Source organism: Micromys minutus (assembly GCF_963924665.1).
Source record: "Micromys minutus genome assembly, chromosome: 1".
In the NCBI taxonomy this organism is placed as follows: domain Eukaryota; kingdom Metazoa; phylum Chordata; class Mammalia; order Rodentia; family Muridae; genus Micromys; species Micromys minutus.
The window spans coordinates 217773314-217845402 of record NC_137969.1 but is presented as its reverse complement, the minus strand read 5'-3'; the positions used below and the strand labels follow the sequence as shown (position 1 = coordinate 217845402).

The window sequence follows — 72089 nt, the reverse complement described above, 5'->3', positions numbered from 1 at the left end:
AGCGAGGGTAAGGTGGGTTGTCTCGACGTCCTCTGGAGCTTGACAGAGCACGGTCCTGTTAGGGTCGATGTGTATGAAGAATGTTTAGGTGGGGGAATAAAAGGTTTGAGATGGGACAGGTGGACCCAGTGAGGGAGTCCCTCCAGTTTGGCTGCTGTAGGTGTCGCGAGAATCACTTTAAAAGGGCCCTGCCATTTAGGGGAGAGTGATGAGGGCCGGTTGTCTGGAGGAGATAGAAGAACTTGGTCTCCAGTGTTTACAGGCAGTGGGCAAGGTTCAGTGTGTGGTCGGGGTAGATGGTGGTCAGCGAAGTTCCACAAGAGAGAGCGAAGGTGGCAAAGTAACGGGGTGAGTAGATGGTCTGGGAGGGGAGAGCATTTAGGTGAGAGGCCAGGAGTTAGGACCGGACGCCCATACATGAGTTCAAATGGTGAGACCTGAAGAGGTCGCTTGGGAAGAGCTCGTAGTCTGAAAAGAGCCAGAGGTAGGAGTTTTACCCAATCAAGGTGAAGTTCCTGTGACAGCTTGACAAGGGTGGTTTTTAAAGAGCGGTTAGTTCTCTCTACCTTCCCTGAAGATTGAGGGTGGTAGGGGATATGAAAATGCCAGGGGATGTCTAGAGCCTTAGACAGGTTTTGAGAGATTTGAGAGGTAAACTCAGGACCATTGTCTGATTGCAAGGAAGCTGGGACACCAAATCGGGGAATTATCTCTCGGAGGAGGAGATCAGAGACTGTCTGAGCCCTCTTGTTGGTTGTGGGAAATGCCTCTACCCACCCTGAGAAAGTATCTACCAAGACCAGGAGGTATCTGACTCGTTTGACAGTGGGCATGTGGGTAAAATCAAGTTGCCAGTCAGTTCCAGGAAGAGAACCTCGGGCTTGATGGGTAGGAAAAGGAGTACTACGATATTTTGAGCTAGGGTCTGACGCCTGGCAGATTTTGCAAGAAGCAGTGATAGATTTTAAGAAACTTAAGTCTTCAGGGGTAGGCTGCAAGTGGGTCTTAACAAAATAGGACAAGGCCTGGCTGTTAGGATGGAAGAGTTGATGAAGATAGGACAGAGTTTGGCGAATGTCCGGGGGTGAAGGTGGGATTGTGGGCTGCAGTGTAAGAATGTCTTGGGGAGGGTGAGTCGAGCCTAAGCCCCTAAGGGCTGCAGCCCTAGCTGCCTCATCGGCCCGGTTATTTCCCTTGGAAACAATGGAATCATCGGTCTGGTGGGATCTGCAGTGAATAATCCCAATAGCCGTGGGGAGATGGGAAGCCTTTAGCATGGCCATAATTTGATTTGCATTAGTTACTGATCCTCCTTTTGTTGTAAGTAGCCCACGTTCCTTCCAGATGGCAGCGTGGGACAGGAGGATATGAAAAGCATATTTAGAATCTGTGTAGACATTGAGGGATTGTCCCTGTGCCAGTTGAAAAGCACGGGTAAGGGCTATTAATTCAGCCTGTTGATTGGTGGTATGAGCAGGGAGGGCCTGCGCCTCTACCACCTCTGTGTCTGACACTATGGCATAGCCAGCTCTTCTGTGCCCTTCATGTAGAAAGGAGCTGCCATCTGTATACCAGGTGTGGGTAGCCTGAGGCAGTGTGCCCTCCTGTATGTGTGAGAGATGAGGTAATAGTTCATCTAAAGTTTCAGTGCAAGAGTGAGACAGGGAGTAGTTAGTATCTGGCGGAGGAAGAAGGCTGGAAATGTTAAGAGGTGGACATGATTGGAAGGTGAGCGTAGAGTCTTCGATTAGTGCTACCTGGAGAGAAAGAACCCTGGAAGGGGGCAGGGTCTGTAGGCCTTTGTAAGTCAGGAGCTGTGACAGGTTATGAGAAGAGAAAACAGTTATGGGCGAACCAAAGGTTAGCTTTTTTGACTCTCTAATGAGGAGTTCAGCAGCTGCTAAGGTGCGAATACAGGGTGCCCATCCCTGGACGGTTAGATCTAGTCTTTTTGACAAATATGCTACGGGTGCAAAAGATGGCCCCAGTTGGTGACCTAGGACTCCAAGGGCAAATCCCTCCTTTTCAGTTACATAGAGGGAAAAGGGGCGAGTCAGGTCAGGGAGATGTAAGGCCGGAGCCTTAAGGAGGGCCTGTTGGAGCCTTCGAAAGGGCCTGGTAACAGGCTTGAGGGGAGGTTCATGGATGGAACCTGATGCTGCTTCATATAGGGGGCGAGAGAGGAGGGAAAAGGAAGGAACCCAGGAGCGTAGAAAGCTAGCTATCCCTAGGAATGATAAAATTTCTTGCTTTGTAGAAGGAACGGTTAGGGACTGAATTAGGTTTTTTCTATCTAAGGTAATAGCTTTGTGGGTTGGGGTAATTGTTAGTCCCAGATAGGTGACCTGAGAAGTGGACAGTTGGACTTTGGAAGGTGAGACCCTGTAGCCTCGACTGGAAAGAAAGTTTAGGAGAGTGGAGGTGTCATCCTGGCTGATCTCTGAAGAAGGACTACAGAGAAGAAGGTCATCTACATAAAGTATGACCTTAGATCTGAGAGGAGGCAGAGATGACAAATCAGAAGCCAGAGCCTGGCCAAACAAGTGTGGGCTGTCTCGGAATCCCTGAGGTAGAACAGTCCAGGTAAGCTGGGTAGAGAAATGGGTGTCTGGATCTGTCCAGGTAAAGGCAAATATGTCCTGTGACTGTGCGTCTAGAGGGATGGAGAAGAACGCATCTTTGAGATCTAGGACTGAGAAATGGGAGGTCCCTGAGGGGATAGTGGAAAGAAGAGTATAAGGATTAGCCACAACAGGATGAAGGGGAACCACTGCAGAGTTGATGCGCCTGAGGTCTTGAACCAGACGATAGGTTCCGTTGGGCTTTTTAACTGCTAGTATAGGGGTGTTAAAAGGAGAAGAGGTAGGGCGAAGAAGTTTTTTCCTTAAGAGGTCAGAAATGATAGGTTTAAGTCCCCTAAGGCTCTGAAGGGAGAGAGGGTACTGAGCTTGGGTTATGTACCTGGTAGGGTCCAGTAATTGGACGACAACAGGAGAATGATGTTTAGCAACAGAGGGGTTCTGGACGTCCCAGACTTGGGGGTCTACCTGAGAAGCTGGTAAAGGAAGCAGCATGTTTGTGTCAGTAGGTTGGCTGGCTAGGAGGAGAAGCAGAGGGGTTGCTGGCGAGCTTGGGTTTAGGCGAGTGGGGGGAGCAAAGGAAATGGAAGCTCCCAACTTTACTAGAAGGTCTCTTCCCAATAAGGGGACAGGACATGTAGGCACTACCAAAAAGGAATGGGTGAGAGGTATGCCCCTGAAGGTACAATTAAGTGGTGGGGTTTGGTGAGGGAGATAGGGTTGTCCTCCTACCCCGACAATAGGAAAACGGGAGGGAGAAGTGGGTCCCCAAAACTCCGTCAGGACCGAGTAAGTGGCCCCAGTGTCCAAGAGGAAGGAGATGGGCCGCCCACATACCATGATAGCTACCCGTGGCTCCCTGTTTGTAATGGTAGTGGTCGGGTCAAGGGAGCCCAGGCTCCGTCAATCATCCATAGCCAAGCCTAGGAGATCGGCTGGAGAGTTATTTGGGTGTGATGCCCCCCTGTCTTGCGCGACATAAGGGCAGTCTACAGCCCAGTGTCCCTCTCGATGGCATCTAGGACATGGCCCCTTTGGTTTGCGGGGGCTAGGGCAGGCTTTTGCCCAGTGACCTTTCTGACCACACTTATAGCAGGGAGCCGGTGGTCCCTTTGCCCTCGGAGGCCGGGAGTTTGTAGCAGTGGCTGGTCGGACAGCCTGTGCCAGCATATGGTACTTTTGTTTGCGAGCCTTTTCATCTCTCCCATGGTACACTTTAAAGGCCAGCGCCAAGACTTCTGCCTGTGGAGTTAGGGGCCCCCTCTCCAGCCGTTTAAGCTTGTCTCTTATGTCGGGGTAGCTCTGGGAAAAAAAATATGTCATTAACAGTTGTTTACCTTCTGGGTTTTCAGGATCTAAGTTAGTGTACTGTAACAGGGCCTTTGTGAGGCGCTCTAGGAATTGGGATGGGTTTTCTTGTCTGTCTTGGAAAACCTCTTGTAGCTTTTCAAAATTTACCGGTTTTAAGGCTGCTCTGCGGAGACCAGCCAGGAGGCAGGTTATGAACCTGTCTCTGGCCAAGATACCACTCGTGGAATTGTAATCCCATCGGGGATCTTGGTCAGGTACTGCCTCAGATCCAATTGGGTATGTTGTATCTGTTTGATGGATTTCATCTGCATGCGTTTTTGCCTGCTTCCAAACTCGCCGGCGTTCCTCAGGAAGTAAATTATTAGTAAGAATCATATGTACATCATGGAATGTCAGACTGTAAGATTGGGTAATGTATTGGAATTCTTTAATAAAAGCAGATGGGTTAGAGGTATAGGAACCCAGCCTGCTTTCTATTTGGGAGAGCTCATTTAGCGAGAAAGGAACATGGACACGGACTAGCCCGTTGACGCCAGCCACCTCCCTTAGTGGAAGGACTGATGCTGGGCCTGGCGTCTCTGGTGACGAAGAGTCAGGTGGAAGTTTGGCCATGGCCTTGGAACGAGTAATGGGAGGAGTAAAACTAGGTGCCAAGGCAGAGTGGCCTCTAGGTGGCACCGGCTGTAGAGGAGTGGAAACAGTAGTCTGGGTTTTGCGGCGAAGTGGGGGTGGCTCATTGGCTGGGTCAAGAGCTGTAGTGTCATCTGGTGTTTTCTTCATTGCTAAAAGGAGGTGAGTGGGATTACAGGAAGAACACAGAGAAGGATTAGAACGGAGGTAGGTAAATGCCTGTACATAGGGAACCTCTTTCCATTTACCAGATCGTTGGCAGTATGAGTGGAGGTCTCGTAAAATTAACGAGTCTAGGGTGCCATTTTTCGGCCATTTTGAGTTATTATCTAGTGGATATTGAGTCCAAACATTGTTGCAGAGGTGTATCAATTTTGATGTCTTTAGCTGAGGTGTTAGTTTTAGAGATTTGGAATTTTCCAGGAGACATCCCAGTGGGGAGCCTGGTGACACGTTTTGAGACATTGAGTTGCCCATTGGGAAGGTACAGGGAGGGGGCTACGGAGCCATCCAATCCAGCGTCCCAGTGGATGAAACTCGGTAGAAAAGTTTCGCCTATGCGCAGGGGTCGCGAGTCGTCACTCGGACTCCTGGTGGCTTCGCCAGATCCTGGATCTGGCAGAGAGTGCCCTCGCCAGGCCTGGACTTCGGCTGAGTGAACCGGCTGCTAGAGCCCTGGGGGAAGGGAAAAAGAGTGAAGGGCACTCCCGACGAGCTTCTCAATGGTCAATGTCTGTCTCAAAACTGTGGCTATAGAGAAGTAACCCTCTTTGCCCGAAAAAGCTGGCCAGGCCTTTTTGGGAAATCGGGGATTCTCTCCACCAACTGGAGTGACAATCCCTACCAATTTGCCGATGTTTGTGCGGGAGCCTTAGCCACGATCTGGTATCAGGAAAAGTGAAACCGTGTGGTGTGTGGCTGATCTATCTCAGCAGCCCGCGTGGCAGGAGCTATTGGCACATGTGGCAGAGCAGTGGCCAGCAAGTGTCTAGAGCTTTAGTAATGGCGACAACTCACGTGCTGGAAGTCTGTGAGTCGGGCAGCTGTTGGTAGATCAGCTGTGGCGGCAGATGGGTTGCACGTGGCGGCGGCGGCGGCGGCGGCGGCGGCGGCGGCGGCGGCGGCAGCGGCGGCGGCAGCAGCGGCGGGAGACGGTCACTGCGGCAGTCAGCAGAACAAGAGGCAGTATGGGAACTCGAGGCAGTGGCCTCGGTTAAGAGGAATAGGCAACCACAGTGCCCGCCATGCAGCTGCCACTATGCCGAGCCCGATGGGGTGGGCCGGGGTGTGCTGGAGTGGCCGGCAAGGACTGGTCGCGAGAAAATCTGGCTCCCCGTATGGGCCACCAATGTTGTAAATTAGATTTCTCGCCTAGGCCCAGACAGACCACACCAAACACGGTTCCACGTGGAGAGGTTTAATAGAACGGGATAGGGCAGGGGTCAAGGCCGGGCGAAGAGAGGAAGAGGAAAGAGAGAGAGGAGGAAGGGTTTCGGTCTTTTGTAGGGGTAGTGACGTCACTTGCTCCCAGGTGGAGATGGGATTTAGAACTGATGTCTTCTGGGAATGCTTTGGCTGTTTCCATGGCAATTGATGTGCTAGGTTCCTGTCACCTGTGGGTGGAGCCATTGCTGGGGGAGGGGGCTATCCTAATGCCAACAACCATCATCACCATCACCACCACCACCATCATCACCACCATCATCACCATCATCACCATCATCATCATCATCACCATCATCACCACCACCACCACCATCACCATCATCCCCATCATCATCATCATCATCATCACCATCATCATCATCATACTCATCATCATATCATCATCATCACCATCACCATCACCATCATCACCATCTTGGCACTGTTGGTATTCAATACTATAACCTAACAAACGATATTTTCTTTTTAATCTGTCCTACCATAAGATTATTTCTTTAAATCATTTTTGTGCCTCACTACATTCTTAATAATCCTTATTCATTTTGCCTTATGTCAGATATTAAAGTCATGAGTGGTGTGTGTGTGTGTGTGTGTGTGTGTGTGTATGTTAGGGGTGCAGCAAGGTCTCTCTCTGTGAAGCCCTAGCTGTCCTAGAGCTTGCCATGTAGACCAGGCTAGCCTCAAACTCATAGAGATCCATCAGCCTCTGCCTCCCAAGTGCTGGGGTGAAAGGTGTGTGCCACCATGCTTGGCTAAGAAATTATTAAAGGTCTTCATGATTTATGGAACCTTTAAAGACAGACATTAACTGTTCTAGATACCTGTACCCTTAAAACATATGTGCCCATTTATTTCACATAAATATGTAAGGTCCCCAATTTAAAAAGAAATCTGAAGAGATTGTTATTCTTTTGCTGTATCAAGGAAATAAAACCAAACCACTGCCTTTCCCTAACAAAGAACAGGCTCTGTCGCGCGCCCCACATGGCCGATCAACCATCAGGCTCTTGTTGGACCTTTAGGGTTCAAGACCATGATCAGCAATAATTTTGGGTAAGGCACCTTCCTCGTGCAATGGGAATGAGCCCTGCAGGGTCCAAAGGCTGCCTATGTGTAGGACACCCGATCCTGGTGCAATGCCTCAAAGGCTCAGGGTGCAGGGGCTATCCATACACAGACCCAACACTTTTCCTTAAGCATACTAAGCCAAACAGAGGGAGAGGTGCCCATTTCGAGTGCAGCAAGAGCTTGTGCTATGACCACTTTGTCACGTTGTTGTTGAGTACAGAGTTTGCACACCATCTAGAGCAGAAACACAGTCTCTCCGCACAAAAGCATGCCAAAAACTACCTGATAAGGCAAAAGTTCTATTTTCACTAACCCTGCTATCTCAGTGTCTAAGGGCAAGTACTGTACATCAAAGGTTTTATAGATGCCAAACAAAGGAGGAAATAGTTTTGCATTAAGGCGAATGGGCATCGGTTTTGGAAACACCGACAGTATCTCCCATCTCGGTTCCACTTGAATCGTCATGCAGGACAGGCTCATCAGAAGCAGGTGGAACAGCATCTTTTTCTGGTAGCACTCGATGTGTTAGACATTCTGGGATGCAAATCGGGCTTTCTTCTCCCGACGTAGCCGCTCCCGCGTGTTGAGTTCTGGATCCTCTTCAGCCCCTCACTCGGTCCCGTGTTTCGGCACCAGATGCGGCATGCTCCTCGACCAGCGAGGAAAGACGACCACCACCAGAGGATTCTTCTCAGATCACGCTTTATTGTGGGAGCCTCTTGGTTGAAGGGGAGAGCAGGAAGCGAGGGGCCCGAACTACCCTAGCTGTCCGCTTATATAGGGAGAAGCGCATACGGGGCTTGTCATGATTGGTTGTCACCAGTCTGCTGACACCAGAGGCCTCGGGATTGGCCGGAGATAGGTTATGTACTGCGCATGCGCAGGGTGCAGCGCCTTAGCTGACAAGAGCATTACTATATATGGAGTTGTTTACCTCAAACCGTGAGGGAGCCAGCACCATCTTGTCCGCATTTGGCTCCCCACAAGGCTCAATCTAAGAAAAAGGTCTTACACACCTCCCTGATGTGAATATAAAACACCTTCTGACAACCTCTGGCGTGCCCTCAGAAAAGAGGGCTACACTCCCTAAACTAAAACCCGAGGGCATTCCTGGTATTTCATGTGTCCATTCTGAGGCCTTACAGACTCAACACCATGCTAAATATTCCCAATGCGGTCCAGTGTAGCTTAAACATCCCAGCAGCAACCAACTAGCAAAACAAACAAGAAAAAACCCCCACAGATCTAGGAAATAAAATCTGTTGGCTCATTTTCAGAAGTGCCTGTTACCCTTTTAAGATCACACAAATAACCCTGGACCTCTGCTAGAGTCTGATGCTCTGGCTACCCCTGCTCTCCCCCTCAGACTCCAAATTACTCCTTCCAGCCTATCTAGAAGCTTAAAGTAAAATATTATTAACAGCAAAAGTTGGGCTGGAGAGATGACTCAATGGTTAAGAGCACTGACTGCTCTTCCAGAGGCCCTGAGTTCAGTTCCCAGCAACCACATGGTGGCTCACAACCATCTGTAACAGGATCCATCCGACGCCCTCTTCTGGTGTATCCGAAGATAGCTACAGTGTACTCATACACATAAAATAAATAAACCTTAAAAAAAAAAAACAAAACAGCAAAAGTTGCTCTTAGTGCTTCCTACAAATGTTAGAATAAACAGGTTATAAAATGTTCATTTGGACCCACACACAGTTTTTATCGGGGGTGGGGAAGAAAGGTAAACAGTGGAGGAGAGAGAAGACCTCAATGGCATGTAAGAATGTGGCCTCCAGATGATCTCATGTATTACTCAGTGCACATGTGTGTTCAGTTATGAGATTGTTCTCTATCAAAAGCCTCACTTGACATTCTAGGCTGATGCCTGCCTTTGAAAAGCTAACAAACAAACACCCCCAAAAACAACAAAAAACATTTCCATTTTCACACTTCAAGCCTCCAGTACTTTTATTATGAAGGGAGGATTATTATTTCCACTACAGATCTCTTCAGATACACACAAGAAGCACCACTTCCATAGGACAGTCCCACATCCAGCTTACCAGGAGTCCTACGTTGTCTTTAGGCACCGTCGATACGCTATACACCCTGTAGTTGAACCTTGTATGATTTCCCTTAAAACTTCTCCATCATTTGACTCCTTAAAATTTGTATTTTAGGGTTTGCCATATTCTTGGTATATAGCTCTATATGTAACTAATGGTACATCTTGGGTATAGATTTTATTTTACAGTCCAAGAGATCTCTCTTAAGAGTCACAATGATGTAAACAGCTGTACTACGAGGCTTGGTGGCCCTTGGCATTCTGACCTCACCACAGATATTAAAGTACTATGAGTAGACAACAAAGACAAGCTGTTGTCACTCCTTCAAGGTTTCAATAGTGGGTCTCTTTCAGACTGGGCCTTATGTTTCAGTGACATAGTAACATTGTAGTCTCTGGCACCTCATGATAAAGAGGCTGTTGTTTCTTTGTGTTAAACTAAGAGAGAGGATGGCTTTTTTTTTGTGTGTGTGCTTAATTTGTAAAACAAACCTTGACATAAAAGTGGGTTTAGACATTCTAGGATGTAGTGTTTCTCACTCATTGTCTGCCCCCTGAAGGAAAGACTTCTGTAGTATCCTTTTCTGTAACTGGACTTTGCCTTTTCCTTGACTACTCTGAGCTACTTTGTTATTAATAACTGAATAGTTGGTAGCAGTTAACCATCATTCCATACCTGCTATCAGTTGTAGCCTGGGCTCCAGTGGGGAAATTACAATTGGTGTTGAAAGATTCCTGAAAAAGCCCTTGTTTTGTTACTATACCCAACTCCTTCCTTCACATACTACAGTCTCCCACATTCTGGGATTTGGTTGATTGGTTGTTTTTTTTTTTTTTTTTTTTTTTTTTAAATAACCCACTGAGTTCAGTTAGTGTTGCCTTCTGGAATGTTGAGAAATTTCATTGAACTGACCTTGTACAACCGTTAAGTAAGAAGAGCTACAGTAAGTTTGTGTGCGCGCACATCATACCTAGAAGACATGATGTATTTTTAAGGTCCTGAAGATAAAGAAAACAAAAAATAAAACAAATTAAAACAAAGCCTATGAGCAAGGCATTCATTTCCCCGAATAACTGTGTTGCGTTGGTTCATCTAGTTAATAAAAGTCTGGTGGTGGGCTGGGGTTGTTGGGAGCATTGGAGTACCTACCCAACACTGGCCGAATTCCATTTTCTGCAGAGGCATCTGAATGAGGTGATGTAACCTGCACCCCTAAAAACTATAAAAACTACCTGAAATAGCCATTTGGGGTTTTCTTCTAGTCACTCGCCGCAAAGGGGTAATTGACGGTCTACCCCGACATGCCAGAAAATAAACCTCTTGCTTTTGCATCAAACTCTATTCTCATGTCTTATTGGGGGTGGGGCGTCTTCTTGCAGTTCAGACTCACTTCGAGTCTTACATTTGGTGCACTGGCTGGGAAGACAGACTCCCTATGAGGTCACGAGGAATGGCGGTCAGAGAAACAGCTCCAGTTTGATGTCAGGTACTGTGGTTGTCTGTTTCTATTGTCTCTCTTGCTCACAAGCATCTAGAAGGCTTAGAGAGCCTCTGGCATGAGGCAGTCAATTTCAGCGGGCAGATGTGCCTTAGCACTGTGAGCCTGGGGAGTATGGAGGACGCTTCAGGCCCTCCATCCCTGAGGGAGTTGGGAGGATTCTGCTCCTTTCAGAACCTGCTAGACTTGATACCAGGAGCAGGCTGAGTCACCAGATTACCTGGTTTCTGTGCCCATGGCAGGGGCACACACTCTCTGTGTTTGTTTCTCTGTGGTTTTGGACTTGGGCTGATGCTATTTTTTGGATATGGGATAGACTGAATCTACCCTGTTAAACATTCTAGTTAACTACTGGAGGAAAGTTAAGGAAAGAGGAGAAAACCTGTCAGTAGTAGTAAAGAAGGGCAGGTTAGTTTGTCTTCATCCACCTTCAGAGTAGGGTGGCCACCCAGAGGGACCTTTGATTTGCAGATATCAAAGCAGTAGAGAAAAGAGTCTTTAGGCCAGGATCCCTTGGGCACCCAGACCAAGTGCCCTATATAGTTATGAAAGACCCCCGCTTAGCAACAGTAAATGCCATTTCTGTAAGGCTGTGCACACACGGGGCAGGCTAGGTCAGGGTCCCAGGTGGCCAAGCAAGATACCGGTGGGCGGCCAGCTTGCAATAGACAAAGAAAGGGAGACACTCAGACAAGCCCAGCTTTCAGATAAGCTGCAGCCCCCGACTAGCACCTGGAGTTGCCTCCTTAAAGCCATATTTCTGCCATAGTTCCCACACTTAGATAAGCCCAAAGCAATTATTCTCGGGAGCTGCAGCCCCGGCTGGTATCAGGAGCTGTTTCCTTGGAGCCATGTCCTTGGGCTCACTCCCTGGCCACATCTAAACTAACCAATTAGAACCCTGTTGCTATGCTTCTGCTTCTGTACCTTGCTTCTGCCCCCCAAGTCCTATAAAAAGGGGACTGCCCCTTTGTCCGGCGCGCAAGTCCTCCGAGAGACTGTGTGCTCACAGGTACCTGTGTAAATAAACCTCTTGCTACTTGCATCCCAAGTGAGTGGTCTCGCTGTTCCTTGGGACGGGTCTCTTCAGACGGAAGATACCTTCCGGGGGTCTTTCAGTTACCTGAAAGGATCTAGTAGAGGACCCCCCCAACCCCTTTGGATAAAAGACTTTTGTCTCTGCGACTCTGGTTTGGCCATGAAGGAGAAGAACCCTAATGAGACCATAGAGTTGAGCATCCTCTGTAATCTTGTGCCTGTTAGCACACCTGTGTTCCTATGATCCTATGGTCCTGTGTGTGTTAGAACACCTGGGTGAAGGTGTTGTGGGGATGGGTGTGGTACCAGTGTCCAATATCTGCTCAGGGCTCAAGTTCAGATTGGGAGGGCTTTTTATTTTATCCCCTTTCCCTCTTCTCCTTTCTCTCTCCTCCTGCTTCTATGAAGATGTTCCCACTCCCACCTCAACAACCTGGCATTCCCCTATACTGGGAAAACAAGCCTTCATAGTACCAAGGGCTTCTCCTCCTATTGATGCCAGACAGTGTCATCCTCTGCTACATATGTGGCTGGAGACATGGGTCCCTCCATGTGTATTCATTGGTTGGTGGTTTAGTCCCTGGAAGCTCTGTGGAGTTTGGTTGGTTGATATTGTTTTTCAGCTCCTTCAGTTCTCTAGCTCCTCCACTGAGGTCCCTGTGCTCAGTCCAGTGGTTAGCTGCAAGCATCTGTATTTCTAAGGCTCTGGCAGAGCCTCTCAGGAAACAACCATATCAGGCTTCTGTCAGCAAGCACTTCTTGGCATCAGCAATAGTGACTGGGTTGGTGGTTTTTTGTTTTTTCTTTTCTATGTTCACTTCCTGTCAACTGGTTGCTTGCTCTGCTTCTTGACCCATGGTTGACCTTATTTAATTCTGTTTACAACAAACAGAAAGTGCTTGGATTAAAGGTGTGTGCTAGGGCTGAGCTAGAAACTTGTTTTTCTAGTGATTCTCAGTATTCACAGTGTGACCAAATATCCAGCAACCTCCACCTTTGCTTTCAGGCCTCAGACTTTTTCTTCCACTTGACGTAGTCTATTGAGAATGCTGCCTAATGGACATTCATTTCAGTTTGGCTTTTGTCAGCATCTCAGGTTCCTTGCTGGATTTTGTACCATGCTACTGCCTTTCGATTTTTTTTGTTGCCAATGTTTTATAGGCTAGTAATATGAAGAATAGCACATAAGCAACAGCATTAGGTAAATATAAGAAGAGGAATCCAAAGAAAATCATAAATGCTTATTTTTGAGAAAAGAAAGTATCAAAATGCTGAAAGTATAGTTAAAAAAAGAAGAAGAGATGATGATGATGATGATGAAGAAGAAGAAGAAGAAGAAGAAGAAGAAGAAGAAGAAGAAGAAACAATTGCACAAGAAGGGAAATTCTTAGTCTGCTAGGTGCCAGGAAGAGACAGAGTCCTAAAGTTTGAGTCTCTTATTTTTCTTAATATATATATATATATATATATATATATATATATATATATATATATATATATATATATATATTGTATGAGTACACTATAGTCTTCAGACACACCAGAAAAGGGCATCAGATCTCATTTTAGATGGTTGTGAGCCACTATGTTGTTACTGGGAACTAAACTCAGGACCTCTGGAAGTCAGTGCTCTTAACCACAGAGCCATCTCTTTAGCCCGTCTCTTATCTTTCTTATTATGTAGTCTGTTGTTGACCAGAGACAAGTCATGTGGCAGATCCCTAGCAGCTCTCTTCCTTATGAGAGCTTTTCTTTTTCTGTACCAGGAGCATCAGATGGCCACTTAAAGCTTTGCAGTATGTGATCAGGGGCTAGTCCAGTGTCACATAGACTCGCTGGAGAATCAGCACACCTTGGAGCGACTATTTGGGATGTATCTCCTGCCTGGGGTGGAACTTGGGGAAGGAAACAGAGCACTGATTGGTGTCTGTTCAGCCAATCTAGTCTCTGTGGTTTATAAATCACTTCATTAAAGGCTTGGAGGTAGCTCAGGGTGGAGCATGCGCCTAGCACGGGTGAGACCAAAGGTTCAAACTCTAATTCTGCAAAATAACGAAATCTGCTTCTTAGTGTCTGCTTTATATATATAATCTGGCAGAGGGGCTCTGAACTCTACCCGATCCAAACGAACCTCACTCATTCTGGAGCTATGTGGAAGAACATCTAAGGGCTGGGTGGGGCTGGGGACTTAGCAATGCCGTAAAGCACTTCTTCGCTGGTGTGAAATCCTGGGCTCGGTTGTTAGGCCAAATTAAAAACGCAGTGATACTTTGTGAGCATATTTCAAAAACAAATGGAACTTCTAAATGAGCTGTGTTTTGTTTTGGTGTACTTTTTGTTTTTGTGGTTTGCTTTGTTTTGCTGTAGAATACTTTTGATTTTGTCAGAGCTCTTACAAGAGTCACCGCATCTTTCTAAGCCTTTGGAAAGGTGCAGGGAGCTTAAGAAGAGCAGGAGAGCACTTGATTGGCTTGCTTCGCGACTTCCTCCTCGCCAAGGCGCTGATGTGTCTTAACTCAGAGAACGGTAACAAAAGAAAAAGACATGGGTTTTGCCCCTGGCCTGGCTGACACAAGCCCCCATGATAGCTACCAAAGCTGCTCTCTAGGAGTCTCAGAGAGTAAGTGGCAATTTTTTGTTGATAGAATATGCATTATACCACGTTCTCCAGTTTGGTTAGAACTGCCGAAAGGATTCTTATCTGTGGTGGCTCGCGACGCGATTCGTATGGGAGGCATTGGCAGATACGGTCTGTCTCTTCCAGCTCTGGATCTCTTGGTCTTGAACTTTAAGTCATTAATTTTTTTTTTTTTTTTTTTTTTGTTTTGTTTTTTTAAACTTCTAAACTCACAATTCCTATTGTAGGCAAAAGGGCCAACAATTCACCAGAATGTATGAGTTTTGGTGTATTTTGTGAAATATTACTCAAATTGAATAGGTGAATTCTACTGATTTTGTCCCCCTTTGTGTGTGTGTGTGTGTGTGTGTGTGTGTTTTGTTTTGTTTCAAGATAGGGTTTCACTATCTAGCTCTGACTATCCTGAACTCATCCTGTAGACCCAACTGGCCTTGAACTCACAGTCTGCTTGCCTCTACCTCCCAAGTGCTGGGATTAAAGGTGAGCATTCCTACACCTAATTGATTTTATCTTCTTATTGTTGATGCTAGAAATGCAACATTGCTCTACTGACCCATTGAATTAACAACATAACCACTCACCACTAGGAATTCCATGCATAGACCATCTCTAAAGAATCTTCTTTCTGATTTTATTTAATTAGATTGACATTCTGGTCAACATGATCAAAATTATGGGGTGGACATGCCCATAATTCCTTTGCTGTAGATACCAACTTGGAGATCTTCAAGGTGATAATAGAGGTGAACTACTTAGGGGCAGTGTCATTGAACAAGTGTGTTCTACCTCATATGATGGAGATAAAGCAAGGAAAGATTTTGATCATTAACAGCCTTGGGGAAATTTCACCCCACCCCCTTTGCAGTGGGCACATTGACAGCAAACATGGTCTTCAGATAAGGCCTCTTCAACTCTATTCTGTTAGCATTGACTGCAGTGTGCACGAGGAATTTGTCCATCAGTGGGAGAGTTGGATGGGACTAAGGGATAATGTGGGGCTACAGGAAAAGAACTTTGAGAGTGAAGCACCAGTAAATGGCCAAAAATATTAGAGCTGTGCATGCTTATTACTTATTCAATAGATTTTTTTATTGTGCACCTGCGTGAGATGAACCCTTGGGAGAAAGATTATTTTTGATCTAGCAAGCATATATTGTCTTTTGCCTTAGCCCATTGCTACATTTTCAAGACAAATTGCAATTGCACCCTTTCTTCTCTGCTCTTTTTTATATTTGAGAATACCCGATTGGTTCTGGGCTCCATATCCCTAAGAAAACATGGACTCTGTTCATTCTGGTGTCATGGAAAAAAGAAAATTAAGGCACAGGCCAGGAGAAAAGCTTGGTCAGTTTTATCTATGAATAGAGAGCATCAGAACAAAATAAATTCTTAGGTCGGCTTAAGAGTGACACTAACCCTGGAAAGTGGTGGCGCATGTTTTTAATCCCAGAACTTGGGAGGCAGATCTCTAAGTTCAAGGCCAGTCTGCTCTACAGAGTAGGTTTCAGGATAGCCAGGGCTACACAAGAAATATGTCTTAAAAAATCAGTAAAGAGTGAAAAGAAAGCAATGATAAGGCCAGTGATTAAAAACACATAAAAATCAATACATCTGAATAAAGATGACTCTTCATGTTAGCCTCAAACTTTCTGTGCATCCAAGGCTGGCCTTGAATTTCTGGTTCTCCTGCCTTCAACCTCCCACGTGCTGAGATTATAGGTGTAGATAAACACACATAGCTTGAAAGAAATTTTAATGGAATATTTTACCATTGGAATTGGATGATGTAGTGGTTCAGATCATCATAGTTTCATAGAAATTGAAGATGTGATCCTATAGGACCCTCCTCTGCCTCACAGAGCAGAAAAGTCCACAGTGATGAAGGGCTTAGTGCAGATGCTTTCCTCAGATTTAGTTAGAGCCTGTCAATCAACCTCCTGTAGAGACAATCCCATCTCAGACAGGAAGATGCGGTTGAGTACAGACCCCATTTGTTGGCATTTGACTTATCAGACAAATGTAGAATGTGCTTTGTGAAAACCAGAAGCTCTGTCTCACCTGTCTCCCAAGGCTCTGTTTTATGACTGGATTTAGTGGGTTGGCAAAATGTGCCCAGTTAGATGGGCCTGTGAGATGCTGTAGCTGATAAGGTCTGAGAGCTATACCAATCTATGGAGATGTGTGTATGTGTACACACACACACACACACACACACACACACACACACACACACATACACACACACATGCACACACACATACACACACAGACATCACACACACACAGACATCCTTACAGAGGCCAAAAGAGGAGGTCAGATCCCTTGGGACTGGAATTATAGGTGGTGGTGAGGCACCATGTGGCTGCTGAGACTCCAACCAGGATCTTCTAGAAGAGTGGCTAGTGCTCTTAGCCACTGAACTTTCTCTCCAGCCTCAGACATACAAATTGAGAGGGCAACTCGACACTATGTCCATATAGTAAAATAATAGTAGTGTGTTCATTTCTGGTCTAGCTTCTTTTACAAGTCCAATAGCAGGCAACGGCTTGCTATTCACTAGTCATCAACCTAAATTTACATCACATAAAATAATTCATCAATATAAAATGGTAATATAAATTGAAAAATGGACTTCTGTATGGTAGTCTTTGTAAAGCTCCCTGTAGCAGTGAATTCAATAATCTTTTTTGGCTCCTGGCAGGCCAGCTAATTTTGATATGCTTTGACTAGCTCAATGGCCAGCATTTTAATCTTTAACTTTTTCGACATGAAATAAATAAAAAGTAAAATACTGTCATGAATATTGTAACAGTGGATAATTATACTGCATAACTGAATGACATTTAATTTGTGTGTGTTTGTGTCTGCTTATTTTTGTAGACCTGTGGTCAATCTCAGTTGTCATGCCTCAGATACCACTCACCTTGATTTTTTCGTCTGTGTTGCTTGACCCCTCCCTCCACTCCTTCCATCACGCCTACCACCTCCCCTCCCCGCTCCCCAGAGCTTATTCCTTCTGTTTCCTTTTTTAAAAATAGAGCAGGTTTCCTAGCAATAGCAACCACACATGACATAATGATTTACAGTAAGATGAGGCACTAGCCCTCATATCAAGGCTAGATGAGTCGGCCCTGTAGGAGGATAGGGGTCCCAAGAGTCAGAGATACTTCCTTTCCTAGTGTTAGGAGTCCCACAAGAACACCAGGCTACACAACCATACATATGCAGAGGATCTAGGTCAGGCCCTATAGGCGCCATGATTACTGCTCCAGTTTCTGCGAGCCCCTATGAGCCCTGCTTAGTTGTTCCTGTGGGTTTTCTTGTGTTTTCAACACCTCTGGCTCCTACAGTCTTTCCTCCCCGTCTTCTGCAGGGCTCCCCGGGCTCTGCCTAGCGTTTTGTTGTAGGTCTTTGCATTTGCACTCATCAGCTGCTGAATGACATGTCTGATGACAGTTGGGCTAAGCTCTGGTGTACATGTATATGTAGAATGTCATTAGGACTCATTTCATTGACTTTGTTTTTTTCCAGTCATGTTTGGTTCTATCCTGGGTCTCAGGACTGTCCAGCCTCTGGTTCCTGGCCATCCAGGCTGTGTCAGGTGTGGCGTTGGACCTCTCATTGTCTGGTGCACTGGCTGTTTTGTGTCAACTTGACACAGCTGGAGTTACCACAGAGAAAGGAGCCTCCTTTGAGGAAATGCCTCCATGAGATCCAGCTGTATGGGAGGGCCCATGGTGGGTGGTGCCATCCCTGGGCTGGTAGTCCTGGGTTCTATCAGAAAGCAGGCTGAGCAGGCCAGGAAAAGCAATCCAGTAAGCAGTGCTATTCCATGGCTTTTGCATCAGCTCCTGCCTCATACCCTGTGTCAGGGATCGTCTTGGAAGTGGGAGTGGAAAAGGTGTAAGAGTCAGTTTGTGGGAAACTGTTATGAAAGTCTTTTCTGGGCACGGCAAGGTCGTTACCAACCTATTGCCATATAACCATATCAAGCTATTCAAACCTTCTGCATGAATGGAGGTGCAGCTCACAGTCTCACCCCTATGCTGACAAACCGATGGCTAATAGAATCGGTCTCCTCAGGGGTACGGCCCCGAAGGGCTCCAGTGAGGCAGCCCCACACCCACGCACATACTGGCAGCATGAAGTAGATTCCAACCGTTAAAAACGTTTATGACGTTGGGGGAGAAAAGTGGTAGGTGGGAGGAAAAGGAGGGTTCTCAAGGGGCGGGAGCACATGGTAGATTTGATCAAAATATATGATATGCACATATGACTTTCTCAAATTTCTTAAAGAAGAAAAAAGAAGTACCAGTGGTTTACCACAGCCAACTGATCAAAAGAACATTAAACCTATCATCCAAAACTCTGAAAGCATGAGGTGATATATTTCAGGTAAACAGATACCTACTGAGATTCCTACGTGCATTAAAATTATCCTTCAAAACAGAAAGAAATAAGGACCTCCCATGAGAAACACAAGGTACTGTCTGAGGTTGACCTCTGGCCTCCACAAGCATGGGTAGGCACCTACACATGGCTAGCCCTCTTCAAACACAAAGAACAACATTTTGCTGGTGAGATTTTATTTCAAGTGTTTATGGTTTCCAAGCAAAGTATATGAAAAACGAATACACTGAATGGAACTGTTCACACCATGTTAAATGAGAAAACAGTACATTTGAAAATACTAAAAATTAATTACAATTCAAATAAATATATGTACATGTTTTGTTAATCATTATTATTTAAAAACACTGATATGAATGTCTTTTAACTATGTAATTACATACCTGTTGACTTTTAAAAAGACAAACCACCCTTCAGACATTTAACAATGCAGTAAAAAAAATCTAATCTTGTACAAATGTCTCTAGCTACCAAAAGCAATCAGAACTCATACAGCACAAATATTGGCCAACTACTTTTACCCATGTTAGGCTCAGAGGACTCATTCACAGACCTTAGGTTTTCTCTCAGGCATTCTTGCGGCAAAGAGAAAGTCTAGTGAGATCACAAAGCTTACACTCCTACTTCTCAGAGCCTCCTCTGATGTGCTTGCATTTGGATGTAAAAATGAACTAACACAAATGTATAGGGAGAGGTTTGGAGGAGAAAATTGGATATCCTAAGGGAGGGTCAGCAGCTTGTACAGTGAGGTTCCTCAGCAGGAGTGGGTGAGCCTGGATACTGTAGCGCTCCTCATCATCGTTGGTGGCATAAAGCAGTTCCCATGAGAGGTTGGCCCACTGGCCTCGAACGGCCTCAGCATTCAGTTTCCCGATGTGCACTGGCAGCTCCTGCAGCATCAGGACCCTCGAGGTATAAACGCCCTGGAAGTGTTTACGGGAGACAGGGAAGATCATCAATAATAATGATAATGGTAATGATGATGATGATGATGATGATGATGATGATGATAATAATAATAATAATAATAAAAAGCAAGACTGCACACCAAACAATAGAGATTGGTGTTTTAAAATGTACATGAATCGCTTAGCTTTAGAATCAAGAATTGCTCTTTAAATAAATATGACAGGAAAATTTCAGTTACTTAGACCCCAACCCACCACTTCAGTTGGCTTTGACAATGCTCAGCCATAAATACTAGTTACTGGACACATCTGGTTGAGTCTCATTGCTATGACAACATACCAGACAAACAACTTAATAAGGGAAGGCGAGGGATGTTTTGGCAGCAGAAACACGAGGCAGCTGAGCACGTGGAGTCCGCAGTCACGGAGCAGAGAGAGGAGTGCTGCTTGGTACCCCTTCTTCCTTGCCAGTAGTCTGGGACCCCGGCCCATGACCAGTCTAAAATCTCCTTACAGAAGTTTGTTTCTGTGGTGATTCTAAATCCTTTCAAGCTGACAATCAAGATTCATCACCATGGTGGATAATAGTTCCCAGGCTCCTTTTCAGAAAGTTTTAATGAGATGTAGCTCAGTTTCTGCACAAGTTGCTCATTTCAATTGTCAATGTCTAACCCAATGGCTCTTGGACGTTTACAGAATGTACAATAACTACCACAGGACATCTGAGACCAGCTTTCGTGGTGTCACAAAGAAACTCTGGGCTCTAAGCTGTTACTTTCCTGGCTCCTCAGTCTGCTCCCCTTTGCAACCACGATGGCTCTGTCCTTTCAGTGGCCACAGGCATAGTATAAAATATACCATAATGATGAATACTCTACTCCGTACCCATCCTCTGCTGATACACAGCTGGCTTCTGCCTTTCAGCCAAGATAAATGCTACACTGTGAACATGTGTGCAAGCTTCTGTGCCAGCCTACACTGTTGTTCTTTTCCAGTGTAACAGCAGAGTCATGTCATGGTTGAGGAATTACTAGAGTGTCTTGCCAGCATCAGCATATATGGGTTCTAATCTCCTCACACCCTTGTCAAGACTTACAGAATTTTAATTTTAGCCATCATAGTGCAGTAAAATGTTGTGGCTTTTGTTTATCTCTTGGCTAGTGCTGGAGATCAAGGCCAGAGTCCTGCACATGCTAGGCAAGCAATTTCACCAGTAGGCTACAATGCCTCAGCACTAATTTTATTATGGTCATTAATGACGCTGAACATTGTGTGTGTGTGTGTGTGTGTGTTCTTGAGATCTTATTGGTCACCATGTATCTGTGGAGAAATCTGTATATAGTTTTTATCCATCTTCAATTGGATCCTCTGTTGTTTTTATTAGAGTCTAAATTATTTACATATTATAGTAACAAATCTTTAATGAGATATGTGTAGTTATTTTTCCCATTTTGGGTTGTTTCCACTTTTTGACAGTATGCTTTAACACATGAAGTTTATTATTTTTAATACTGTTTTCTTTTTGTTTTGAGGCAGGACCTCATTTAGCCCAGGATAGAGTTAAATGCTGTATTCTGCATAGAGAGGATAACTATGAAGTCTTGATACTTTTGGGGAATAGAATGTGTCCTGGCCCTTCTCTTTCCTCCTCTTCATAAAAAAAATGCCACTTCTATTATTTTATAGGTGTAAGTATTTTACCTGTATGTGTCCAAGAAGGCCAGAGGAGGAATTGGGTTCCTATAGCTAAAGTTACACACGGTTGTGAGCTACCATATGGGGGCTGGGAATTGAAACCCACTTTTCTGTAGAAGTAATAGTGCTCTGAACCACTGAGCCATCCATCTCTCCAAACCACTTGATTTTGAGACAGGATCTTATGTGGGCTGAGATGGCCACAGGTGTAAACTCACTACGAAGTTTCTGAAACAAAGAATGACTCCTGCTCCTTCTGATTACAATATGTGATATTTAAAAACAACTTTATTTTTGGTTGGGTGTTTTTTGTTTTGGCTTGTTTTATAGCTCAGATGGCTTCAAACTTGTGACAATCTTCTTTCCTAAGGATCCTAGGTCCTGGGTTTAGTAAGCCACTAGACCAGCAAATACAGGGCCTATGCTTTTGGCTGATTTTCCTTTTTTATCACTGGGGATTCAACCTGGTGTCTTCTGTATATTAGACAAACTTTCTACCAATGTGCCACTTCCCAGTCCTGGTCAGCCTACTTATATACTTTCTTTTTTCTTTTTTGAAACATGTCGAATATAGTCAGGATCAATGAGAATTTGTTATAGCCATGAATAACTCGAAACTGCTAATCCTCCTGCCTATACCTGCTGAGTGCTGGAATTAACAGACCTATGTTACCTTGTCTCATTTTGTGTGGAACTAGTAACTGAACCTAGGGCTTCAAGCATCCTACACAAGCACACTAGCAACTGAGCTACATCCTAGCATCAAAGTTTCTCTTAAAGTGTTCATTTTCATTTTTTATATGTATGGATGTTTTACTTGCATGTATGTTTGTATACAGTGTCTGAGAAGGCCAGGGTTTTAGATCTGGGATTGAGTTCCAGATGGGTGAGAGGTGTCATGTGGGTGCCAGGTCTGGAATCCTGGTCCTCTGGGAAAGTAGACAGTGCTCTTACCTGCTGACTGAGCTATTGCTATAGCTCTTAAACCTTGTTTTTAATGATGTAGTTTCATTTCTCACACTTTTGTTACCATATCTAAGAACTTATTCATAGTTCAAGGTCATAAAAATTACTCCTATGTTTTCTCCTAAAATGTATATGGTTTTAGCACTTAGTTCCTTGAAGTAATGGAGGTCAGTTTCTTAATATGGTGTTAGATGAGACCTTCAGTGGCTTCAGCATCTTTCAATAAGAGGAATGTCACTTCTGAGTATGGTGCCTGTGAAATGGCCTGTGCTGGGGTGGGTACTTTGCAGATGTAACTAAGGACTCTAAGATGACATCATCTTGGATTTATGTGGGTCCTAAGCCAATGCCTGTGTCCTTTAAAAAGAAAGGAACAGGAACTCTCCACAATACAAAGAAGAAGGCCATGTGGAGATGGAAAATAACTATATCATCTAGCCAAGGAATGCGAGGAGCCATTCTCCAGCAGAGGCAGGAGATTGAGGGACGAATTCTTCTCCAGACCCCTCACAGGAGCATGACCTCCTGACACCCTGACTTCAGACTCCCAGCTTCTAAACTGAGAGCAGTAAGTTTGTTCTTTAAAGTCACCCATGGGCTAGAGAGATGGCTCTGTGGTTAAGAGCACTGACTGTTCTTCCAGAGGTCCTCAGTTCAAATCCCAGCAACCACATGGTGGCTCACAACCATCTGTAATGGGATCTGATGCCCTCTTCTGGTGTGTCTGAAGACAGGTACAGTGTACTTATATGTAATGAATAAATAAATAAATACATAAATAATTAAATGTCATTAAAAAAATAAAGTCACCCAGTTTGTGGGGATGAGGTTTTTGTAGCAGTCATGGGGAAATGACATCAATAAGTCAGTGCTTCTCTTAACTGTGGACACAACTGTCTCAGTACCCCTTGTTGGAAACAATGAACTCTCCATTGTATGGTCTTGGCATCCTTGTGAAAATCAGTTGAACGATTCTCATTTCCACGGCACTCGGTGTACAGTCTTTATGCATGACCTCACAGTTCAGATACTGGTGCTTCATGATACATTTTGAAATTCACAAGTATGAGGCTACCAATTTAAAAAAAAAGAAGCCTTTTCTGGTTATTTTGGGTTCCTTGACATTCTGTGAGTTTTAGAAAACCTCTCTGCCTATTTTCACAATGGGCAGATGGGTCTTCAGTGGGATAGTGTTAGGTCTGTAGATTAATTGAAAGAATATTGACATTTGAAACATATGCACGTATGTGTATGGGTAACATACGCACACATGTGTATGGGTAACATACGCATGTATGTGTACGGGTGTTTTGCCTGCATGTAGGTCTATGTACCACTGCATGACTAGTGCCCATGGAGGTCAGAAGAGAGCACCAGATCCCCTGAGCTAGAGTTGCATGTGATTGTGAACCATGTGTGTGTTGGTGGGAAATGAATTCAGGTTCTCTAGAAGAACAGCCTGTGCTCTTAACTGCTGAACCATCTTTCTAGTCCCAAGTACTAGCATTTTAATAATATAGTTTGATTCACAAACATGGGTAATTTATAAATATAAGTAGTTTTTTGACATTTATATTTGATTCATTCTTTTAACAATGTTTTACAATTTTCAGAGTACATGTTTCATACTTATTACATTTCTACCTCAGTATTTTATTTCTTTTTGTTTGAGACAGTGTCTTATGATATAGTCCAGATAACTTGGCATTCACAATCCTCCTGCCTCAGCCTTCTGCATGTAGGGATTCACAGCATGAGATATGCCTGGCTTATATTTTCTTTTTTTAACTAAAAAAATGTATCATTATATGTGTACCCAGACACGTCACAGTGTACATATAGAGGTCAGAGGACAACTCTTTGACTATGTGGGTCCTGAAGATGGAACCTGGGTCATCAGATATGGTGGCAAGTGCTTTTATCTACTGGGCCATTTCAATGGCCCTTTATCATTTTTGGTTAAGTGGTATTTCCTTATTTTATTTTGGTCTTGGTCGTTTCTGGTATGTAAAAATACAAAATATTTTATATCATCCAATTATCTCAAATGGTTTAAAAAATGAGTCCTTACGTTCTAAACGTAAGATTCTGCCACCTGCAAACAGCGTTCCTTCCTCCGTTCTGAACCGTAGGACGGCAGTTTCCTTTCGGCTCACTACACTGCTCAGCTGTTACAACAGACAGCAAGCCAAGTACAGCAGCAGAGGCCCCCAGGCCTTGCAACCTGAGTGCTGGGGCCGGGATGATCGTGGATCTCAGGTATTTATGAATTGCACAACTAGCCTGGGCAGAATGGTGAGACACTTATTGGAAGGTGGAGAGAAGAGAGGAGAGAGGGGAGGAGAAAGAAGAGAGAGATTGGTTTGTTCTCTCCCTGTTCTAGAAGCTGATACTACAGTCCGGGCTCACACCATGGCTAGGCTGTGGTAAGGGTTCTTTCTGGCTCAGAGAAGGCTGTCTTCTTCTGTGTGAGGTATCCAATGTAGACAGGAAGTCTAATGTGTCCTTGTGTTGAAATGGCCACTAATCCTATCACAGAGCTCAACATTTATGATCTCATCCAATCTTCATTACTTCCCAACTCACTGGGCAGGAATTTCCATCATAGTACTAGCATAGTACATTTTAAAAGTCAAGTTCAATTGCTGAAAAAAAAGAAATTATCAAAGGGTGCTGAATTTTATTAAATTAGTGGTTTCTTTTTATCTACTGAGATAATTATGGGGCTTTTGTTTTTTATTCTGCTGTGACTGTGTATTACATTAGTTGGCTTTCTATAAGTTAAACCAATTTATATACTATTTTGACACAAAAGCTGCTTTTATAGGTTGTTGGATCAGTTTGTTAATATTATGTTGAGGATTTTGCATCCATAATGATGGAGTTAGTTCTCTGTCCAGTACAGCTCGCCCTGCAGATTTCAGTGTAATTCCTAGAAAGCACATTTACTTCTATAACAAGCCCAAGGCTGCACCAATTGCACACCCCGGTGCAGCCACAACACAGCTAATAAAGAATTTCTTTTGGAGAATGCTTCAGAGCCCAGCTTTCCTTTGACTTTTATTTATTGTTTCTCTTTGATTTGCTTCTCTCACAGGGACTGTTTCAGAGGCAGTCTGGGTCTGGATGTAACCCCCTCACATGCTGCTCCCTGACAGACACTCCCACCCCAAGAGACACCACTCCATGGTGGGCACAGGAACGACAGGTCTTTTCAGCTCAGGTCTTTCACTGTGCGGCCTCTATCAAATGATAGTAGCGTATCTAAGACAGACTTCCATGAGAAGGGCTGGGCAAAAGGAGCCCATTTCCTGACTGGAACTCAGCCTCAGCAGTCACACTGAGAAGAGAATACTCATCCTTTACCTGGGAGCAGGAGGGCCAGCCTTGTGTTCTTGGAGGTACCACTCTAATGGAGTTTCTGTCTTACCGGGAGAGAAGGCAACAAGATGACCTTTAAATAGAGGTTTCTTGTTGCTATTTGATAACGGATTTAGTACATTTTTAAAAAAGAATGGTTCTTTATTTGCTATATGCCTTAGCATGGTAATTTTTAAAAAACCTTTTCTGTTGGCAGATGATGTTGAACTCCTTTCATTCTGCTGTGAAGCAAGAGAGACCTGAGTCCCAGGCTCAACACACCCAGTTTTTACACTGTGTTCAATTAAAGATATTTTAAATGAAATAAGAGTAAGTAGTAAGTTTTTTGTTTTTAGGTCCTCAATTTGAAGTCTCTCTGAATTCTTAAAGGTTAGACTAGATAACTTGATCCAAATGAAGTATATTATCAGCAAAAGAAGTAATTTACTACTTACAAGTTATTTTCTCCTTTCGGAGTTAACACTACAGTGGTGATTCTTACACTTGGACAGGGAATTAAAACCTAGCACATTTGTCAACTGTGCTACAGCAGACGGCACTGTCTTCATCCGCCCGTGTACAATATCTGCACAGCCTTCTCTGCCGCCCCTATTCAGCTGGCAGGAGGAAATGGACCAGCTACTCCACGCTGCACTGTCTAATGACAGGGCCATGCCTATGCCTTCCAACTGTCAGGGACACATCATCCACAGCTGGAACGTGCCTTACCATACTAGGCTCGTACCCCAGGCAGAACAAGCACGGCTTTTCTTCTAGAATCGCTTCCTTCCACTGTTCTTCAGACACTAGGCCGATGTACCAGTCCCTCTCATACTCTCTGAGGCAGTTGGTCAGTTCTTTAAAGCCTTCTATTGGACCCAAACTTGCTTTATCAACCATTAGTTTCAGCGTATACCTAAAAAATAGAAACCCAAACAATTTCAGAATATTAAAAAAAATCAGAGATGAAAGCTATTTGTTCAATATTTTTAAGACATGGAAATGGGAGTAAGCCATGTAGAGGGACACAATGGCACACATATATGACAGAGGCAGAGGCAAGGGGACCAGGTCATCCCTGCCTATCTAGAATGAGCTCAAGGCTGGTCTGAGATCATGTCTTAACAGTTGCCTCCCCTAAAATGAAAAACCTGAGGGAGCTGCAGCTCAGTTGGCAGTGTCCTTGCTTACCATAAGAAGACCCTGGTCTGATGGCCAGCGCCTTATAAACCAGGCAGGTGGCTCATACCTGACACAGCAGCACTCTCAAGGTGGAGGGAGGATATCCAGGTTCTGCCCTCAATATTGACAAAAATAACACACACAACAACAAAGCAAGGAAGACAAATGAAAGCAGCCGAAGTGAAGAAATTCAACGAGTTCTATAAAAAGTCCTCACGTGAACAAGATAAAAAACGTAGAAGTTAACCTGTTTCCAATACAATCAGTCATACTATAGACCAAGCTTTACAAAAAAAATCATAAAAGAATATTCTAGTGATTAAAAAAAAGTATATAATCCAAACAGATTACCTGAATGCTTTCCGAACTAGTTGGAAAAGCTCTGGCTTTTCTGAAAGCCAATCCAAGGTGCCAGCCCAGGGTAAGCCACCATTGTAGACTCTGACTAGCTGACCAGGACTAGGCACTCCATTGTCTATTCCAAATAAACCAATATAACAAGCCATTACTGTATGGACATACAAGTCTTTCAAAGCTTTATCCTTTGCAATTTCTTCTAGAACACATGACTTTTCTTCTGAGTGAAAACATTCCAATTGCCTTAAAACAAATCGGTACCAGTCTTCTGGAAACAAGGGGCTCATCTCCATGATTTTGGAATGGGGTGTGCGGTTAGATTTCCATTCTTCAGGTAAACTCAGCGAGCGAGACTGGGGACAGCTAAACTCCACCAGAGGAATGTATGCCACATCTTGTCTCTGTCCTTTGTCAACAGCAGGGAGTCCCAACATCACCGCACTGTAAAGGTCACTGTTGGGACCTGTGCTTGCAGAATGGCCGTCTATGCTCTGGGAATCCACTGAGCCTGGAATAGGCAACTTTGTACAAGGTGGATCTTTGAACTGAAGGTTTTCTTTTCTGTTTTTGATAGCCAGTTCATCATCAAAAATACTACTATCAGACCAGTCATGGACAGTGTCTAAACTTGAACTATCCGAGTCTTCCAGGGACTTAGGGCACGGTGAGCTGTGTGAAGCCAGTGGGACCACCGGTGAGGATTCTCCCTTGTTTCCAGTTTTGTGACTATTCTCCTGCGTGCTGGGCCTCTTAGAGCAGTGCTGAATAAGCACCCAGATAAGCACCTTAATAAGGTCATCCTTAAATTCCTTCAGGTTTTCAGGAGAATCAATGATACCAGTTAGGACATTCCTAGCATCAGAATACAGTTTCACAGGCAAAACCGTGCATGGCGTCAGGACATGCTCCAGGTGCTCATTAAGCGAACATACTTGTGGGTGTTCTTGTTGAAAAGCAGTTTCAAACACTTCATCGACTCTCTGGGCTTCAGCAGTGTGGCAGGATGTTTCCTGCAATTCTAACCCCTAAAGAGGAAAGAGAAGCACTTGAGTTCACAACTGTCTCTTACCCAGTGAACAGAAAGCAGTGTACTCAGTGCAGTGGAATCTCATCACACAGACAGAGAAAAAGACAACGGAAACTCTAGGTCACGAGCAGCTACCACTTGACTTTTCTGTCCTCAAACACATGTGATGTTGGATAAAGAGATTAAAAGAAAGGCTACTACAATTTTAAGAGAAATGATAGATAATCCCACTAGAAGCTGGTTAAGACATACTGTGTCATTCTGTGCCTTACTTTCATAAGATGATCTGTTCTCAAGGATGAATCACACCTAACAACTCTTAAGTCAGACTTGTTTGGGAGAAGGGGAAGCGAGATCAGAACTATTAAGTATATTGCAATAGTTCTGCATTCTTTTCAACCTACTGTATATGAGACCAAGAAAGTGATTCAAGTGTATGGAAGTACAATAATTTATCAAGTTGTATTCCTATCTTAATTTTTAATAACATTCATTTGATTACTGTCTGTTTCAACATACTGCAGAGTAAGTTTCATAAAGAGCTGTCTTTGTCATGACTATATCCCCAGGGTCTAAGTCAGATGAGATGTACGAGTAGGTGTTGAGTGAATGAGTACGCTCCTGGATCAACTTTAGACATGCGCTGAGGCAGCTCCACAGGCAAACCGGACATGGCGTCAAAGCATTTCCCGGGTGCTCACTGAGAGAGCACTCTTGTACCCAGTCTAGCTGTGCTGTCAGCTAACACACTAGGAGTGAAGTAGCTCCCTCTTCACTATCAGAGTTGGTAACTTACTTACCTAGAGCACAAAGCCACTAGAGCCTTCCTGGCCCATTTTTAACTGACTGCCACACACACCCTCCACAGATCTCCTGTTTCCTCTGAGGTTCCTCATTTCATAGGAAAAATGACATCTAGAAGCTGAGTGAAGACAGAGTGCTCAACCCTCTGTGGGCTTACACACACCCACTTCTTTCACAGCTTCGAGAGTATCAACAGCTAGCAGAAAGATTTCACCAGTCTGAGGCTAGGCAGGACTGCTGCAAAGCAGTGAACTGGACCTGATGAGCTGCTGCCCTCAGGAAGCCACAGAGGCTATGGTCCGGCACAAGCATCAGCATCCTAGTGTGCACAGGGCAGGGAAGATCTCACGATGCCCCCCTATCCTTGGCGAGGGAGTGTGGCAACTAATGGCTGTCGGGGAAGGAGAAACAGCTTTCTCCAGGGGTGTGGCCCACACGGTTGTCAATGCTCCAGCGCATATGCCCTGCACACATGGAGCACTGAAGGGGCTCAGAGTTACGACAAAACCAAGACATGCTTTTGACTGGGGATCTTGCTGGGGGAGGGGAGCCTGGGAGGAGTTGGAGGGTAAAGTGGGTATGGGTATGACCTAACTACATTGTCTGCATCCGAAATCACCAAAGAGTTACAAGAAAACCAGTAAATATATTTGTAAAGAGATTAGGTTTTATAAACTTCAAGTTAATACAAATGTTAGTAAATCCAAAGCCAATAAACAGATAGATAGATAGATAGATAGATAGATAAAGGTTACTTATAAATAGTGTGAAAATCATGAGACCATTAGGATTTATGTCACCAGGTAATAGTAGACTGTAGGATTTAAAATGTAATAAGATAAGAAATACTCATGAGAGTCTGCATGCTCGTTATAGACTATTCAAGCAGTTACAATGATGTATTTTACCCACATCAGTAAATCAACACTCAGTCTATGATTTGGTAGGTCCAAAGTGAAACTCAGGCATTTCCATTTGCAGTTAGTCCAAATAGATTGAGGACTGAACTTTGAGAGTGACAGTTGTAAAGGGTCAGCATTTTGGTTACCAGTACTTTTATCCAGTCTTTGTAAAGATGAAGAATGCACCTATTTACCATGGACTCAGGAGTATTTACTAAAGGTCTGTGCTGTGTTGAGCACTATTGAAGAGTTAGTTCCATTCTTGGATAAAAGCAGAACTACTTCCCTGTGACATTCCATTAGTGAAGGACACAGACAAACAGCAATCATTTATTCAGTTTTTAGATGGTCTAAAACTCTAAACTTGTTGGCAAACCAAGGGCTGGCACTGCTGGGACAGGGGTGGTGGTAGTTCAAACACAATGGCTGTGATGCCTAGAAAGGAAACTTGAAGGCACTGAGCCACGTGATGACTTGCTGAAGGGAGAAGAGCCCCTAGAACAGGGGCTGAAGAAGTCGCAGCAAGCCTTGGCTATGAATGAAAGAGATCCGCTAGAACAGCGTGGTCCTCAGCCTTCTCAATGCTGAGACCCTTTAATACACTTCCTCCTGTTGTGTGACCCCAACCTTAATATTATTTTCCTTGCTACTTCATAACTGTCATGTTGCTACTGCTACAAACTGGGATGTAAATATATGATATGCAGATTATCTTTCACGGGACCCATGTGAAAGGGTTCGATTCCCCAAAGGGGCCACAACCTACAGGTTGAGAACCACTGCACTATAGGGATTCCAACAGAGAGGTTACATGGCCTAACCTAGAACCACTGCACTATAGGGATTCCAACAGAGAAGTTACATGACCGATCATTTTGCTTAATAAAAAGATTAAGAGGCTACTAAAACGATCCAGGTGGGTAAGGGATGAAGACGAGCAGGGTTCAGAGATGATGAAAACAGAGACAGTTACGGACTAAGAGGCCCTGTCAGCCCGAATGCGGGGAAGCACACACGTGTCTACTACTTGTGACCCGAGCAACCAGAATGACAGTTGTCTCGAAGGACTGCCAGACTCTGGGACTCTGATGTGAAGACGACTCATGAAACCAGAGTGTCTTAACTGCTGCTGCCTGGCTAAGCGGGACGAGTCTAAGCACACACACTGCAGTGACTGGCAAGGTCAGGCCATTGAGTATCTCAGACGTGCAGGTTTGGGAACAGAGTCAAATACTTGAGTGAGGTGAGACAGAGTGGGAAGAATTTAGAATACACGACTCTAACAGGGCATTTTGCCCTTAAAAGAAAGAAAAATGGTAGAGTACGGAGGGTAGTAGAGTGGGAAGACGGTTTTGGAAAATTGAAAATGTTTATGTGACACATGGGAATTTCGGAAATTTTTGATTCATATTTTTGAGATTTTAATTAGACGTGAATGACAAGAACAAGACTAGGAAATATGGCAGAAGAGACGCATGGCAGTTAAGAGCACTGGCTGTTGTTCCAGAGGACCCTGGTTTGATTCTCAGTACCCACATGGTGGTTCACATCTGTGACTCCAGGTCCAGGGGGTCTGATGACCTCTTCTGTCCTCTGTAGACACCGGGCATGTAATCACACATACAGGCAAAACCCCATGTGTAATAAAATAATACTAACATTAATACATTTACCGAGACCAGAGAAGTGTAGGCCATTTTGTTACCACGCCCTAGTATGTAATCAGTACTCGTCAGCTCTCAACAGGTGCTTACTGAAATGCACCTTTAAAAATCCTCAGGTGTTTTCTCGGCGAAAATCCTCTTCTTACAAGCTGAGTTATAGATGTACATATCGAGTAAATTGTGATATAGGCTCTGTAAAGACACCTAGCAGAGTTTCAAGTGGTACTGACCTTAACATTAACGCAGCAGTAAGTGTAGCCACGCTCTAGAATCATTATCCATATTAAGCGGTCTTCAAAACGGCCCAAGTAGTGAGAGCCTGGTAGGAGGAGACCTAAAAAACATTTAAAACAGGAGTGGGGGAAAAAAGGAATAACTTTTGTGAATATTTAAAATTAAACATCTATAACCAAATTTAACTACTTTGCCCATCTTTAGGTCAAAGACAGAAATGAACTTTGAATTTCTATTCTCTCCAATACTTTTACCATGAAGGGTGTTGAATTTTGTCAAATGCTTTTCCAGCATCTAATGAGATGACCATGTGGTCTTTTTCTTTGAGTTTGTTTATATAGTGAATTATGTTGATGGATTTCTGTATATTGAACCATCTCTGCATCCCTGGGATGAAGCCTTATGATCATGGTGAATGATCGTTCTGATGTGTTTTTGGATTCGGTTTGTAAGAATTTTATTGAATATTTTTGCATCAATATTCATGAGGGAAATTGGTCTGAAGTTCTCTTTCTTTGTTGGGTTGTTGTGTGGTTTAGGTGGCAGTGTAACTGTGGCTTCATAGAATGTATTAGGTAGTGTTCCTTCTGTTTCTATTTTGTGAAATACTTTGTATTTGTATTAGGTCTTCTTTGAAGGACTGTTAGAATTCTACACTGAACCCATCTGGTCCTGGGGATTTTTTGGTTGGGAGACTTTTAATGACTGCTTCTATTACCTTAGGCATTTTGAGACAGTTTAGATGGTTTGTCTGATCCTGATTTAACTTTGGTACTTGGTATTTGTCAAGAAAATCATCCATTTCATCCAGATTTTCCAGGCATAGGCTTTTGTAGTAGGATCTGATGATTTTTTGAATTATTTTATCTTCTGTTATGTCTCCCTTTTTATTTCTGATTTTGTTAATTTGAATACTCTCTCTGTGCCCTCTGGTTAGTCTGGCTAAGGATTTATCAATCTTGTTAATTTTCTCAAAGAACCAGCTCCTGGCTTTGTTGATTCTTCATATAGTTCTCTTTGTTTCTACTTGGCTGATTTCAGCCCTGAGTTTGATTATTTCCCATCATCTACTCCTCTTGGATGTATTTGCTCCTTTTTGTTCTAGAGCTTTCGGGTGTGTTGTCAAGCTGTTAGTGTATGCTCTCTCTAATTTCTTCATGGAAGCACTCAGAGCTATGAATATCCCGCTTAGCACGGCTTTTACAACTTTTGGTATGTTGTACCTTCATTTTCATTAAAGTCTAAAGCATCTTCAATTTTTTAAATTCTTCCCTGACCAAGTTATCATTGAGTAGAGCATTTGTTAGTTTCCATGTGTATGTGGGCTTCCTGCTGATTTTGTTGTTGTTGAAGACCAGCCTTAGTCCATGGTGATCTGATAGGATGCACAGGATTATTTCAATCTTCTTGTATCTGTTGAGGCTTGTTTTGTGTCTGGCTATATGATCAGTTTTGGAGAAGGTACCATGAGGTGCTGAGAAGAAGGCATATATATATATTGATTTGAGGATAAAATGTTCTGTAGATATCTGTTAAGTCCATTTGGTTCATAACTTCTGTTAGTTTCACTGTGTCTCTGTTTAGTTTCTGTTTCCATGATCTGTCCATTGGTTAGAGTGGGATGTTAAAGTCTTGTACTAATACTGTATGAGGTTCAGTGTGTGCTTTGAGCTTCAGTAATGTTTCTTTTACATATGTGGGTGCCCTTGCATTTGGGGCATAGATGTTCAGAATTGAGAGTTTCTCTGGGTGAATTTTTCCTTTGATAAGTATGTAGTGTCCTTCCCCATCTTTTTTGATAACTTTTGGGTAAAGGGTCTATACCTAAGTACAATAAAAGCAATATACAGCAAGCCAATAGCCAAGATCAAACTAAATGGAGAGAAACTTGAAGCAATCCCACTAAAATCAGGGACAAGATAAGGCTGCCCACTCTCTCCCTACCTGTTCAATATAGTACTTGAAGTTCTAGCCAGAGCAATTAGACAACAAAAGGAGATCAAAAGGATACAAATTGGAAAGGAGGATTAAAGATATCACTGTTTGCAGATGATATGATAATATACATAAGTGACCCAAATAATTCACTGGAGAACTCCTACAGCTGATAAATGACTTCAGCAAAGTGGGTGGACACAAAACTAACTCAAACAAATCAGTAGCTTTCTTCTACTCAAAGGATAAATGGGCTGAGAAAGAAATTAGGGAAACAACACCCTTTACAATACCTTTTTGTGACTCTAGCCAAGCAAGTGAAAGATCTGTATGACAAGAACTTCAAGTCTCTGAAGAAATTAAAGACCTCAGAAGATGGAAAGATCTCCCATGCTCATGGATCGAAAGGATAAACAGCAAAAAATGGCCCTCTTACCTAAGCAATCTACAGATTCAAAGCAATCCCCATTAAAATTCCAGCTAAATTTTTCACAGAGATACAAAAAGCATTTCTCAAATTTATCTGAAATAACAAGAAATGCGGGATATCAGAAACTATTTTCAAAAATAAAGGAACTTCTGGGGGAATCACCATCCCTGACCTCAAGTGATATTATAGAGCAACAGTGATAAAAACATGGTATTGGCACAGAGACAGGCAGGTAGATCAATGAAATAAAATCAAAGACCCAGAAATGAACCCACACATCTATGGTCACTTGATCTTTAACAAAGGAGCCAAAACTATCTAGTGGAAAAAAAACATTTTCAACAAAAGGCGCTAGTTCAACTGGAGGTCAGCATGCAGAAGAATGCAAATTGACCCATTTTTATCTCCTTGTACAAAACTCAAGTCCAAGTTGATCAAGGACCTCCACATAAAACCAGACATACTGAATCTAATAGAAGAGAAAGTGGGAAAGAACCTCTAACACATTGGCACAGGAGAAAATTTCTTGAACACAACAATGGCTTATGCTCTAAGATCAAGAATCGACAAATGGGACCTCATGAAATTGAAAAGCTTCTGTAAGGCAAAGGACACTGTCAATAGGACAAAATGACAATCCGCAGATTGGGAAAAGATCTTTACCAACCCTACATCCAATAGAGTCTAATATCCAAAATATACAATGAACTCAAGAAGTCAGACTCTAGAGAAACAAATAACCCCATTTAAAAAATGGGGTACAGAGCTAAACAAAGAATTCTCAACGGAGGAATCTCAAATGACTGAGAAGCACTTTAAAAATGTTCAGTATCCTTAGTAATCAGGGAAATGCTAATCAAAACAACCCCAGATTCTATTTCACACCAGTCAGAATGTCGAAGATCAAAAACCCAGGTGAAAACAAATGCTGGTGAGGATGTGGAGAAAGAGGAAGACTTTGTTTTTAGTAATACAGAGGGTTGGGAATTGCTTGTGGGATTGCAAGCTGGTACAAACACCCTAGAAATCAGTCTGGTGGTTCCTCAGAAAACTGGACATACTACTACCTGAGGACCCAGCTATACCACTCCTGAGCATATACCCAAATGACACTCCAACATCTAACAAGGACACATGCTCCACCATGTTCATAGCAGCCTTATTTATAATAGCCAGAAGCTGGAAAGAACCCAGATGTTCTTCAACAGAGGAATGGATACAGAAAATGTGGTACACTTACACAATGGAGTACTACCCAGCTATTACAAACAATGATTTCATGAAATTTGCAGGCAAATGGATGGAACTTGAAAATATCATCCTGATTGACGTAACCCAGTCACAAAATAACATACATGTTATGCACTCACTGGCACATATTAGCCAAAAAGAAGTTCAGAATACCCATGATACAACTCACAGACCACATGAAACCCAAGAAGAAAGAAGGTCACACCAACTGTGGATGCTACAGTACTAGTCAGTAGGGGGTAGAGAATAATCTCTGGGGAGTAGAGGGAGACAGAGGTCTGGGAGGGAGAAAGGAGAAGGAGGGAAAAACGTAGGGGCAAGATATGGGAAGAGATGAGGGAGAAGTACAGTGGGTAGGTAATTTGAAAGTAGGTGTATAGTGGGGGTGGGGTGGGGAACTAGAAGTAGCCACTAGAAAGTCCCAGATGCCAGGGACCCAAGAGGTTCCAGGACCCAACAGGAAACACCCAACAAAGGGGAGCTAGAACCTGTAGAAACTAAATCCAGCGGTTAGGCAAGGCCTCCAGTTCAGAGATGGGACCACTGAACCACCTCAAAAATATTAATCCAGAATTCCTCCTGTCAAAAGAAAATGCAGGGACAAAGAATGGAGCAGAAACTGAAGGAAAGGCCATCCAGAGGCTGCCCCACCTAGGGATCCATCCCATCTGCTGACACCAAACCCAGACACTATTGCTTATGCCAAGAAGTGCTTACTGACAGGAGCCCGGTATAGCTGTCCCCCAAGAGGTTCTGCCAGAGCAGGACCAATACAGAGGCGGATGTGCACAGCCAGACATTGGAACGAGCACAGGGACTCCAATGGGGAAGTTAGGGCAAGGACTGTAGGAGCTGAAAGGTTTGCAACCTCACAGGAAAAACAATATCAACCAACCAGACCCCCAACGCTCCCAGCTGACTAAACTACCAACCAAAGAGTACAAAGGGGGTGCCCATAGCTCCAGTTGAATGTGTAGCAGAGGATTGCCATATAAGGCATCACTGGGAGGCAGCCCCTTTGGTTCTATGGAGGCTTGAGTATAGGGAAACCCTAGGCCACTGAGGCAGGAGTGGGGAGAGGAGTATAGCTCCCTCATGGGGGAGGGAGGAAGAGATTCGGGGCTTTTGGAGGGTAAACTGTGATGGGAGATAACATTTGAAATGTAAATAAATAACTGAAAAAAAAAAAAGAATAGAAATGAGTACCCACAGCATAGCATGAGGTATTAAGTCAAGCTCTTCAGGACCATTTGGAAGGGTTAACATATTGATGAGAATATAGGAAAGTTGAGGCTATGCTTACCAGAAAAACCACCAGGTAGAGACTATGGAATAAATGCTAAATATGCATGAAGCCTACTAGGGAAGACTGAAATGCATGAAGCCACCTCATGTTGATCTAAACGATAAACGCAGAACAGTTTTTTTATGGTTCTGAGATTTTTATATAGTTTACATCAGTTTGCAATGTATATTTTTACAACTTAGGTCTCTCCATATAGTCCCTATGAGATTGCTCATGTTGACTGCAATCAGCTCAAGTTCATGCAAAGCATTACAGTTCACTGTATGACTATAGTTGGCTTTGGGTATTCCTTTTCTGGCTGGGAAACAACGTGGTTTTTCCATTTCTCTGCTATAGAAATAGCACTTGTCCTTGTGTGTGTGTAGGTCTCCCTATTCAGCATGGGGCACTGCTGAGTTAACTCAGTGGGGCAGACGTCACCCTCTGAAATGTCTGCCTACAAGGGATTCCCCAATTGGGCACCTACTGAGAGTCTCTCACTGGCCCCCAGCATTCACATAAACAGTACACCCGCTTTCCTCTAAGCCTCCTTCTTTCCTCTGTCCTGGGACGTTCTAGGTAGCGTGGTCCACACCAGCAGCTGCCTCCCACTTTATGGGCAGAACCTACTGTATAGAGTTGACAGAAATTCATTGTAAGTTCATGAAAATATGAGCGGAGAGGTTTTTCTCTTTCAATGGTGAGCCTGCCAACTGAATTTATTTTAATAAAATAGTTTTCCTTTTGAAATTGTCATATCACAATTTCCTTAAGTATTTTTATTTTACAATTTTATCTCCAAATAGGCAGTAGAGATATAATTAATTCTATTTCATATTTAGTCTCTGGCTATACATCTGTACTGGAATCTGTTTCATGGTTGGATCAAAAGGATCTTCTGTTTTCTTTCTTCTTCTTCTGTTATTTTTGTGCCTGAAATCTATCAGAAAGAATTTTTAGAGCAGTTTACCACTCACCTAAACTTCCAGCTGCCATAGCGGTCTGCAGCGCCGAAGTGAGTCTGGGCGCCATCTGGTGGTAGAACACTGTGTCTGCGCACACACAAGCTGCAGTGCCCACTGCTCCTGGCCAGCTCTGAACCGGACGAGGAAACCCCACCAAGAAAACAGGAAGTGTGAACAGAGGCAGTAGAGGAGAGGACAGCAGGGCTGAGAAAACGATTGTAACCAGCACGAAGGGGGCGAACACGCTGTTGAGAACACACAGGGTAGTTGTTGTTTTTCTGTGCTCTTTTTTCTCTGTCCACGATGCCAAAAGTACCGTCCCAGCGAACTGCAACTTAGTGAGGAACTGAATCAAACGGTCTCGCATGATACCAACCTGTGGATACAAAACAAATGTCTTATGAATTTCAGAAAATCACATACAAAAAAAAAATCACATAATGACTATATTCCTGCCCCAGTATTTTGAGGGAGCAGCCCCAGCATGCAATTCCTTATTATAATTTTCTGGAACCTCAAAAGCAATAATGGAGAACCTAGGTTTATTAGTTTGGTGTTTTGAGGAAGGATCATGTAACCCTGGCTGGCCTCAAACCTGCTATGCAGTTGAAGGTGACCTTGAACCCTGACACTCTTGGTCCCCACCTCCTAAGGGCACAGGAACAAAGACCAGGGCTTGCATTAGCAGGTCTGGTATCCTTGGGATCTGCCATGCCAATTCATCAACCCACCAAATGGGCTGTGTTCTCAACCCAAGTTTGGTGTCTCTAAAAAGTAAATTATGCTACACCACTTAAATGTTACAGGTAAACAATCACAACCTACTGAATTAGGTGACATATTCACTGAACCTAACTGAAGAGAAAAATTAGACTGGTAACAAAAGATTGAATTAGACTACATTGAGTTAACTAAGATTGAATTAGTATTTTTATATTAGAAGTACAGGAATGTTAGGGAGACTTAATTTCTAAAATGTAGTATAGTGGCTAAAATTTATAACAGTATTATGTGTTTAGCTAAATATTATTTTATGTTACTATTTTTTCAATTAATTTTTCTCTTTGAGAATTTCACACATATATACAATGCATTCTGATTATATTCCTACAATCTTCTTTAATCTCCTCCTGTCTCAATGCACTCCATCCTTTCTACAAACCTTCCCTCACATCCTTTTGGTTCTGTGACTACTGAGTTTATCAGAGGCATCAGTGTGGCACTGAATTTGGAACTGCCCCTGGAGTCTTCTGGGCTTAGAGTAGGTACAAAATTGAAAATAATGACTCCCCCAAACTACTCATATAAAACAGCTGAGATATGGATGCCTTCAATATTACAAAATAGTAACAATATAATAACAATAACACTTAAATATCAATATAAATACAAGATTTTAGTACTTTATATAAAACACTAAAATATAAAATATTATCTTATGTAATTATAACATATTAATATAAAATATAAACACTAAAATATTAATATTTACTAGATATAATAAAATATTAGGGATGATCAATACCAGTCCTTTACCAATAGATAACATCTCTTCCAGAGAACGTTAAGTATATGGAGTACTTTTAAATCCATTTTAGGTAGTCCTGTATATAAACCAGATACTATCACAAGGAAAGCTAACTATAAATATACATACACACACGGCTTACACATACATCTTGAGAATATAGATGGCAGACTAGTTATTAGGCAACTCAATCCCATACCATATAGAAAGATCCTGGGCTGCGTGACCAAGTAGGATTTAGGATAAAGCTGGGTTAACAATCAAAGCCCAACATATCAAACTATGGTAAGGAACACAGAAAGAAACATCTGCTAAGCTCTAGCACCCTTCATGACAAAAATACTTACTTAGTAATGAAGGGTACTTTATAAGGTCTATACAGAATGTTTAATGATAAAAGATTGACATATTGAAGGTTAAACACTTTCCTCATGAAATGTCTATTTTCTTTCTTCAACTGAACATTATTTTCAATAGGAAATTTAAGTTTACTTAATATACGCAATTCGCATTTGACACTGACAAAAATGAAAATTCTATTTACATAAAACAGATTAAAAATGCAAACTGTATTGTAATGTAGTAACAGCCGCAGGATTCAAACCTGGATTCCAGCACTTGCTTCATGTAGTTAATTTACCAGGAGCTATACCAGGGCAGTGGTGGCAGCGCGCCTCACACCGCATGTATATGGCACTCGTGGAGGAAGACACTGTCTCTTCAGCACACGTCCCAGTTTCTGATTCTTCCAGTTCTGAGTAGCCAGCAGTTTCTTCTTCAGAATCGAATTCTTGACTATGCGGTGACTCAGTTATCCAGGGCTCATTACTCAGCCTCGCCATCACCTCTGCCATGTACTGTGTGTGTTCAGCTACTTCTGCCAAGTCTTTCTTCTCCTTTTTCAGGCAGGCAGTTTCACTGTCCTTTTGTTCAATTTCTCTATGAAGTTTCTCTGTAGGAACTTCACAGAGAGCTTCCCTCCGGTGTTCTGCCTCTTCTTCCCAATACTGAGAAGATGGGTTTTCTTCAGTCATGAGATCACGTGCTTCCTGGGTGAGCTCTCCACACTGTTATTTCCATTAGCTTCTGGACCACAGCTTGAAGTCTTACAAGCTAACTGGTCATCCCAAAGCTTCCTTTTGGACAAGCCTCTTGGCAATTTATTTTCTCTGCCAACAAGAGATCCAGCTGCAGAAGGCTGGATCATCTTCAGGGTTCTCCTTAGAACATTCTCTTGGGCTCCTTCCTGTTTCTGCTTCATACTGAGATTCATTTTCAGAGTTTCAGGACTTTAATCCATCATCACAGCTGGGAGCATGGTGGCACGTAGCAGACAGCGCTAGAGAAATAGCTGAGAATTTTACATCATGACCCACAGGCAGCAGGAAGAGACTCAACCGAACATTTTTTTCCACCCGAAACAACAACATCACTGAATGATAGCACTTTATACTATGGGAGCACCGAGAGTGGGGGTGGCGAGAGACGGAGTGAGGAGCCTCCCTGGCCCCAAGAGTCACTGCTGACCAGGCAGACCACAGGGGTGATAAGATGAGGAAGGCTGGGGGAATTGCCAAGCTCCGACTGACTAGCAACCAGGTGCTTCTTTATTTATACAGAACAAAGACAGATTATGTGTTTGAGTTTTCATTACATGCCCACGGTTACAAGTTCAGTTACAATTAGGAAATACAAGCAGAACAGATTTTATTCTTATTACCCTAAAATGTATCGTACAACGTATCCTATAACCTATCTTACCCTACAACTCCAACGTAAAGAATCGAGAGCATATCTCCTCCAGACAGACAGTCATGTGACAGCCTGCTTCTATGCTGGCAATGTTTGTAGTTTTAAAATACTCCAGATAGACAGAGAGTATCTGAACCAGTCCTTTTAGGACCTAAAAATACTGTATGTTTCATCATCTACCCTATAAAGTAGGAAACGTTTATCTTAGTCAATTAGTCAATCTATCTTATTTACTGAGTTCTATTCTTCCAGGAGTGTGCCTTGTATGAAGCCCCTGTCCTTAAACTACATTTTTAGAGAGCTCTATGCCTATAATAAAAAGAGACCTTGGATCTTTAGCCTGTTCTCCTGGCCAGACAGGGCTTGCCAATTGTCTCTGTTTACCCTGCACCAACCACACTGTTTGAGTTAGTTCAGGGGCAGATATTCCAAGAAGATTCCTGGAGTGATGGCCTCATCCAGCAATGTGCTTAATTATCACCAGGGCATAGGGAAGACCTCCAAAGAATGGCCAGATGAAGTTAATTTTAGGATTTTCCTAAAAAGATTCAGACATAATTTTCTCAAGGAAAACACATGAAATGAATCATAATGTTGGAAGTCCCCAAGGATGCAACATGTGGAGACCAAACCCCAAACGTTCGAGACAGAAGGACTCCTGTGGCAGCGGCTGGCTCAGCTTTGCTGGAACTGTGTCAAGCCACTGTGCAGGCTGCATGACTCCCGCTGTTCCCGGCGGATACGGCTGTGCCACATGGTCGTAATAGAAATGTCAGGCAACGAGGGCTGATGAGAATTTGAAGGAGCTGGAGAGACCTTATCTAACACTAACAGTGCGTTTCCAAAAGGTACAGTCAAAGCCTGATGCCTGAAATGTGGATTACTGTATGACCAGAGTTCTGTGTACACATCGATCATCCTCTCTCTCTGCCCCACCCATGGGAAATAAAAAATACGTACACAAGTGTTCACAGTAATATTTCTGTCAACACCGAAAAGCATAAACCTAAATATCATCTGATGAGTGTATGAACCAAGTGGTACATGAACACACTGGAATATTATTTGACAACAAAAAGGCGTGCTGATACATGCTATGTGAATGAACCTTGAGAACATATTCAAAAGTTGAAGAAAAGAAGGTTTGAAGAACCACACATTCTATGATGCCACTCGGGTGAGTCATCCACAAGGTGCAGACCCACAGAGAGGAAGTGGGTGAGTGGGGGCTGGGGCCGGGATGGACACAGACCATAGGGAGGGTGGGATGGAGAATTAATGTTTACATTCAGAATGTCGAAGGTGTCCCAGGGTTAGATCTCAATGATAGCTGCACTACTCTGAAAATACCACTGAGCAAAAAGCCTTCAAATGGATGTTTGAGTGTATGTAAAAATAAAAGCCTCTCTCTCAACAGAGCTGTTAAGAACACACTCACCAGGAGCAGTCGGATCCCTGTGTCAAGGCTCCTGTTCCACCAGCAGTCTGTGCTGGACACCACGTGCACTGCTGCCACAACCACAGTCTCCAGTAAAGCATTTTCTGTATTCTGCCACACCTACAGGAGACAAATTATCCACTTTCAGGTAGAACTCAATGGTCTAAGCAAACTTAATAAAAACCACAGTTACACTCAGCCACGGGAAGTGCTTCGCAGTGCATGCTGGGATTACCATTCTGAAAGCCCTGCTGAATCCAATGGAGACAGACACAGAGTGGAGCCTGTGTAAGGAGCTGTCCAGGGCAAGGAAGGCCACCATCGCCAAAGGGGACACTGAAGCAAAGAAACAAATGCTCGGTGAGTTTGACCACTGCAGAAACTGCTCCCACTATAGTTTACCTGGTAAATATTGTTCATGGGCCTATTTAAGTAATTAGCTGACAAACTAATAAACAAACAAAATATAAAACATAAAGATTATGAATACTATATAAATGTGAGGAGTCTTTCCTAACTACAGTTTGTAAGAGTTAAGAAGCTGTACCTTCCTACCTAGAGTTAGCAAAATCCATCTGACAGCACCAATCTTCAGGAGCTTGTTTTGCTTGTCAAAGAACACAGACACAGTTTGTATATCCTTCGGATAGAAAGGGTTTCTGAAAATCCCAAAGATGTAGATGCTTTGAGTTTCTCTCAGTATCCACTGTATTGAAAGCAGCGCCATCAGAATATAGCTCACGATAGCCTGAGCGCTGCTTCTGGAGACCTGTGAGAAGCTGGCGAAGTGATGCAGCAGCCCAGCCTCTGAGAGAGCCACGCCCAGCACAGCAGTGCACAGCAGGCATTCCTTCCACCGGAAACAAAGTCCTGAGTTGCCTGGGAAAACCTCATGCCTGCTTCCCACCCTGTGCCTGGCCACACAATGCCTGAAGACCACACTCATGTAGCTTGGGTTGAGACTCAGTAAGAACCCGAGTCCAGTCATGAAAAGAACCACTCCAACGGTACTGGGGATGAAGTATGACACCGCCGGGGCTCCAGCTGAAACAAGGAACATGACCAATAGCCTGGAAGGGAAAGAAGACACAAGACGTACTTGAAGGAAATCTGTTCTCTAAGAGAAGTCAGAGCCATCGATGCCTCAGTGGGTAAGGGTTCCTGCTGCTGGGCTCACAAAGTGGAAGGAGAGAGCGGACTCTGGAAACTGCATGGTAGCCCACGAGCACTTCCTTCCTCCCCACGGGAAATACATACAATGGGAAGAGGTGAAAACAGAAGCTACACCAAACTCCAAAACTCACAAGGCAACAACTTACCGTAAGTGAGTTGCCATGGGCGAGCCTCCAAGTCCAAACTCTAAAACCTGCTCCACTGCCCAGAAGAGAAGGGCGTCGGGCGGGGGCAGAGTCCCCAGTGCCCACAGAAAGGGCAATAACACGAACAAGATGTGCAAAATCTGATTCATTTGCTCTAGCGCTGGAATATTTACAACAAACCTACAAGAAAAGGAAAATACTTAAATCATACAAATTAATAAGCCCACAAATAGCATATATCCCAAGAAAGCAAGCTGACATGAAAGGCCCCGCTTCCAAATGATCTGCACGTGTTGTGACCATTGCCAAAGCCTCAGTGATGACCTTATTTGTGCGAAACTTTACAGAGTTCAAATGTGCAGAGAGAGGAGCTATTACAGGCCATCTGTAACACCAACTGCAGAGGGTTAAAAACCTGGTTAAATGATTCCAGAACACATCCTCCCCCTAAGTACATCGGCTGAAGTCCTACCGATGACTCTTCAGACTTTCTAACTAAAACTGTGAGGAACTCTGGAGAGCCACGCTGGAGCAACGTGCATTAGTGACCCTCCCTCTCCCCCTCTCCTCAGCTGTCTTTCTCTTGGGGCTCAGGATCAGCGAGCAGCTTAGGCTATGACTGGGAACTTCACTAGCTTTAATAATACTCTTATTTGTACATAAGCAATACTGTGGGTTGAAGACATATTTGTACAATAATATCTCCTCAGAGCAGGGGTGGCCTCCCTTTTTTTCAGAGAAAACTGATACTCCGTAAAATACTTAGGGTTAAACTAACAAAAATGACTTAAATTATTTAATAAAAATTTAAAACACAGGAAAATATTCTTAACCTACTGTTAATTTTTTTCGGAATAATATCAGGCACCGTGTCAAGGGGCTAACAGGAACTAATGGCGTACTAGAGACTTTCAAGAGAAAAAGCCAAGACTCATACATTGTGCTTGAATACCTGAGCTGTTCAGAATTAGAGACAACGTCAATACTCCAGCTTAAAGAGTTTCCATAGTCTGAATGCAAGCACATATCAACTATGGCTGTAACAGTAATCTAGACATACTTGCTCATGGGCGTGCTTGGCCCACACTGGTCAACACACTGTATGTCTTTCAAAGTGTAATAGCTTGGAACTGACAGTGAGCACAAGGTTAACACGTGATGCTAAATCAGAGGACACATTTTCCAGCATTGATATCTGAAATAATATACACTCTATTCTGAGAAAAAGTGTCCAGATAACCAAAAAAAAAAAAAAAAAAAAAAAAAAAAAAAAAAAAAAAAAAAATCAAGAAATGCATAGCAACCCATAGGTGGGGAAGGGCAACAGGTTAGTCTGTTCACAAGGCAACCTTCCCCACCATGCACAGAAGAGCAGATTTGCATGAGGGCAGCCATGTGCAGGAGAAGGTTTACACAAGAAAGCTGCTCCTGGAAACCTTTTTCTTCTTAGTAAGCAATGTCCTAACAACAGTATTTATCAGACATTATAAACAAACACAAGGCTATTATGTAAGTAAATGTAGACATCTAACTAACCCAATACTGATTATTTTGTTCTATATATAATTTGACCTTTAAAAGATTACTTTCTATGAAAAAAAATATTTAATGTATCGGATAATGTAACAGAAATTTCCTAGGATTAAAAAAAAATCAGGTATTAAAAGAACTGGGCTTGAAATGAACAAATATAAAACATACTTCAAATTCTACACGTCTGAAGATCCACAAGCCATAAAAAACAACCCCATACAGTGGAGAAGAGGCTGTAAATGTAAATAATTTCCTCAGATCCTTCCCAAGTCTCTGAGCTAATAAGCACTGTAGATTTGACCTTCTTTTCATAATATAAAATTCACAGGAAGCCATTTACTATTAACACGAAACAGCTGTACTGTGGGCTATATCTCCTCAGGCCCCTTTGCTGTCTTTAGAGAAAATGGAAGAAACAGTTTGGTCTGTCCAGGGCGGGAGCGCAGGCACAGGTTCTACAGCGGTTTGCTGTAATATCTGTAATACTGCAGCATCCGTCAATCCGTCAAGGGTGTAGCTGTGTATGCCACCTCCTACTAAAGAAGGCCTCTGAGCAGAGTCACCTGTATGATGTTTCTCTAAAAATGAAAGGTTAACTGTTCTGCATTAAAGCTGTTGTTTTATTCTTTAAAAATAGATGTAAGGCTTTCTTTGCCTCATGTTTTTAGTTATAGTTAAAAAAAACCCTTTTAATTATAAAACATTAAAATATTAAAATAGTACATTAAATCCAACAAGAATTTAGCAAGAAATTTAGCAAGAAACCCAAGTCACGGTCAAATTGATTAAAGCAAGCTTTATTAGTACACAGACTGTTGTTCCCTTAGGCAGGGTTCATGAGATTAGCACTGGATATGGGGAAGGTAAGGACTTTTTTTTAAGCTCAGGAGTAGGAAGGGGTTTTCAATTGGGGATTTAGCAAGCAAATAGGGGGATCACAGAGGCAGAGCATAATGCAACAAGTTGGTCCTAAGAACCTTCTAAAAAATAAGGCACAGTTGCAAGGTGGTTATAACAAAGTAGTCAAAACAACTTTCTGCAACAAAGGAATCATTGCCATTTCCTGGGACGGCAGGACAGAACCATTTCTAGTTAAGGTTGCAGGCGGGGCGCAGCCCAATCCCTGAGACACGGATAGGAATTCATAGGAATTGGAGCCTATTTATGGCTTCTAGTTTGTCTTTACTGTAAGATGGCTTTCAAGCGCAGACTGATTTATCAGACAGAGGCAGGAATATTTCTGAGTTTGAGGCCAATCTGGTCTACATAGTTAAGTTCCAAGATAGCCAGGACTATTTGAGAGATTCTGTCTCAAACAAAAAAACAAAGAAACCAAAAACCCCTAACACAAAAACTTAAATACAATAACAAAAAATCATATTCTGAAAATTCTGAGTCCTATAAATTTGAATTTTTAACAAGGTTGTATACATTCATTCAATTTTATAGCTAACTTTTAAAAAACCAAGCATTTAGTAACTTGCTGGTAAATGATAGTGCTGTTAGGAAACCAAGTAAACTTCCCATTTATCCTCCTCTTAAATATCTTATTAGGTAAAAACTGGCATAGGGTTCACGCTGTCCTCTATCTGTATGTGTAGTAAAATTAGAAGAAGTTGAATGTTAAGGACGTCTGTGGTCAATGTCGGTATACCAACTGTCTTTGTATTCTCAAATGTCACCTTAATTTATTCCCTTATCACACAATGCAACAGACTGGGTGACTTAAAATAAAAGACAGTTATATTCTCAGAGTTGAGAGAGTTGATGCTGGCAGTCCAGGACCACAGAGAGAAGGAGAATGGGAGCTCTTTCTCATGCTGCAGATGAAGCAGGTCTGCTGTGTCTCTCCTCAGGGCCTCAGAGCATCATCACACCAGGCCGATGTGCTGGACCTGATCGCCTTCAAGGGCCTTCCTCCTAATTACATTACACTCAGGGCTTTGAGACCCACACCTGAGTCCACCTATTTCATCCTTACTCAAAGACAATGCAGGTCCTTCTTAAGAAGGTTTGTTGTAGATGTGAGGAAGTTAACAGTGTTAATCCCATCTGCTGAGAACAAGACCAGAACCACAGTTTAAAGCCAAATTTGAGGCAAGCTTTAATTAAACACTGGCCAGGTTGATGGACTCTAGCCAGGTCTATCTCTGGGTTCCCGGAAAACGGTCAGGAGTCACATCTTGTAGAGGCTTTAAAAGGCAACCATAAGGCCACCATATTATCATCTGGTCCAAACAGGGGCAAGCATCTTGACCTATTTCTTGCCTGTTTAGTGTTGTCTCCCATAAACAACAGCTTCCAGCATTTCAGGAAGTCTCTGTCCTTGGGCAAGGGGCTTACAGGTTAGAGGCATTTTTGTTTCATGGATCTCTTACACAGAGTAATTAAAACCTAAAACATACCTTTGGCTCTCACAACAGCCAAAAGGGTCCAAACTGAACTCGGCCATGAGAGAGGTGGGGTGGGAGAAGGAGGAGGAAGAGAGGAGTCCAAGAGCCAAGGGGGTACCTAGCCAAAATGGCTGAGTCAAAACCATTGAGTTATAAAGGGAAGAGAAGCTGGGGTAAGAGAAGGAAGTGCAGGGTTTGAAGAGGGTTAGGGTAGGGGGCAGGGTATGACCCTGTAGGTGATACTGAGGTGCAGGTGATACTGAGAGTCTGCTGACCAGTGTCTGTTTTGATATGTTAAATAGGCATGCTATTTGTATAGAGTTTAAGACCTATCACTTCTTAAGTACAAAAATACATTTTTGTCCCAATGGTTCCCAAAGTCTTAAGTTTCCCCAGCATTAATTCTAAAACCCCATCTAGGGGTCACCCAGTGATCACCTAAATGTGCCTAATCTTCTCTATCTGCTCACTACAGTGGCTACAAGTGAAGCTCAAGGTACAATCCATCCTGGGGCAAAGTCCCACTTCACCTGTAAACCTGAAGATGTAAATGCTTTCCAGAATGAATGGTGGTACCGGCTACTGAGGTGATGCGCTCTTGATAGCAAATGTGAAAGGGGAAAGGGAAAAAGGAATGTGGTTGGTCCCAGGGAAGTTCAAAACACAGTAGGACAAACTGCATTCATTTTTTGGTTTGGGAGTAATCTTTTGGTTCTGTATTGGGTTTCTCAGACCCTGAGTGACTATAAGAAGCACAGCACTAGGCTGAGAAGAATGGTCCCACCTTCATAGCCCCAGACATAGGCCAGTTGGCCTGAAGCCCATTTCAGAATCACTCTGGGCCTCGTTCTCCTCTTTATTCCACAGTTAAACAATACTGTCAATCTGTTCTCTGAAACCCAAGGTCAGCAGCTTTCCCTCACTTTAGCATCACCTTTCCACCCGCTTATTTCAAACTGTCTCCTTCCAGGATGCCACTCTGAATAGACTTACCAGGTGGCACAGTCTTGGCTGTGTGTTCTCTCACCAGAATTTGTTATAATACAGATTGGGAATCTTCCAAATTTCATGTTCTGGTTCTTTTTTCCTGATTAACACTTTTCACCTGGTCCCTTTTACATTTTAATGTAATCAGCAAAGATATTATTTCTTCACATATTTTTTCAAAACTTTCTTTCTCAGATATTCTATTTTACCACTTATAAGTTCTACCTTCCATTAGACATGAGCAGTTTGCCACATTCTTTGTCAATCTGTAAGAAAGGTTTGCTTTTCTTCTGGTTTCCAGCTAAGATCTCATCAGAATTAATGTTAGCACCTCAATTTCTAGTCTGCACAGCCCAGATCTTTGAGTGTCTACCAATTGCTCAGTTATGTTACCTCCATTTTCTGTTTAGATATTTGTTATAAAAACCCTCCACTACCTTTGTCAGCTTGGGCTACCATAACAAAATATATACTGGGCAACCTAAACAACAGGACTTTGTTTTCTCATAGTTTTAGAGTGAGTAGTCCAAAACCCAGGTGCCAGGAGATGGTCTGATAAGGCTCCCTTCTTGGCTTAGAAGGTTACTGCTGTCTCTCATGGATGGAGATCAGGCCCTCCCATGCCTCTTTTAAAGGCACCAGTCCAAAGCTCACTTTCATGACCACATCATCTTTCAAAGGCTCCATGGTGATGTAACAGTTAGGGCTTTAATGAATGAATTCTGCCACACACAAACATGAGCTCCATCACTTGTCTGTATATTTCTACCTGGTAGAGAAAGCTAATTTACACAAAGAGAAACAGAAACCAGATTTAGAAAAGACAAACAAGAAGTTTTGCAAAATGCTTGCTTTAAAAGATTTTCCATTTTCCTTCCATAACTAATTTTAAAAACCATCATTCTGTCTATACTTTTAGAATTATAAAATCATAAATCTTCTATTCTTTAAATTTGGTTTTTATATAAATTTAAAAAGTAGAACTTTTTATCAGGGTAATTCTTAATTAGGTATAATTTAAAATATATACATTTTTATTATTATATATATTATACATATATGTATATTTCTACCTGGTAGAGAAGGCTAATTTATATATTAATTAATTAATAATATATTATATATATTATATTTTATTATTATTATTAAAGAAATAGAGGAAAGCACAGGTAGAAGCCCTTAAAGAGGAAACAAATGAATCCCTTAGGAAAAGCAGGAAAATACAAACAGGAGAAAAAAAATGAATAAATCAGTCCAAGATCAAAAAATGGAAATAGAAGTAATAAAGAAAACACAAATGGAGGCAACCCTGGAGATGGAAAAACTAGGAAAAAGAACATGGATTACAGACACAAGTATTACTAACAAGGGATGGAAGTGAGAATCTCAGGAATAGAAGATACCATAGAAGAAATAGATACAAAGGTCAAAGAAAATGCCAAATGTAAAAAGTTCCTAACTCAAAACACCCAGGAAATTTGGGACACTATGAAAAGACCAAATCTAGGAACAATAGAAATAAAAGAGGGTAAAGATTTCTAATTCAATTCAGAAAACATCTTTAACAATATCATAGAAGAAAACTTCCCTAACATAAAGAAAGACACGACTATAAACATACAAGCCTACAGAACACTAAATAAATTGGACTAGAAAAGAAAATCCTCCTGCCACATAATAATCAAAACAGTAAATATAAAGTGTAGTGGTAAGTTTTAAACAATGCCGAATGGTTCCAGGCACCACACCATACTACCTCCTGCTTCTCTATGGCCCCAGCAGTGGCCACCCTCTGCTGTGAACTCTGCTCACATTCCCAACATCTGCCCCCTGTGGTTATTGTTACAATTCCCAGTAACCTGACAAAATCAAAACTCTAGAAGTTTGTAATTTATTAATCAAATTTAAATCAGTAAATTCTCACTTCATAAAACGTCCACACAATAAACTCAGAGACATTTGATATTGATATACACTGCCCACCTAGATAAGACAAATTGTCCTGTAATTATCCATCTCTTATAAAATATTCATAGCTACCCGTGGCTGTTTAAAGTCACATGGGGTTGGTTTATCCTTCTCCTCTTCCACCTTGGTTTCTACTCACTCTTCTCCTATCTCTCCCACCTTTCAAACTATTCCACAAAATAGAAATAGAAGGAACACTGCCTAATTCATCCTATGAGGCTACATCCACCCTGATACCTAAACCACACAAAGTCTCAACAAAGGAAGAGAACTTCGGACCAATTTTGTTTATAAACATCAACATAAAAATACTTAATAAAATTCTCATAAATCAAATCCAAGAACACATCAAAAACATCATTCACCATGATCAAGTAGACTTCATCCTAGGGATGCAGGGATGGTTTAATATACGAAAATCTACCAACATACTCCACTATATAAAGAAACTGAAAGAAACTGAAAAAGCCTTTGACAAAATTCAACACCCCTTCATGTTAAAAGTCTTGAAGAGATCAGGGATTCAAAGGCATACACCTAAACACAATAAAAGCAATATACAGCAAGATAATAGCTAACATAAAACTAAATGGAGAGAAACTTTAAGTAATCCACTAAAATGGGAGACAAGACAAGGTTGCCCACTGTCTCCCTATCTATTCAGGACATGAAGTTCTAGCTAGAGCAATAACACAATATACAAGGAGACCAAAGGAAGAAGTCAAGGTATCATTATTTGAGGATGATAATAGTATATACAAGCAATCCCCAAAATTCTACCAGAGAACTCCTACAGCTGACAAACAACTTTAGTAAAGTGGCTGGATATAAAATTAACTCAAAGAAATCAGCAGCCTCCTTTATATAAATGATAAACAGGCAGAGAAAGAAAACAGGCAAACAATACACTTCCTAATAACCACAAATAATATAAAATATCTTAGTATTACTCTAACCAAGCAAGTGAAATATCTGTATGACAATAACTTCAAGTCTCTGAAGATAGAAACTGAAGATGTCAGAAGAGGGAAAGATCTTCCATGCTCATGAATCAGCAGGACTAACATAGCAAAAGCAATCTACAGAATCAATATAATCCTCATCAATATTCCAACTCAATTTTCTTTTACTGACCTTGAAAGAACAAGTCTCAACTTCATATGGAAAAACAAACAAGCAAACAAAAAAAAAAATCCAGGATAGCCAAAACAATCCTCAACAATAAACGAACTACTGGAGAAATCACCATCCCTGACTTCAAGCTACACTGCAGAACAATAGTGGTATATGCTGCATAATATTTGTACAGAAACAGACAATTAGATCAATGGAATAGAATTAAAGACCTAGAAATAAGCCCACACACCTATGGATACTTGATTTTAGACATAGAAGTCAAAACCATACAATGGAAAAAAGAAAGCATCTTCAACAAATGGTGCTGGTTTAAGTAGATGTCTGAATGTAGAAGAATGCAAATAAATCCATATATTTCCCCGCCCAAATCAAGTCCAAGTGGACCATGGACCTCAACATAAAACCAGATACACTAAATCTAACAGAAAAGAAATTGGGAAATAGCTTTGAACACATTGGTACAGGGGACAATTTCCTAAACAGAATAACAATGGCTCGGGCCCTAAGATTAACAATTGATAAACAGAAACTGAAAAGTTTCTGTAAGGCACAGGACATTGTCAACAGGACGAAACAGCAGCCTACATAGTGGGAAAAGATCTTCACTAACTCTATACCCGACAGAGGACTAATATCTAAAATATATAAAGTTGAACTTACATTAAAAAATGTAACTCAATCAAAAAATGTGGTACATATGTAATAAAAAAATTCTCAACAAAAGAATCTCAAATGGCAGAGAAGCACTCAAGAAATGTTCAACATTTTTAGTCATCAGGGAAATCCAAATCAAAATTACCCTGAGATTCCCCCTTACCAGTCAGAATGGCTAAGATCAAAAACTCAAGGACAACACATGCTGGTGAGGATGTAGAGGAAGAGGAACACTCCTCCATTCCTGGTGGTATTGCAAACTTGTAGAACTACTATGGAAATAAATCTGGCAGTTTCTCAGAAAACTGAAATAGTTCTATCCGAGGACCCAGCTATACCACTCCTGGGCATATACCCAAAAGACGCCCAACATCTAGAGGACATGCGTTCTCTTTCACAGCAGCGTTATTTGTAATATCCAGAAACTGGAAAAAACCCAGATGTTCTTCAACAGAGGAATAGATACAGAAAGTGTGGTACATTTATACAATGGAATACTATTCAGCTATTAAAAACAAGGACATCATGAATTTTGCAGGCAAATGGATGGAACTAGAAAATATGATACTAATTGAGATGACCCAAAAGAATAGGTATGGTATGTACTCTAACTGGTAAGTGAATATTAGACATTTTAATTCCCAAAGAACTTAAACAAAAATAAAGGCCCAAGTAAGGATGCTTGAATCATACTTAGAAGGCAAAATAAAATAATCATAGGAGCAGAGGGAGGGTGGCAACTGGGTGGGAGAGAGGAGGGGTACAGGAAGGCAGGGTCAGTGTGGGGAAAGACAGGAGAGAGGCCTAGAGGTCCAGGAGAGTAAATGGAAATCTGCAGCTACAAGTGGGGTGTGTAGGGTTGGGGGTGTGTATGGGATATTGGGGTGGAAGGAAAAATCTCCAGGACGTTCCAGAGACCTGGAATAGGGTAGGCTCCCAGAAGTCAATGCGGGTGACCTTAGCTGAGATGTTAGAGTAGGGATGTGGAACCTGAAGAGGCCACCTCCTGTAGCCAGGCAGGGCCCCCAGTGGAAGAATAGGGACACCAACACACAAATAAAACTTTTGACCCAAAAATCTATCCTGTCTAAGAAATGCAGGGATGGAGCAGAGACCGAAGGAAAGGCTAAATAAAAACCAGCCGAACTTAAAACCCATTCCTTGGGCAGGCACCAATCCCTGACATTATTAATGATATTGCTATTCCTGTTGACAGGAGCCAAGCCTAACTGTTCTCTGAGAAACACTCTTCCATTGTTGGTAGAATTGTAGGCTGGTCCAACCTCTCTGGAAATCAGTCTGGCAGCTCCTCAGAAAATTGTATATAGTACTACCTGAAGACCCAGATATTCCACTTCCGGATATATACCCCACAGATGCTCCAACATATAACAAGGACACATGCTCCACCATGTTCATAGCAGCCTTATTTATAATAGCCAGAAGCTGGAAATAACCCAGATGTCCTTCAACAGAGGAATGAATACAGAAAGTGTGGTACATTTACACAATGGAGTACTACTCAGCTATTAGAAACAATGACTTTACAAAATTTCTAGGCAAATGGATGGATCTAGAGAATATCATCCTGAGTGAGGTAACCCAGTCACAAAAGAACACACATGATAGGCAGTCACTGATAATTGGATACTAGCCCCAGAAAGCTCTGAATACCCAAGAAACAACTCACAGACTTTATGAAGAAAAGGCCAAAATGTGGAAGCCTCGGTCTTTCTTAGAAAAAAAACAAAAAAAAAAAATCATGTATTCATCATATATTATTATGTAACAAATTTTGTGAGATGTAAAAATATTTTATAAAATATATTAATTAATAAAAAATAAAAAATTACTGTCCTCTGAGAGGCCCTACTCAGCAGCAGACTGAAACAGAGTCAGGTACCCACAACCAAACACTGGATGGAGGTGGGGGACACTTATGAAAGACTTGGAGGAAGAATTGAGGCTTTGAATGAGAAAGGAATCCCAGAGAAAACCAACAGAGTCAAGTAACCTGAAACCCTGGGAACTCTCAGAGACTGAGCCACCAAACAAAGAGTGTACAGGGGCCGGAAGAAGGCCCCTGCAGACATGTGGCAAACATGTGGCTCAGTTTCCACTTTGCCTTGTCTGGCCTCAATAGAAGAGGATGCGTCTAATCCAACAGGGTTGGGGGTACCTGGGGGAAGGAACCCTTTCAGAGAAGGGAGATATGGATTCTGTGAGGAAGGGTGATCTGCATTTGGGATGCAAATTAATTAATTAATAATCTTGATTTAATTTTGCTATGTGTTGATTCTTCAATAATAACTGCTATTTCATTTAACACGAATATTTTATAGAGATCATTACTAAAAGATTAACCATCAAAATAACCTATCTATCTCAGTAGTTGAGTCGTAACTTTTAATTCATGATTCATCATTTGTTAGTGCAAAGAAAAGCTCTCTTGCCAGGTATACTTAAAAACAAACTAAGTTATTAAGTATTCTGCAAGTTTTTACCTGTATGCAAGGTCCACAGAAACAAAGAAAAAAATATAAAGTGGCCTCATGAGAGGAGTGATTTCGTAAGTATCCTGGGTCTGGAATGTAGCGGTCTCGGTGGCGGTGTTTACAATGAGTGAGTATTCTGCTATGCAAAGTGTTATCCACCCAAAGACAAAGAGCACAGCAGTGGCCCCAGGGCTGCCATACAGTACAGTTACTCGGTTTGGGAGCAAATACCATGTTCCAAGACCACACACCAGCCCAGCAAGAATAGAGTGAAAAACTGTATTGGCTACATATTTTTTGCCAGGAATCAGAAATTTGACGGTCTCAGCACCAGCACAACTGGTAAATTCGTGCTGGTCCTCCTCTGCTAAAATATCCCTGGTTCTCATCCTCTTGACCACCACTGACTTGCTCTTGGCGTACACGCTGGTGAGCTGGATGACAGCCGCAGTGAGCACCATTAGTCCCCCAGAAAGGACTGCCGCAGTGTAGTCTCTTAGGATGTCCAGTTGGTACAGAAGTGTTCCTGTTCCACCTAAGGCCCATGGCATCAGGAAAAGCACAATCTGATTAACATATATGTAAGGAGGGGCACAGTAGCCTAATTTGAGTCGAGGGCCTCCAAGAACAGTCTGTGGAAAGCGCTTCAGCAGGAAGTCCTGTTTGTAATCGTTTAGCAGAGGGACATCTGGACTCATACTTCTCATTCAGGATTACTCCGAGAGTCATATCTTTTTTATAACCACAAATATCTATAAAAAAAGAAAAAATGAATTACAGTTTAGAAATATAACACTGGAGACCTGGAGGAAACACAGCCCAGTTTGCTTACTTACTTAGTTCCTTTACTGGCAAGATTTCTAACCTTGGTTCCTTCTCAAGACTTCATATCATAGTTGGAACTAAGTTTGTTCTCTCTTCAAAAAAATCATGCTAACTTATGCTTTAAAAACCAATCTTCTCTATCATTTACTTAGCATATACTCCTTGATGTTAGGTTTTTAACTCCTAGTTTAGATTCTGAGGCCAGGGTAGTCCAGAGGCCAGTGTTCTCTCCTTGGATAGATCTCTCGGTAGTTCTGTTTCCCATGCAGTTCTGCTGTTGGTCTGCCCTTCTACTACAGGATCATTAGTTACAATCTATAAACTGACTCTAACTGTCTGGATAGTAAGTTCCAGCTTGCTGAGTTGTTACAACAATCCTATCTAATGCCACAAAAACAACCATAAGCAATTTAATACATACATGAATGAGTGGTTGTATTTTGTAAAATGCACAGTATTTACCTAAATAGGCTATGTGTACACTATTAACCACAAATGTCTAAATAAGGATATTTCTCTATTATTCTTGCTAAACAAAGTAGAAAATACAACTAAATGTTATGATTATCACTTAAAAATTACAATGAACTTATAATTTAAAAAGTCAAATCTTATATAAAATTAGTAGCATTTCAATAAAAACCCATATGGAAACTGGGAGCTCAAATATAGTAGGGAGCCAGTCTTTAATCCCAGCATTTTGGAGGCAGGGACAGGGGCAGAGGAAGGGGCAGAGGCAGGTAGATCCCTGAGTTCAAGACCAATTTGATCAGCCAGGGCTAGTAGTGAGAACATGTCTCAACATCTACCTGTAAGATGTGGTAGAAGGAAAAATATGCTGAAAATGAGAAGAATTCAGAGCAGATGCTGGTTTACTAGCTATATGTCAGTGGCAAGCCACTTGGTAATTCAATTTTTAGTCTCTCTATTGCCAGTTCCTACAATATGCCAGAAATAACCTGTGCAACTTTTCTATCATCTAGTATAGGTTCTTTCTACTCAAAGGTTAAGTATCAAGTGTGGTAGATTCTATTTACTTTTCCTCCATAGCTTATTCTGAAAATAAAAACCAAATAATAAGACCAGTTGCCTGATGCAAGATCAACTAGAAAACGATTATTTCAGTGGATCATTTGCTAGGTTAGAAAGTTGAATACCTTAAACTAGCCCTTTAAACTAGTCCTGTAGCTAACGGTTCTACCCAACCAGTGTCAGGCAACACCTGTTTGCTACGCTGTTAGAATGTTCTTTAAACTGTAAACATCTGTGTTCTTACACCTTTAGTCAACTGACTTAGTTCTATGTAGAGCCATGAGCAGCTTTTACTTAAGTTGCAGCCTTGTAACCTCACAAGGTAAGAGAGCAGTAGTGTCCTAGGGGACTGTGGTGGTGTGAATGAAAATGGCCCCCATAGGCCCACAGACAGTGGCACTATTAGGAAGTATGGGCTTGTTGGAGTGGGTGTGGCCTTGTTAGAGGAAGTGCGTCACTGGGGGTGGTGGGTGCTCCAGCCAAGCCCAGTGTCTCTGTTCCTGCTGCGGGCTGAAGCAAATGTAGAACTCTCAGCTCCTTTGCAGCACCACGTCTGCCTGCATGCCGCCATGCTTCCTGCCATGATAACGAACTAAAGTCTGAACTGTAAGCAGCCTTAAATGTTTTCCTTTATAGAGCCGCCATGGTCATGGTGTCTCTTCACGGCAACACTGACTAAGACAGGAATCTTAATGCTCAAGGTTGACGTTTGTTCTTCTCCCTTTCCCTCTATAAGAGCTTATCTGCCTCAGTGGTTACACTTAGCGTTCTAAAAAAGCCTCCTAGAGTCACAGGGTCAGAAGGCCACACCCCTGCAGATGGGGTTAGATATCCCAACATTAATTATCTATGGCAGAAGCCATCAGTCGAGAAAATGGATTTCATTAGGTGGCCAGGATCTTAAAGTCTTTTTAAAGCTTTCTCCCTGGAGTTAAGAAGACTCTCCTGCCCCATGAGAAGTCAGGAAACAAGACAGAAAGGGAGACAGACAGGGAGACCATGTATAGCTATATATGCTGTTAACACATCCATTCTCCTTTTAGCAGTTCTGTACTGCTCTGTTGTCACAGAGAATCATGGAAAGATGCTCTTGAACACCAAAGAGTCAAAGTAAATTGTTGATTACATTTGTATTAAAGAGTAGACATGCCTGTGCAGTAGAAGGCTGGACATCGCTTGCAGAAGCATTCAACGTTTTATAAGGGACATCAAGTGTACTGGCTGGTTTTCTGTCAACTTGACTCAAGCTGGAGTTAACACAGAGAAAGGAGCCTCAGTTGAGGAAATGTCTCCATGAGATCCAGCTATAAGGCATTTTCTCAACTAGTGATCAGGAGGGGAGGGCCCAGCCCATTGTGGGTGGTGCCATCCCTGGGCTGGTAGACTTGGGTTTTATAAGAAAGCAAGCTGAGCAAGCCAGGGGAAGCAAGCCAGTAAGTGACATCACTCCATGGCCTCTGCATCAGCTCCTGCTTCCTGTCCTGCTTGAGTTCCAGTCCTGACTTCCTTTGGTGATGAACAGCAATGTGGAAGTGTAAGCTGAATAAACCCTTTCCTCCCCAACTTGCTTCTTGGTCATGATGTTTTGTGAAGGAATAGAAACCCTGACTAAGACACAAAGTAAACTATTTTTATGACATTTGATCTTCTTCAGATTACTAAATGCCCTCCCCAACTCTTAATCCACATCCTGCAAACATATCTGGGGTTTTTCCTTCTAGACGCCCTTTATCATGTCCTCTGTCTATATTCTCATTCCTTTATCTAGTCAGTAATTTAGTTAACTTTCAGGACTCAGTCTAATCACTTCTAAAACTTCTGGTGAGCACTCTGGTTGAACTGTCTCCCTTCTCTCTGGATCTCCGACACTGCTGGTTCTGTAGTACTCACAGCACACACCTGCTCCAGGAAATCTCAGGGCAAGCTCTTGTGTGGCCCAGCTATTCGTGGGGAGGGCCCAAATCCTGGGACTCAACTGGTCCCTCAAACTTAATATAATATGTTGCCATGTAAAGACCTGTGGTTATGTTAATGGCATAGCTTAAGTAATATGGGTCAAGATGATAAACAGGATACCTGCCAGTTTTAAGGAAGGGCGAAGAGATTACTGTATTTTTGATTCTTCTTACACTGTATTTTGTTCCACTTAAAATATTAAATCCATAAATTGCTTGTTTCCCATTTTGGAACATGAAGGTATCTCCATTTATCTTTATTATAGAGTAATTAATAATAGTTATTGATAATATTTTTAGCTTAGGAATGACTCTGCTCTAGAAGGTTATTTCAAAATAACAAGGCTAGATATGAGAGGGATTACACAGCTAGTTTTCTCTTTTGGGCAATGAAATGGCAGCAGTAAGGTGTTAGGAAGAAGTCTGATTTTACCTCCTTCCTTACTATATATAGTTCAGTCTTCTCATCAGGAAAGGAGAGACTTCATACTGAGAAAGCAGAAACAGACTAGGGTGCACAAAAGCCCAGTTAAGGTGGACTAATCAGAACTAATGAGAGTACCTAGCCTGCGGAGAGAGGATATGAACTTGAGCTCACTCAGAGAGCCTTACGAAAAGGGGAAGGCCCGAGATGGTGACGGTAGTTATCTTACTGGGATATTTAAATGAAAGTTTGAAGGACACAAAGCACTGCTTGTCTCACACAATGTTTCTGGAAAAGAGTTCACAGTCAAGGAAGTCAAAGAGAAAGTGCACAGTAGACTGCCATCTTAGAGAGTCGCAGTGGTTAGAAACAGGCCCGAAACCCTAAGAAAACTCTGAGAAGAACACAGGGACCACAAACCTTTTTAAAATGAATCACCACACTGTGTAAACATGTCTGACCACAGAGCCCACTTTTCTCATGTTATCTAGCAACAGAAAATGCACTTAGTGTTTTATAGACATTGCTTTGAGAACTTAATCAATTATTTTGATCAGAACCTGAAAGAATTAACACAGGAAGAGGAGGAACAAGCATAGCACCATACAAACATATGGAAAGAAAAACTCATGAGGTCAGACGTAAAAGCCTATTTAATCATAAATATTTAAAAAATACTGTAACTATATTTTAAAAATTGATGTCTGCTTCCTAACAATTCATTAGTGTTAGGCAAAATAGGGCAAAAGTATATAATAAGTTGGTACAAGTTAACTTCCAATTGTCATTCTAGACCATAGAAATTTAAAAACACAAAAGAACTTAAAGTATTTTTTGAGGTACTATCAATTACACTTATATAGACAAATATTCTAAATGCTAACTGGATTACTTATAGAATCTAATCAGAAGAACTAAACTCATTCCCCGAGTAACCTCTGTCATATGCTTTGGAAGTACTGTTAGTGTTTGGAAGGACTGACCACATTTCTGTGGTGGCTTCCTCCAGCATGTTCCAATGCACAGTCAAGCGTGAGGAAGCAAGAGCTGTACTAACTATGGCAGCACAGCACTGACTTAGGCCATACGCTCTCTACATATGCTCCTGAGAGGGGCCAGCAAAACAGACTCTGGGAGGCTGCTGTATTTGGAATCTGAGTAGTGAAATTCCCACAGAGTAGAAACAGTTCAGACCAGCAATCTGCTGTGGCAGAATTCTTAGTTACCCAAACTACAACTCTTCAATCACATGCTGACTAAAATCCCTTGAAACAAAGACAAATACAACAAAAAGCAGTAGTCTGAAAACATGCACAGCACATGTATGCTCACACATTTTTCTAAGGCCAGAAGAAACAAATTCCTAAGTAGCTGTTTTGGCAATTTCCTGAATTTCATTTAGGTTTATTCCTAAAATGTGTTATATCACTATTCCTTAAATACAATATGCTCAGCTATGATCCTATACTTCATATAACTTAAATATATCTAGGTTTCCCTTTTCCTAGCATCACTCTATTTAACTAATTTTCAAAGCAATATACGTATGACTAGTACAGAATTAAGGCAGCCCATAGCACTGTACTGAAAAAACATGAAACAACTCAACTCTCCATTTTCTAGATAAAACTTATGTGTTGCCACTAGCACAGTTCTGACAGTATACAGATGTGGAGATTCTGTTTGTCTGGGAGATAGGTGCGAACTGTTGTGTGGACCAGCCAGTCTAATTCTGCCCGTACTCTAGGGATCTGGACTGGGTGCCATTTCATGAACAAACACTGAATTACTGAAGAGCCTTTTAAAAGACATTTGATGTGTAAGTATAACACACACACACACACACACACACACACACACACACACACACACGTGCATCCTGTGGCTCAGAGTACATGTGGCTTCCTCTTCCATCTGCCATGGAAAGAAAATCAGTCCAAGCACCTGCAAAGGGTTAGTTGCCACAGCTCTTTGAACATATAAAATGGCATTTATTAAGTCCTTGAGAAGGTCTTTTGAGGAGGTTTTATTTATTTAGTTTTCTCCCAGTAAATGTACTGGTGCAGTCTGCAAGAATAAACAAACAAGCAAACAAACAAATAAATAACTATAAGCCAAGTGGCATAGGCCTCTAATATCAACCACTCAGGAAGCTAATGTATGAGGCTCTCAGGTTCAAGGACAGACTAAGTAACTAATTGAAACACTGTTTCAAAATTTTGAGCCTGGGAACAGGTGCATGAGGCCTTAGGTTTAACCCTTAGTACCCCAACTCCTCCCCCAAGGGAAAAAGAAAAACCTAAGATAGGGATATTAGACAGCTGATTTTGGCAATGCCTTATAAGTAGCACAGTAAGTTGTCTGTTCTATTTTACTTTCCCAATGTACAGCACCAGAATATAAACAGCTGTCTTATTTAGGGTCACTACTGCAATGATGAAACCCGGTGACCACGGCTACTTGGGAAAGAGCTTATATGACTTATACTTCATATCACTGTTCACCACTGAAGGAAGTCAAGGCAGGAACTCAGCCAGGGCTGAGGCAGGAGCCGATACACAGGGCATGGGGGGGGGGGCTGGCTTCCCTTGGAGGGCTCAGCTTGCTTTCTTATGGAACCCAGGACCACCCTAACCTGCTCCACGGGTGTGTCTACAGCCCAGTCTTATAGATGCATTTGGAGTCCCCTCCTTGATGATGACTCTAGCTTGTGTCAAGTTGACATAAAATTAAGCCAGCACAACATTCTGCTACTCATGAAAAATTAAATGTTAAGAAATGGTTGAGGATTCAAACTATCCTCCCATACCTCTCCCACCTTAATAATTCAACTGGGTTGACAGCCTTTTCTCTCAGCATAAGGTATCATTGGAGCAAAATCTGACATTCATATAAATAACTAGAAATCATTTTACTAAAAAATGAAAACCAACAATATTGTGACAAAGAAGACAAATATTAAATAGTGGCAAACTAAGTTTTTGAATCCTATCAAATGTTGGGATTCTGTAAGCCTCACCCCACAGTTACTTCGCAATAGACAAGTATGCTCAGCCCCAGTTACCTGCGTGCCCCTTCCACTTTCTCTTGCTCTCCCCCTCTTGTCTCTCCTCTCTCCATCCCTTTCCCCCTCTCTCTCCACGTGTTCATGGCAGGCCTCTACTCCTCTTCTTGAATAAACTCTATTCTATACTATACCATCATGTGGCTGGTCACTCTGGAGAAAGGGATTCCCAACACAGGTCCCCCAGAGGCATCACCACGCCTCCATGGGCTATATCCCCCCCTTCATCTTTTAACTAACATTGGTGCTCCCTCTGAGGTTCACTCTCCTCATCTTTTTCCTAACACTGGTGCAGAAACCTGGGACATCATCTTTTTTGTATACACATTACCAATTTATTGTCAAATAAAAGTAAACTTTGTCTTGAGGATTTCTTTCTTCCTGGAAGTCAAATCCAAATTCACCTGCCTCTGCTTCCTGAGTGCTGGGTGTAAAGGCATGAGCCACCAGGCATATCCTGAGTGTTATTGAATAGTGAAATTGAAAGGAATAGAAAAAATTTTAAATGTAAAACTTGATACCCAAGCCATAGGACATTGGCACCTAACACTCTCGTGAATGACAGCAGTCAGGAGCCCTGCCATCAGGAAAGTGAAGCTACTTGCAGAATGGTAAATGGCTGTAATTAGAGATTTGCATTTAGGCTATATTAATTAATTAATTCTCCCAATTCAATGATGAAAGTACAACCTGGTTTTAAAAACATCTACTAAGGATAAGAATGGACAATTTCTGGGTATGGACCAGCTGGAGATGCAGCTCACCCTGACGAAATGCAAGCCATCCACTAATTGATATTTTGAATTCCTCTGATTGGATACAATAAAAACGAAAGCCTAAATCAGCCATTGGTGAGGTTAATTTAAAACCTTCAAGCACATCTGGTGTGGATGTACAGTGGTGCAAATGATTTGGAAAAAATAAAGTCAGTTTCTCAAATTGCCAAACAAGGGGATTAGCCTATGACCTACCTATTCCATTACCAGGTACTATGTCCATGAAAACATACCTACAACGAAATTTATACAAACTGTCCATAGCATATTATTACTGGCAATTTTTTTGGCCAATGGCCAATGGCTAATAATACAGGACATATGTGCACAACATACTAACAAACAATAAATAATACACGCTACAGCATGAAATAAGCTAGATGCACACGCAGAGATCACATTTTTTTAAAAAAGATTTATTTATTATATGTAAGTACACTGTAGCTGTCTTCAGACACACCAGACGAGGGCACCTGATCTCATTAGAGAAGGTTGTGAGCCACCATGTGATTGACTGGATTTGAACTCAGGGCCTCTAGAAGAACAGTCTGTGCTCTTAACCACTGAGCCATCTCTCCAGCCCAAGATCACATGTTTTAAGGTTCTGTTTATATAGAACATCTAAAATAATTTTGTTGAGACAAAATATTAGCAATTGCCTACAACTAATGAGTACAGGAATATTGGGGAAGGGGAGAAAAAAAAAGCTAAAAATAAAAGATTTTGGAGGTAATCAAATTGTTCCAAAACCAACTGTAGAGATGACTGTGCAAATCTGTTGATATGCTCAAAGCTGGTGAGATGTGTACTTCCAGAGAATGAGTGGTATATACCTAAAGAAAGCTCCAACAAAGGAAGAGGCAAAGGTCCCCTGCCCAAGATTTTCCACCAGCAGTTAATAACCAATAGGCATTTCCTAAATGTAAAAAGCTATAACCTGTACCTAGCATGGGATCCAGACAGTTGAATCAGTAAAACGTCAATGTCTGTACTGGATGCTGTGAGAAATTATGGGTGTTTGGGCATGAATGGAAGCAGACATCAGATAATATGAATGCTCTCTCTAAACTCAGGAACTTAATGAAAAAATAAAATAGTAAAAAGACGAGTAAGGGGAACAGGAGAGGCAGAAAGCATTCAGTTCAGAGGCCTAATAAAGAATGAATGGGATTCATTTAAAAAATTCTGGTCTTTGACACGCAAGGGAATTATATATAGAGAAACTTGAGAAACGCGCTATATACATCCAGGAGGCCAAGAATAAACAAATTTTGGGCAGGAGGGCTTGAGACAGAGATAAACCAAGAAAGAGTGAACTCTACCTAAGGGGCATAGAACATGAACTTGATTAGAACAACATGCCCATCCCTCATCAGGGCCAAAGGGCCATTCTCCATTTCACAGAGGCCTCTCAGAAATAAAACGCAATTCCACGGGCTGCAAAAGTATTCCCAGTCACGTTAAAGCAGCCCTGGATCACTACCTTGATCGATTCAATTTACTCTGTACATTAAAAAGAGCAATAGTTGCATTTAAAAGCTTTGTAACGGAGAGCGCAAGATGTTTCTTGAGATATTAAAAGCTGAAGGAACCCAGCGGTACCCAGGGGTGGAAACTAAAGCAGCAACCACGTCCCAGGTGTGTTGGGGACGGACATACCTGAAGTCACCACAGGGGAGAGGCGACGCGAGGGCATCTTGAGACCACATCTCCCCTGCTGAAGTCCGTTGCGAGGTCCCGCCCGAGGATGGATGCATCCCCACCAGCAGCTGACCAGGCCTCCAGGACCGCTCCCGTTTCCATGGCTAACATCAACTGCGCTCGGGCCTCCCAGGGGGCAGTGCGCAGGCGCGCTCGGAGGCGGGGCTGTTTGTCTCGCCCCGCCCCCAGCCGCTGAGGTCCAGCGGGAGGCGCGTTCGCGTGCTCCCGGCAGCCGAGCAGGGTGGGCGGGGCTTCCTCCGCGCGGGGCGGGGCGATCTAGAATTGTGGGAGACACCGGAACTTCCCGAATTATGGCTCTGGTTCTGGAGTGGTCTAAGCACCGCTTCTGTGCTCTCACCCGGGCCACGCCCAGACGTAGGAACGTCGTTGCCTTGGAGACGAGAAGTCCATCATCTGGGAATATAGAGGCTGGATAGATAGATGGCTTGACTGTCTTTTGGGAAGCCTAGGCTCTCCAAGATTGGCAGGCCCGTGACTCAGGAGTGCAATGAGAGAAATATTTATTCCCCAGGGTTCTGATACCTCTATTAATGACTACAGAACTAAGGCTATTCAAACAGCCCCAGGAGTAAGAATGCTTTGCAATGGTAACATGTGCCCAATTTTACTTATATTTGAAATCAAATATTTTTCTTGCATTATTTAATACTGCCTTTTCATGTTTACAAAAGGAAAGTTTATGGCTTTAGCCCTGACTCTAGCAAGTCTTGTTACCATCTTTCAAACCACATGTGCTTACCTTTGTGTCACATCTTGGTGATTCTTAAAAACAATGTATACATTTGTCACAGTGGTCTGAGCTCAAATATTTCTGCTCTTACTATTATAATACTTTTGGTTCACTATAGACTACATCCATGTAAAATGGTGAACCTGTTGGTGGAAGCCAGCCAGGGCCCAGGGACACAGGTTGTGGATAGCCACCTTAGCAAGGTTCTTTTGTTGTTGTTTTGTTTGTTGTGCTTTTTCAGATATCTCCATTCAAGTGAAGTTAGGATTCTTGAATTTTCCACAGGAAAAAATTTCAGGGTGAGTCTGTATGAGGCAGAGTCGGAGTCTACGAGTGATTTTGATATAAAGTTCAAGTTTGGGGGTTGATAGATGTGCTCAGTGACAAGATAAGACACACCAAAGTGTGGGGACTTCCTCCTTATATAGTTACATATGCAATGTGGTGATGTCTGGGGTTATGAAGGAAGCAATGCTAAGGAAGTTGAGCGATATTGGAAGGTTCACTGAATTTCCGTGGATCTAATTACAGCTAATGAAGTAAAAAGAGTGTTTTGAAAAATACGTTTATAGTCTTGTTTGTAGAGTCCCAGAACTTCTCAGGTTTGCATGTTTGAGAAAGGAATAAGGTCATGAATACTCAGGCCTTAAGCATGGCTCATAGATATCTTTCATTCTTATCGGAAATGCTTCTACAAGAAAAAAATATTGTCTCTTTATAAGCAACCTTCCAGAATATTTTAACTGTGCTTGGTTTCTTTACTTGCTGGACTAGCTCACCTTGTGTCAAAACTAGTCTTTGAGCTTCTCAACACATATAAAAGTTTTTAACATTAAAATATTGTGTGTCACTAAGTGTATAATAGCATTATATTTAAAATCAACATGCATATCTTAATTGCAAAAACACTTCTTTGGGGATCAGGGAGGTAGACTAGCAGAAGTCTTGACTCTTAGCTAGTAGAACTTCAACCAGACTCTAGAGTGAAAGGTTTCTCTTCCTTGCCATGGTCCTATTTACCCTTTCTAGCTGTCTCAAACTTAAGTGATAAATGTGTTTTAATGGTTCTACGGATTCATTGATTTTTTTCTTCCACTTCTCCAGCCCATTTCTTGAGACAAAACCTTGTTGGAGTTAGGCTAATTAATAATTCTAGAATGATCTCTGTGTGTCCAGGAGAAGGGAAGAGTTGTGTGCCACTCACTTTAAATCAAAAGCTAGAATTACTAAGCTTCATGAGGTAGGCATGCTAAAAGACAAGACAGGCTGAAAGGTAGGCCTCCAAGACCAACCAACTAGAGCTGTAATGAAAAATAAAAGTGATGCTAAGAGAACACACAATACAAAAACAAAACAAACAAACAAAAAACCAGTGGATTAAATACAACTGCTGGGGTAGAGAATGTCTCAGCGGTCTGGATGGAAAACCAAACCAGTCACACCCTCTTCAGCTCTGTGAAGGCAGAAGAAGCCACAGAAGCAAAGTTTGAAGCTAGCATAGGCTGGTTCATGATGCCTAAAGAAAGAAGCTGTTTCCATTACATTGCATGTCAAGGGAAAGCTGCAAACACCAACAAAACAGCTACCGTGGGTCACCTGAACAATCTAAAGCTAAGTTCAGAGGCACTGAAAGTGATCACACGAAGCAACTAATTTTAAGTGTAGAAATACAACCTGGAGATTTGCCTGAGTTACTTTAATTCTGTGGTAAAACTATGATGATGAGTAGCTGTATCCTAGGAACGGGCAAAGATGATTTTATAAGATGGGATCTACTGCTGGAAAAGACTCTACTGGTAGTGTTGAAAGGACAAGGAGGGAGTTCAGATACTTACTTAAGTGTGCTTGAGAAAGTAGTAGCAAGGTTTGAAAGGATAAACTCCAATTTTGGATGAAGTTCTACTGTGGCTAAAATATTATCAAATAGAATCACATGAAATCGTTTGTGGAAAGAAGAATAAGTCAGTGAAGAAAACACTGTCTTGAGGAATCGCCTCAGTTACTCCAAAGCTTTAGTGGCCATCATTAGAATCCAATCAGTAGTTGCTAGCACCTACTAGTGGTAAGACTTTCCACTACTGGTGGTAACTCTGAAAGATCAGGGGGTTATTAGTGTTTTATTACCAACAAAATATTTTACATTTAATTTTAATGGTGTGTTTATGTGCATTCCTGAATATGGATTTGTGCATTTGACTGTAGGCGCTGGCTGAGTCCTGAAGAGGGTGCCGTGTCCCCTGGTATTAGAGTTATAGGTGTTTGTCAGCTGTCCCACGTGGACACTAATTGTGATGAACTAAACCCAGGCCCTCTAGAAGGACAGCAAGCACTATCAACTGCTGAGCTATCCCTCTTGTTCCCCTTTGTAATTAAGGTATGTGTGTTGTTTTTAGTTACAATGCTACCGTACACTTAATAAGTTGCAATACAGTTGGGCAACTGTACTGAGAAACCGAGAAGGCTGTGACTGTTTTGACATTTGGTTTACTGAGGTGGTCCAGAACTAAACAAGATGTATGTGCAAGATATGCTTTATATGTTCAGTCATCTTCTATTTTTCCCCATGGGTAGGTTTGTGGCTACATTCTTTGGTATAAAAAAACCAAAATAACAATCACTGAAACATGTTACTGAGATGCCTGTTCTGCTAATAAAAGAAACTGTTCATATGTTCCAACTATCTCCTGAATGCAGTGGATAATTTGTTAGTGCAGCATTCATTCCAGGTTGATGAATCTTAACTTAGGATCCATTATTCTCGATACAAACTTCCCTGTACCCTCAACACTCACCACCCCGATTCTTCATCCATGTTTTAGGTTTTGGACACATTCCAACTTGACAGCTGGAAGTCCTCAAGGTAGCTTATGAGAGGCCTAACATCAATTCATCTCAGCTGACCTATGCACTGGAACTCTGAAACCAAGCTGTTGGTGTAAGGCGTGAATGGCATTCTGACACACACTTGACAGCCTCAAATAGCTTGAGAAATTACTTACTTGGATCTTAAACCAAAATTATATATTTTCTCTAGCTTATATACAGCAAATTAGGATTCAGCAGAGTTTCTTGGTTTTCAGAACATAATGGAATAATGATTAGTGTTGGTAGCAAAAAAATATAAATATTTTTAAAACACTTCTAGATGTAAATTGTTTGGAAGAACACTTTGAGGTAGCAATGATGTGCTAATGAAAACCACAATTTGCAGACAGATTCATATGTCAGTGTCTTCACAGTTTGAGAGATTATGATAAAATGTGCTCCTGGTCTACCCATAGACTCCCCTCTTTGTAGGGGAAGCTAAGCTCTGTCACTCCGGGTCTGAGTACCACATTGAGTTTCTTTGAAATCGCAGCTGCTGCCAAGAAGTCTAAGGACAAAGTGGTTAAGAGGAGACACTCCAGAGTCAGGAAACCTAGACCAGAACTCTAGCAAAATTTCTTGCTCATGTGATTTGGAAGTTATTTCATTTCTTTTGCCCCAGGTCTTCATGTCTTATAAAATAGAGATAATAAGGTAATTTAACCACAGAGGGTTAAGCAGATTGGATTGAATTAAATCAAATAATCCTAAATCATTTTAGCATGATAACAGGCAAAATGTAAGTGCTTATTAAGGATGAACTCCAGGTGTGTGTATGTGTGTGTAAGAGGCTTTAAAATGCTTTTTATTCAGGAGTACTCACTGTGACCTACCAGAATTAACATTTATTAACCTGTTTTTGTTGTTGAAATGCCTGCTCTACAGTACGAAGCCATTAGTTATTATTCGTGGATACAATAGCCACCCAACAGTTATCAATAGCATGGTTCTTAGTTACCATTAACCACACTGATTCTTGGAACTAAAGAGATCAAATAAAATAAAGTGTTTCCCAAGGGACTTATCAAACTATAACTTGGGAGATGAACAAGGACATCAACAGTCACGGGAATGCAGAAGTAAGACACAAGATTTTCTGAGAAATTGAAGGGTGGCTGAAATCCAGTTATAAAAGGCAAGAAGAATTAGAGGATAGAGATGTGAAAAAGGATATACTCCAGATAATACTTCCTTCTTACAATACTTAGGCCATACAGTGGTAAGTGCTTTTAGGCACGTCATTTCATGGTGACCCCCATGAGGCATCGGTTGCTAATCTAATTTTAAATACTGGAGTCTGCGTTTCAGAAAAGTCAAATGAAGTCTGGAATTGAGCCCATGTCTGTGCCTGTTTACATTTCATCTCTTTTCTACTGCCTTGCTCATTCTCATGAAATAAACATGAAAAATACAGAACAGCTGCCCTAGCCAAAGAAAATGTAAGAACAGCTACAGGTTTAGATTTTTCAAAATCTAATAAGGGATCTAAAGTGCTTCAACCTCCCGTAGAGCCCACCGACTAGGGTTGTGGAAAGAGACAGTTAATAATACAAGGGGGATATGGACCTGTTTGGAAGTAGTTCTTTGTGTTGATTCCAAGTTTTGTTGTCAGGATATCAGCAGTTCAGTCCAAAACATCAAACAGATATCAGTAGAGGCAGTCCAGTTCAATGGGCCAACACCTCACACGAATCAGTAGCAGCAGCAGCTAGATCCAAAAGAAACAGCAAGGCTTCACCTTCACCGCACTGGTCTGCAGCAGTAGTAAAAAGCAGCCAGAATGCCATGAGAAGTTCTTTGACATTTCTCTCCATGACATCATAGCAAGCAAAGATCAGTGAAGATCAGTGAAGACCAGCGAAGCGCTGCAAGGCAAACCAATGCAAGAGCATCATTCACCATCTGTTGGGTCTTAATATACTCTTTCCAAACATCATGCATCTGCTCAAGTGTCTGCCTCAACAAAACATCCTCTCACATGTCTCCAGCAAAGCATCCCACGACACAACTGAGTCTCAAAACAAAACAAAAAACAAACAAACAAACAAAAACCCCAGAATTTTCCAGTTCAGACAGCTATGATCATGATACAGATTTTGTGTGATGGGGAAATGGCTTAGTTCATAACCACGAGGTGTATGGTTTCAGTTCACGGCTTCAGTGCCAAGAAGAGTGGGATAAAGGCAAAAAATAAATAAATAAATAAATAAAGAGTGCATGAAGGACATTAGAAACATGGAGCTTCTCAGGCAGGGAGGCCCACCTAGTTACAGTGGTCAATGACTGGGTTCGATGACAATAAGGGGACTGGAGGAGAGAAAGGGAAGTAGATCAGACTTCAAGTTCAGAGGCAACACCAAGTCTGAAACAACAACAACAACAAAAAAAAAAAAAACCCACACAAGTAATATACACATAAATTAATAGGTGAGAGAAGAGAGATACCAGAAGCCATCTGAGATCCAGCTGAAGGGCTCGTGGGGTATTCAACTACATAAAGACAGCTAGAAATGCAGGGAAATAGTTGAGACTGTGAGACTGGGAAAGATTGGCAAGGTTTAGTTGAGAAGATAATCAAGGAAGAAAATTCATCAAAAGTAGGCGGAGATGAGGTGACAGTCTCTTGGTTCGTTGAGATTTGTCCGGTCACAATCATGATCTGCTTATTATTTCTGTGACACGTCCTTACGTATTAGGGACAGCCTGATTCCCAGCTCACTGTGTGCAGAGTACAGACAGGCGTGCACCACCACACCCACTTCATGGAGTGCTGACGATTGAGCCCAGCGCCTTGTGCGCACTAGGTAAATGAACTACGGACTGAGCTACCTGTCTGATACACATACTTGTAAAAAGATCATGGGATAGGTGGAATTTTAGATTCTCTCATCGTGTTGACAGGCGTGTGTACCGTGTGATGCCCCACAGACACACATATGACTGTCAAATAAACATGATCACGACTTTGACCTAGTTGGTTTAAGCTTTCTTCTTGTAAGATAGAAAATTCTAAAAAAATTACAGTAATTCTTGATGGGGGGTGTTAACGGATTAAAAAGATATTTTTCTGATTTTGTTATTGTGAATTAACTTGTTTTCCCAGGCCTGGTGGCGCATGGCTTTAGTCCCAGCACTCAGGAGGTAGAGGCAGGCAGATCTCTGTGAGTTTGAAACCAGTCAGGCCTCTACAGACCAGTCAAGACTTTTTTTTTTTAAGCAGTCAAACATTTTTTTGGAAAGCTTGTACATTTTACTGTCATTTGCCATCAATGACCTCACATATGAACATTTTAAGTTTTAGAGGCTTTTTGTTTTTGTTCCTATCCTTGCTTATATGACAGACTACGGTTTCACGGGTCTTGTCTATTAGCAGTTGCCTGTGTTCGCGGCCCAGACATTCAGGTTACAGGTGTGAACCATGCATCTAGCTTAGTGTTTAAGGTCAATTATTTTAGAACTACTGTTACTGGAAATTGAAATTTGTTCAGAAACAGAAGACATGACTATTTGCAGACTGAAAGAAATTTCTTATTCACTTCTTTATTTAAGAGAGACTCACTCTGTAGCTCTGGCCGGCCTGGAATTTTCTATGTAAACTGACTGGCCTCAGACTCACAGAGAGCCATCTGCCTCCTGCATGCTGGAATTAAAGTTCTATGGCACCATGCCTGGCTAGAGTTGTTTCACTTTTAAATTAGGGTACATTTAATTTAAAAATTAATCTAATATTTATTTTAAATTAAAGGGCTGGAGAGATGGCTCAGCAGTTAAGAGCACTGACTGCTCTTCCAGAAGTCCTGAGTTCAAATCCCAGCAACCAGACGGTGGCTCACAACCATCTGTAATGAGAT

General features: G+C 42.2%; 1 protein-coding gene and 1 pseudogene across 4 annotated transcripts; both read right to left on the bottom strand.

The window, feature by feature from the left end:
• Positions 1–19075: 19075 nt before the first annotated feature.
• On the bottom strand, positions 19076–55552 carry PCNX4 (pecanex 4; the record flags this gene model as incomplete). 3 transcript variants are annotated; one of them, XM_080914509.1, is made up of 10 exons in its annotated part: positions 19076–19599; positions 26335–26521; positions 27139–28169; positions 31772–31875; positions 37654–38017; positions 42360–42479; positions 42595–42695; positions 42915–43429; positions 43679–43858; positions 54855–55552. In XM_080914509.1, 10 exons carry the CDS (start codon positions 55550–55552, stop codon positions 19348–19350), a joined length of 3552 nt encoding a protein of 1183 aa, XP_080770635.1. In that variant the 3' UTR covers positions 19076–19347. The 3 variants fall into 3 exon arrangements, with proteins under 3 accessions (XP_080770635.1, XP_080770636.1, XP_080770637.1); XM_080914510.1 differs by having other exon boundaries at positions 42360–42470; XM_080914511.1 differs by lacking the exons at positions 26335–26521; positions 27139–28169.
• Positions 39793–40442, bottom strand: LOC308437045 (geminin-like; annotated as a pseudogene). Its single transcript has one exon. The product of its transcript is annotated as a geminin-like (transcript).
• Positions 55553–72089: the final 16537 nt, after the last annotated feature.